Consider the following 72,089-nt stretch of genomic DNA (forward strand, 5'->3'; position numbering starts at 1 on the left):
ATTCAAACGAAACAAAATCAAATAAACCTAAATTAACTAAGAAATTAATCGAAATTTCTTAAGGAATAAAAAATTTGGTCATTACTTAACAATAGCATCAAGTGAACCTCAGTTAATTCACAAATGAACCGAAATTAGTTCAGATTTAAACAAGCAGTAAAAAAACTTAATCATCAAGAAAAACACACAATATTAGTGTTGTTAGTGATAACGATAATGAAAGAGAAAGAAGAAGAAGAAAAATAAACCCTGCGTACCCGAATTTAGAAGAAGAACGGCGACACTAAACATATGTGCTTGAATGTAGAGCTTTATTCATATAATACCATATTACAAAATTTTATTCATAAAAAATACCATGTAAACAATAGTATACAACTACATAAAATAATACTACTAAAGAGATAATACTTAAAGTTATCTTATATTATATAACATGACATTATAATTTCATACCTATAGCATTCATAATTATATATTTATTACATCTAAAAATATATAATTATTATAGCAATAATTAATAAATACTAAATAAAAGAAATTACATTTTCAAAGTAGACATTTTCTTTCTTAGTTGTTTGCATAATATTTATTTTATTCATAGAGTTGTAAAAACTATTATCATGTCATCTTTAAGGATAGACCTCTATAAGTGATAAATGTCCTGTAAATGGAGATATCTTGTAATTATAGAGGCCAGCTACACAAAAGATACTTTCCCATTCTTTTTTGGTTCTCTCTTTTCCGTGAAGCATAATATGCATGCTTATATTCATAAGAAATTTGAGTCGAGTAATTTCAGGCTCATCTTGTTCTTCATTGATCACAGCCTCCAAAATTATTATTTTACCTTTATTTTTGTTCTTACTTGAAGCATTAACAGCATCTTTGCAGTTTCTCAATATTTTTATGCAATTGTCGTCACTCCAATTATGTAAGACTAGCTACAAAAGAAGAAAAGAAAGGTAACATTACATATACTAATATTATTTCATTCTTTATTTATTAAATGTATATAAAAATAATAAAATTAAAATTAGTTAACATAATAAATGACTTATAATTAAAGTTGTAAAAATCAAATCAGTGATTAAAATAATAAAATTAAGAATTTAAAAATTTAAAAATTAATCGAATTTCAACCAGGATTGAATCGAATATATAATAGTAATATATTTATATATAAAATATATTATTTAAATCAATTAATCATTAAAAACTTGTAATGGTTAGATCAATTAACCAAAATTTTTAATTCTTTAATCTGTTCATTGTCAACGATTTTTTATTATTTTCAATAAATTTAATTAAACCAACTAGTTCAATCTAATTCTCAAATCCATGCTATAACTTAACTAGAAATCTTAATTTTAAGACTTAAAAATAGCTAAAAATATTTAAATTAATTAGGGCAAATACACCACTAATCCACTACTAATTAAATGCTTACCTTAAGTAGAATTGCATCAGCCTTAGGAATAGATTCAAACATATCTCCACCAACAAAGCTCAAATTGTTGGATCGCTTCAAATTTTTCACAACATGTGGAAGATCAAATACTATACATTTGAGTGCTGGAAATTTCTCACTGATAATTTGAGCTGTGGTTCCATTTCCACCACCAACATCTACAATTGTTTCCAACCCCTCAAAGGCCATGTGATGATCCTTTAGTGCCAACTTTATCATCTGAGAATCACTGGCCATAGCATCATTGAACAAGCTCAAGTTTGTAGGGTTCTTATCAAGAAACTCCCACAAAGGTTTTCCCAAGGTGATTTCGTAAAGAGGGCGATTTTCGTCATAAAACCACTTGTTTAGATGATGCATGGAACTTGAAAGAGTTGGGTCATCGAGAAACATCTCTACCACCGGAGATATAGAAGGGTTTTCAGTGCCTTTGATCAACAGCTCTGATGCTGCTGTGAGAGCAAATGCTTCCTTTTCTTCTTCTTGGTTGCTATCATCGTCACCATGAATTGTCACCTTTGTTGTACAGTTGTAAATACAATATTAACTCCATATGCATGGTATATGACATAGTTGCAATTATAACATTTTGTTAAGAAAACCAACATAGATAGTGCCTTATATATTAAAGAGAAAATCAATAAAAATATTCTCAAATGATCAAATTGCTGATAGAAGTGCCTTTCGAATTTTCTAACCATGAAAATATTTTTAAAATATTGTAAAATACGATAAAAATAATTAAAGTACAATTTTTTGATAAACAGCAAATGGCTTTTATATTTGGTAAATTGTCTGCGTATTTGATACGAAATTTTGTAAAAAAAAATTTGAATAAGTATTTGAAAAGGTATAAAAATTTGAAATTGAAATTTGATTTATAGATTTTCTTTTTACTTTTTAAAAATATGTTTTTTTCAATTTACAAAAAAATATATACTTAATTTAAAATAATGAAAATTTTAAAATAAAATTTTTTATCTTTCTAATAATACTTATAAAAGATTACTACAGAACTTGATCTCTAAAATCTTTTAAGAATATATATCTAACAGTTGAGTATTTTTTTTTTAATATTTTGGAAATATTTATATTGTTATCAAATTTGAAGAATACTTTTTTAATCAACAATTTAATAGCTTTGAGAGCATATTTGGTGGTTTATTCTGTATTAAACCAAAAAATGACTTAATTAAGACAATAGGATTTTTTTCAAAGAAATTATATAGTGAAATATAAATATTTATAAAAGGACAAATTTTGCAAAGAATATGTGAGAATTATATGTGAAGTATATGTGAGAATTGTATATTCTTACTATATCAAAGAATCCATTATGTGCCATGTAGTGCATGAAAAGATCCGTGCTATCAACTTTAGCCGATGGAATTTTCAGAAGAGAAACCAATTCTGAAAGAGTAATGGGTTTGCCATGGTTGTGGATTATGTTTGGTATGCGAAAGTCAACGATCCACTTGAGACACATGGAGTCTAGGATGCCATACATGTGCCTGTAAACAAGAGCTTGAGCTTTGAAGCTCTCACTTGCCGTGCGGCCATTGTTGTTTGAAGCCATAGCTATCTTGTTACGAACAGTTTTTGTAAGTTAAAAACTTAAAATTTAATAAACAACGAACTCACCAAAAACAGAGAAAGCTAAGAGAGCTAGCTTTTCCTTTCTTTCGCTTTTCACAATACTACTAAAACAACACACCTAGCACTCTTTATATAGGCATGGATTCCTAATATAAAAAAAGGGAAACTATTAAACTTCACCTTATTGCTATAATATTTATGTACTCAGACAACAGTAGTAAAAAACCGTGGCTTTATATAATAAATTCGTTTCTATTACTTCAAATAATGGTGGCCAGCCATTGTCTATTCCAATATAGAATAGCGCGCCTTCGTAGCTAAGGTCACGGAAATTTAAAACCGCTGTCTTAATTAATATAATAGTTATTACAACATTGTCTTAGGTAGTGTTTGGTGGGGAGACTGAGACAGAAAGATTGAGGCTGAGAGATAGAGAGTAAGAGACAAAATTTGAAATAAATTTTAGTATCATTTTTGGTGTAAAGTGGGAGACATAAATTGAAACAAAAATGAAATTCTAATTTAATTTGTACAAAGGGTAAAATTAGAATTAATTAATTGAAATAAAGGTATTTTAGATATAAAATGTTATTAAAATTTTATCTCCATCTCTAAAATATTTAGTTTTTTATATCTCCACTTTTTGGAAGTACTGAAATATTGAAATTTTGGAGATAGAGATAAAAATTTTAATACCAATTTTTTAACCAACAAACATGATATTGAGTCTCGATCTCTCAATCTCTCAATCTCTGTTTTAGTACCTCAAAACAAACGCTACCTTAGGAACAGATTTTACTGTTGTCTACTCTCGTGCAATGGGTTTAGAAGATCATAAATAAGGAAATGGATTTGTGTGCTGCCCATATATATATATATTGAATAGCTTTCTACCATAAGGACTTGTATGGCGTTAATTAATTGATTGTAAACAAATGGTATCTTTTCTTGTTTATAGATGTTAACAATCATATGTAAAAAACTTTGCACATTTTGTGTGTTGGATTTTCAGGAAATAAAAACACTTTATAAGTAGTTTTACGGTCAATTTTTATTTCAAATATATAGAAGAATGAAAGATTAAATGATAAATATTGTGAGCAAGAGATAGTATTAGTGTATTACCGTGGTCTAAACTGTAATATTTAAACATTGGCAGCTTCATTCTCGCACTGATCATCTAGAAGGTCAGAACCATTTTTTCCCCCCAAAAAATAAACACAACATGCCATTTCTATATATATTTTCTTTAAAAAAAAACAGCATGCCAGGCCATTTCTATTTTTGTAAATTTGATTCTTGATAAATTTGATGTTAAAGAATTATATATTTTGTAGATTAATATAAAGGTGGATGGTAAGATGAAGTGGAGACCAAGAAACGTTTTCTGATATATTGGTAAGATTAATATAATTGAATTTGTTTGGTTAACAAAGGGGCTAGAGGCCCAAATTATTAGTCCTACGAAAATTGTAAGCCCTGAGAATCTGGTTTATCTTTATCCATGAAGGAGGAAGTCTAGGGGTGCATATGGTCTGGTTCGATTTAAAGATTTGGTCTGGATCCGAACGTTTTAAGAACTAATTTGGTGTGATTTTAGTAGATTTAAGATTGGATAAATGTCTAAAAAAATAGACTCAGTCATTATTTAATGTCGAATTCGGATCAAGGCGAACCTGACACATATGCACTCTAAAAGGACTAAAAATATATATTTTAAATTAATTCTAATATTATATTAATTATAAGTTTATTATTTTATTTTTAATCACACTTGTTGAATTAAAAAATAGATCAAAAAATTATGAAATTAAAATTTATGGACAAATTCAAATTCAAATATAAATATCAACTTCTCGGTAACAAGTATGTTTTTTTCTTCTTAATAAATAAATTCATCATAATTTTTTGATATAAAGTTTATCAAGACTCGTACTTTATCGGTTTAGATCCGATTTTAATGTGACCCAAAAGTAGTAAGATTTCACCGGGTAAAGGTCTCAAAAATAGACCCAGTCATTTTTTAAGATCGAATCCAAATTAAGACAAACCCAATTTTACCCGCCCTATCTATACCTTTAGGAGAAACATTCCAATATTAGAATATAAATGTGGGTGATACAAAAATTCTAGTCGATTATATTACATGTATACTAAAATAAGTTACTAAGGTTGACCACTAGTATAAAATATATATTAAAATATAAATATATTTTGAAAATAAATTAAATTACATATGTATTTATACACAAATAAATTAATTACTAATTTTAATATACGAATAACATTTTTGAATTTTAGTTTATGGACAACAGTGCTGAAAGTGAGTCAAGTTAGCTCATGAGCTAGTTCGAGCTCGACTCGTTAATAGCTCGATAAGCTAAGCTCGTGAGCTAGTGAGCCAAGCTTAAGCTTGGAATTGAGCTCATAAATTAAATGAGCCGAATTTAAACTTGAATAAACTCAGCTCATCAACTCGTGAGCTGACTCGAATATATATAGATATATTAATATACATATCCTATATGCATTTAATCTATATTTTTAATATTATATACATACATATGAAATAGTAATATATATATATATATATATATATTAATGATTTTAATTATTTAAAATTTTATATTTATTTTTTACATATTATTTTAATGTAGGACATAAATAAAAAAATTATAATTTATTGATAGATAACAATATATAAAATTGATCTTTTTAAATATTTTTTAAAATATATAAGTTATAATTTATTGATATAGAATTATAAATTATTTATTTATGTTTCTATTATTTGAGCCAGCTCATGAGCTCGAGTCAGCTCGTGAGCTTTCGATGAGTCAAGCTTGAGCTTAAGAAATAGACTCGATTGTTAATAAGTCGAGTCGTGAGCCAAACTTAATTTTTGTAAATCGAACTTGAGCTTAGTCTAACTCGACTCAACTCGGCTCACTTCCAGCCCTAAATTGGACAGGACGTTCCAAATCCTATGATAAAGAACGGATCGTGAATCCACTTTCTCGTTCAAACTCAATGACGGCACTAGGATTGCACTCCATCCACTGATCCTGTGATCCACACTTCCAAACTATTTATATAGGTAAGTAATATTGAATGTTTTTTTGTTTGGTCAGGAGGTAATATTGATTTTCAAACGGAAGAATTGATATGGGCATTTTCAGTTAGGGTTGATCCAAATCACAATTTGGACCCAAAACATATTTGTTGATTTGGATAGATCGTGTATTGTTTTTGGTTTAGGATAGATCGTTTTTGTCCATTGTTATTGTTTGGATTGAATTTGGATCATATTTTGATATACTTTGATCGTTTAACCACGGAATAAACTTGTAAGACCAAAAAAAAAAAAAACCATAGAAAATACTTGAGACAATAATGTATGAGCATCATTTGATAGTTTTTTAGTGAATTATATTAATAAAAATAGTAATTCCTCATTAATTCTCTTAATATTTCATCAAGATACTTTGAATATTTTATTTTATATATTTTATAGAAGATTAGTGAAGATTTGTCCAATAACAAAAAAAAATTCAAAGAAAAACTCAAGTCACAAACCAAAGTCAAGTTAGAGAGCAAACAGAAAAAACAAAGAATTAGAAAAGAAAAAACAGAAAAAAAAAAAGACACAAATAAGAACGTGCAATGTGAAGGAGCCATATTATTAGTTGGGCTTAACTCTAGGAACAACTTCAAGTCACTTTGCTTCAAGGACGCGCAACATGGAGAAGCCACATTACATGTCCAAGCTCATTTTCATCCACGCATGCATCCACATCTAACATGCACCATCTATGTTACACATTGGGCCAAAAATCAAGAGCCTCCCAGCACTCAGCCATTGTAGACGTGTCACGTTACACGTACAAACAATTCAAGCCTCCCGAGCAACTTAAACGTGGGGAGTCCATGTGCAATGTGAAGGCCTCCCTCTCCATGTGGGTTCGAGCAAGTTAAACGTGGGGAGCCACATCACACATTGAACCAAAGGCCTGTGGCTCCCCTCCATCTAAGATCGCACACGTTTAATTTAGACCAGTCATATTAAACATTGGGTCAAAGGCCAGCAAGTTTTTCTCCAAGTATTGTCGAACATGTTTAACATAGACCAGCCACGTTAAACGTTGGGCTAAAGGCCAACAAGTTCCCTCCTCCTTGAGCTCGCACATGGGGAAGCCACATTACCCATTGGGTCTCCCCTCTTCTCTCTCTTCACACACGTTTAACATGGATGGTCCAAGTTAAACGTTTCTTCATGCCATGTTACACATTCAAGCTTGCTTATCCCACGTCCAAGCCTCTTCACCCAAATTAAACGCGGACTATTGCCCGTTGTACATGGACTCATCCAAGTTTTTTGGGGTGAAAAATCATGAATAAATGAAGATTTGCTGAAAGATTGGGTCTCAATTGGAAGGAATGTTCTTTGTTTTATAAAAGTTAATTAAGAAAAAGATATTAGTTGATTTTATTTTAATTAAGTTTGATTACTAGGTTTTAAATTAATTAGTTTTTAGAGGTATTAAGGGATTTTTAGAAATCCTGAAACCTAGCCGGTTATCCTGGTACACTTTTGAAATTTTGATTTGGTCTTTTTTTATCATGAGCAACTAAACTCTCCTAAAAAAGTCATAAATTATGTTGATTCTTATGAATTAATGAATTAATGCTATTGCTTTTTTATTCTTGATTTATGTATTGATGTTTCTTAAGAATTAAGTTTTACTCTTTATTACAAAAATTTGAATATATTAAAAAATAATTTAAATCTAAATTGAATTCTAAAATCACCCTGGAAAGGTTGTGTGTTAGAATTAAGTTTAAAACTTATTCTCGTGATTCTCTAAGGTTTGAAATTAGTTTAATAAGAAAAAGTAAATCATCTAGCATTAGGGCTTGTGAATTGTGTGATTTTGAATTTGTGCATGTGTTTAATCTCTTGTCTTAAATAATTGACTAAAATATTAGTGATTACTTAGGTTAAAGAAAAATTGAATTTCTAAAAAATTTGATGTTTGATTAATTGTGACCATAAGAAACATTCTTACATGATCAAAATAGAAAGTGAAAAACATTATTTTTAAAAGTTTCAATAACTCCGTAAAGTGAAAACTTAACATTTTACTTCACATTACTTTCTACATTTACTCATTGTTGCTTTCAATTGCTTTGCTGTTTAGTGTTGAAGTTATCTCGACTAGAATAATCACACATCTAAAACGTCTGATGCTGGGACGTCACCTCTTACTCTCAGAGTCTAGAGAAAAATAAGCACACAGCTTATTTTAATATATAACTCAGTCAATTCAATTCATAAACAGAAAGGGTACATAGCATATTTATACTAGTAGGAAAGAGAGAACTTTCATGACTCGGGCAATATAAGACTAACTCATAACACAATATAATAATATATGCTAAACTAGACTATTTTAATTTAACGACACAAACATAAAGATATATGCTCCTGCATCAACGTCTTTTTTTTTAAGATATATTCTAGTAATTAAAATTTAATACATATAATCGATTAAACTGTGTTATTTTTATCGAATTAAAATTAGGCCAGACAAATCAATTTAACCGAAAAAATGGTGACCCTTATTGTAAAAAATGACTAAAATACTCGTATTATATATATTAATTTTGAAAATCATAAATTCTAGCCATTTACTTTTCTGCCGTCTTAAAGTTAGGATTTAGAGCTTTTAATTATTTTTTATAATAAGAATATTGTAATCATTTTTTATAAAAAAATAATATTAATTTAGATCAATTCAAGATTTGATTTATTATTTTTCTGTCAAATTTATTTATCTAACCTAATTTTAACAAAAATAAATAAATAATACAATTTTATCGATTATATGTATTAAATTTAATTATTAAAAAATATTTTTAAAAAAAATATTTTAGACGCTTTCACGTGAGGGACTCTTTTTATAAAAGCCGCATCAGGCAACAATTTTTTTTTTTAAGTCATAAAAAGTAAAAAATTGGCTAGTATAAACTAGCACATTTGTTATTCAATTTATAACTAAGATGAAAAGCACAGCTAAAAAAAGAGAAACAACAGCAGTATCGTAGCATGGATCAGTTTCTTTATTCAAGTAATGAACTGTAGAATCACGTGGATTACAAAGGACAAAATAAAGCTTATTAATTTGATTCAACATAAGCCAGCATGAAAAAATTCATTAAACAGATGCATCACATGCTTATTAAGAACAAGCCCCACTTGAATCCCACCACTCCCATCTTTACTCTCTGCCATGCCAATGGTGATTCCTCTGTCCACCGAAGTTATCTCTACCTTTTCAGGCTTCCCCCACCCAAAATCGATTCCATAAACACCAAACCTCGCTGATCCCGCTACTCCTATTGGTTTCTTCCCTTCTTTCACCATCAACGCCGCTCTAAAGAACATCGTCTCTATTCCATCAAGCGCTCCTTCCATAGTACCAACCGATCTTATCTTACTGTAAATCTTTTTCGCAACAATCACCAACGCGTTTTCTTTTCTGAAGTCCTCTGCTTTTATTGCATCAACGATATGTCCGGCAACGCAGTTCCCAAAGTAGTTCTCGTGAACTGGAGGGTCCAATTTAGCCCTGCAATCCACAGTGAATCCAAACATGAATTTATTTTCATTATTGTCACCCCTTTTTTTGGATTCTTCATCAGTTGCTTTTACGATGCAAACAGAAACATAGGCACACGTGAGAAGAAAAGTCGACAACTTTGGTTGTTGCTTCGTAGAAGAAGAGATAACTATGACATCTTCATCATCCACCGTGGTGTCCCAATTGGACAACACCCTGTTCCTTATCTTCTCCAAATCTCCACGTGTTAACTCAAACGTGGATCTAACCCTGTCATCCACCAATGGAGGAAACGCACTTGACATGATCTTAAGGGTTCTTCCGTTGCTGCTATCATTGTTGTTGGGGTCCAACTGGAACGATATTTGTTTCCAATTGTTTATGAACATCATGTCACGCCCATTTGGATCTTTAATGGCTTCCTTGTCAAAGATGGGAACCAATTCAGGAGCCAAACGTGGTGATTCTTCATTGGATAATTGACCTTCACGACATAGATAAGCCCAAGCCTTAACGAACATGATTGAAGATTTTCCATCGAGAACAGCATGGTGGGAACTGATTCCAATACTGAAGCCACTCTTTGGGAAGAGTGTGATCTGAAGAGAGATAACAGACGCAAGAGAATCCGATGATTCCAAGTGGGGCACCAAAGAGCGAGAATCCAAAGCTTCAACGGGGGAATTCACCAAGAAATGGTTCAAGTCTTCACTAGACTCTGCTACAGTGAGTGAAACACCATCGCCAACCTTGTATTGGATTAACGGTTTGTTGGAATCAGAAGGCCAAACTATGGTACCTGCAAGAGGAAGGAAGTGTTGGAGGGTAAGAGAGAGAGAGTTTTTGAGAGTTGGAAGCACTTGGTGAAGGAGGGAATCGAGGGTTGAGTGTGGGGTGGGAAGGGAATAGAAGAAGATGCGTTCAACAGGGTGGAATCTTAGCCAAATGAGGTCGAAGAAAGTGAGTGGGAGAGATAATTGGGGAGAAGAATTAGGAGGAGGAACGAGACATTTTTCATGGATTTTGATGGCACTAGTGTTGTTGTTTGCAGAAGAAGCCATGCGTAAAAAAAATGAAGGAATGAGTGGAAAGAAAGATAGATACGAAGATATAGAACGGAAGACAAATAAATAATAACAGAGGGAAAAAAAAAGTGAATTTCAGGCGACCCCCTCTTGAATTGAATAAAGGATAAGTTATCTCTATGATATGTTTAAAATAAGAGTGAATTTTATTGTTGTTAATGAAGTTGATATAAAAAATTGTGTAATTTTATAAGTACAAAATTTAAGTAATTTTATTATAATTAATTGATTTAATTGTTAAAATTTAAATTAAATAAAAAATAAATATTAATTATCTTGATGATGTAATTTATTTTAGTAAACAACTAGTAAATTTATTGTAAAAAATAATTTATTTTTTATTTAAAAAATTAGATAAAATTTACCCAAAAAAGCTTATGGAGCTTATGAACTATTAGTCTATTACGTATTAAGGTTCTATTATCTTGTCAACAATATTTATATTTATGATTTTTTATGTTAAATATACACTAAAATTAATTATTTATATAAAATATATATTAAATTATAAAATATTTATTAAAAATAAATTAAATAATATATGTTTATATATAAATATATAATAATTTAATTTTAATGTATAAATAATATTTATTTAAAAATTGTTCAGAGTTGGGGGAAAGCAAAGAGTCTTAAACGTTTGTGCATATTCTTTTTGGTGATGTAATCTAAATAAAGTCAAAAGAAGAAAAGAAAAAGCAACTAAGCTTCAATTTTTGTGCATATTTATTAATCTCTATTGAAAAGTAAAAGTTTTTAATTTTGATCACAATTCAATGTATGAAAAATTGAAAACCGTATTTTTTTTTATCTAAATAATAAAAAAGAATACAAAACAAAACACTCATCTTAAATCAAATATAATGATTTGTCAGAGAATTTTATAAGATTCAAACTAAATAATATTATTTAAATTATTCTTCCTTTTATATTTAGAGTCCGTTTGGAAAGTAATAGAAGCTATTTTTTTTGGATTATAAAAAGTTACAATCTGAGTGTTTGGCACCATTTTAAAAATAACTTTTAACTTCTCAAAAAATTAATTTGCAACTTTTTGAAGAAGTAGAAATATATAATTTCTCTACTCTTCGATAAGTCATTCTATTACTTATTTAAAAAAATTTAATTTTAAAACAAAAAATCTACTTTATTTCTTCACTCTGTGAAAAATATTGACCATTCACCACCGTTTTTCACGCAAAATTTGCTAAAAGCACTTGCCTTCCACCATCATTTTCACCCAATGTTCTAAACTTCACCATTTTCATGTAATGATTCATTTGATGGAAGTATTGATCCTCCACCACCATTTTCAGACAATATTACATTTGAATAACCTATTGCATATATTTCTTCTAAGTATTTTTTTATCATTTTATCACTCTATTTTTATTATTAAATTTGTATTTAACTATGGTATGAAATTTTAGTTTTAATTTTATTTTTTTCATATGTGATTTTATAGCAAGCTCTTGACCTCAATAAAGGAGAAGCGAGTTCTAATAGGAGTAAAAAAAAAAAAAAACAACAAAATATACATGGACACATATTTTATATTTATTTTTTATTTTTACCTACCATATCATACACAATATTAGTGATTAGGTTATGTAAAATCAACATTCAATATTGGAAAGTATTTGTTATCATCGTTATTTTAATATTCATTCTCTTTTGTAAAAAAAAATTATTTTTTGAGTTATTTATCCAAACGCTACAACTTTAAAATAAATACTTTTATACCTAAAAATTCAAACACAAAATAAACTTATTTATAAGCTGCTATTAATAAAAGTCCTCATGTTTTAAACTCTTTTTCCAAAAGAACGTTTTTAAGTTATTTACCCAAACTGAGCCTTAGTCATTTCATCTGTAACTTTATTTACTTTTTTACATATTTAATTAAATTACATATTTTAATAATAGCTCCTAATTCTTATTAATCGAATCAACAACTTTAGATTTATACTCACTAAGAGAATTATGTAAAAAATAAAAAATATCTAGACAATCCGTTTTATATACTATATCTCTCAATTCACAATCTCAAGTTAAAATAAGACCCTTACAAATCATAAAAAATTCACATTGGATAATGGATCAGGGAGGATAACTACTAAAACAACTCGCAATCCAACTTCTATTAGAATAATTTCTAATAAGATAACCAAATTCAGCAAAAGTTAAATCAGTAAACAAACTAGCATTACAATTAACTTTAAAGCTATTATCTACAAGAGGTTTTCAAGACAAACGGTTTTTGAAGGTACTAAAAGAAGTACACCTATTCATATATAACCCTAGATTTATGATCGTGCTTTTCATAAGAGCAACCACCTTGTGATATGTCCAATAATTTTCAAAATTGAAAATATAATTGCACCTATACCTCCACAACTACCACACTTCGGCCCCTAAAAGAGCCTCCTTACTAGATATGACCTTTCGAAACTAAGCTTCCATAGAAAAGCCTTCAACTAAATCAATAACCTGAGGATCTAGCATCTTCCAAATAATTTTGGAATATACACAATCTCTAAAGCAATGTTCTAATGTCTTCAGAGTCACAATGCATCTCTGGCACATAACCAAACTAGCTAGATATCGCCTAAAGCAGAAGACTTCTGTTGGGAGAGTGTTATGAACCTCAAACCACACAGTTAATTTGATCTTTTCTAAAAGATTCAAGTGTTAGAGTCAATTCTAGTTGCTATTTTCATTCCAATTCAATTTATTATTTAACAACTAATGATAACCCTCTCTTTCACTAAACCCTTTTGTCCTTGTAAGCTACTAACTCTACCCCAATTTCATGTAAGTCAAAGTCGGATGGTGTAAGCGGTGAATGAAATGCTTGACCTCAAGAGGAATTATTGATGTAAGTCTCTCCACCTCTCAAAATCCATCATGCTATAAATTCGCCATTACAAAATCATACTTAGATATGTGAACATAAGGAATAAGATCACAAAATTTTCCGAAGGAGTCCACTCATCATATTACACAGATTATTGCACATCCCCAACATTTCATCTAAACTCATCCTTAAGAGCATCAAATTTTGTGAATGAACTTTCAAATGGCTGAAGCGTTCTGACTGTTGTTGTTACTAGAAAAATTTAAATTTTGAAAATATTTATGTATCATAACCTGAACCCACAATTTGTCTATATTATTAAAGCAATTTCAAACCAATTTGTCAATAAGCGCCATGTTACTTGAGTAGGTATCCCTAACACCCAAATCACCCACTTTGTTAGGAGTTATAACAATAGAAAAATATAAGTAACCAATAACAATATCTCACTTAACCAGCGACAACCCTTTCCCATTAGTTTGACCTCGGCATAAAAACTGTCTTATCAAAAAATTAATCTTTTCACAAGCATCTTTGAAAGAAGGGCAAGCTGCATGTTGTAAACTGGAATTGAAGTCATTCCCGATTTAACTAAACAAAATCTCCCTACCTTAATTAACAAATACTTCTTCCAACTAGTAAGTTTTTTCTGAATCTTTTCAATAACATTCAGAGACGTTCTCTTAGAAGACCTTTCATGTCTAATATTCACCTTTAAATATCTTTCCTGTTGTAAAACAACTAAATAAATAAGGAAGATGTATTTGCTTCGGTGGCAATTTGTCCAACTGGGATATCAATTTGAATTTGGACATTTTTCGCTGGTATATACGACTTGGTTATCCTCTTTGTATCGAAAAATGCATCAGGCAATTCATTTGCTATTCTTTACAAATGTATAATCTTTTGAACTTCTAGTTCACATTGCCCTGATCGAGGATCTAAATGCATCAACGATGATGCATTCCAATTAAGTTCCTTTTCAGAAAGCTTATTCTCTCCCCCCTAATGTTGGAAACTTTGATTCATCAAAATGACAATCCGCAAACCGGGCTTTAAATACATCTCCAATTGTATCTCAAGATACCTCACTATAAAGGGATAATCATATCCATCATATATCCCCAATTTTCTTTGGGGTCCCATTTTGGTGCGATTAGGTGGTGTAATGGGAACATATATCGTACACCCGAATATTCTTAAATGGGAAACATTTGGCTGCTAGCCAAATGCTAATTGAATAGGAGAGAACTGATGGTAATTCGTTGGCCTCAAACGAATAAGTCCTGCATCATGTAAAATAGCATGCCCCAAACCAAGGTTGGGAGATTTGTTCTCATAAGTAAGGGTCTAGCAATTAATTGGAGGCGTTTAATAAGCAATTCTGCTAACCCATTTTGTGTGTGAACATAAGCTACTGGATGTTCAACACTTATTCCATTAGCCATACAATAAGCATCAAAAGCTTAGGAAGTAAATTCACTGGCATTATCAAGACGAATTGCTTTAATTGGATTTTCTGAAAATTGTGCTTTTAATCGAATAATTTGAGCCAGTAATCTCGCAAACGCCAGGTTGCGAGAAGATAATAAGCACACATGTGACCATCTCGAAGATGCGTCTATTAGGACCATAAAATATCTACAAGATCCACATGGTGGATGAATAGGTCCACATATATCACCTTGAATCCTTTCTAGGGATTCAGGGGACTCAAATCCAATCTTTACTGGTTATTGCCTTAAAATTAACTTTCCCTGAGAACATGTAGCACAACAAAATTCACTAGTTTTAAGAATCTTTTGGTTCTTTAGTGAATGTCTATGGGAGTTTTCAATAATTCTCCTCATCATGGTTGTTCCCGGATGACCCAATCGGTCGTGCCAAGTTATGAATTTATTTGGGCTAGTAAACTTCTGGTTTACAGTGGCATGTGATTCAATTGTACTAGTCTTGGTATAATACAACCCAGATGAAAGTGAGGGTAATTTTTTTAATATAACTTTCTTATTTGAATCATGAGTTGTGATACATAAGTACTCATGATTTCCCTCATTCATAGTCTCAATATGATATCCATTTCGGCGAATATCTTTAAAGCTCAACAAGTTTCTTCGAGACTTGGTAGACAATAGTGCATTATTTATTATGAATTTTGTTCCTCCAGGAAACAAAATTATAGCTCTTCCAGAGCCTTCTATCACATTGCCTGAGCCAATAAAAGTATTAACACATTCTTCTTTTGGCACCAGATGGATAAAATATATATCACTTTTGAGAATAATGTGCGAACTTGCACTATCCGCAAGGCATACATCTTCATTATATATCCTTGCCATTCTCTTTAAAGACAAATAATAAAATGAGTAGTATGTACAATTAAATTGAATACTTGATTAGAATTATTTTTCTAAGAAATACTGCATATAATGTTATATACTAAAATTTTATTTTAAAACATGACGCATTTAATGATTTCAAAATTCATAAACATTAATATTTCATCATATTTGAAACTCAAATACATAGAAAATAAAACTTAACAATAAGTTCTTTACATTATCTATTTACATGGATACTTAACAATCTCACACATTAAACTATTCCATCATTGATCAAATGACCAATATTTCCTTCAGGATCCTCAAAGAAATCAGATACATCATAATGAGTGGTGAAATTTTCAGCATCATTTGAAACGAAATTCGACTCTTTTCTCTTGTCGTCATTTTTCAAAGATGCCTGATAAAGATCAACTAGGTGCCTTGGGGTACGGCAAGTACGTGACAAATGACCCTTTCCACCACAACGGAAACATTTATCCTCTGTTGATTTATTCTGCCCGATATTTCTTTCTTTATCCCACTTCTGGTGAGATCCTCTCTTTTCAATATAATTCGTTTTCCTTCCATAATTTTTCTTGTTATTAAAACCTTGCCATTTACCTCTTCTAGGGTAATGATTTGCCGCATTTACTTCAAGAAATGGGGCGGCGCCAGCTGGACGCGCTTCATGATTTTTTAAAAGTAATTCATTGTTGCGTTCAGTAACAAGAAGGTAAGAAATTAACTCAAATATTTTTTAAACCCTTTTTCTCGATACTGCTGCTGCAGGAGCACATTCGAGGCATGGAAGGTTGAGAAAGTTTTCTCCAACATATCATGATCAGTTATCTTTTTCCCACATAATTTCATTCGTGAGATGATTCGAAACATTGCAGAATTATATTCATTTATGGATTTAAAATCCTGTAGATGCAAGTGCATCCATTCATATCGGGCTTGAAGAAGTATCACCGTTTTCTTCAAGGTCTTTCCAAAGATCTGCAGGATCTTTTAATGTGAGATATTCATTTTTCAATCCTTCGTCAAGATGACAACGAAGAGAAATCATGGCTTTGGCTTTATCCTTCTGAGATACACTATTTTTAGCCTTAATGGTATCTCCAAGATCAATTGAATCAAGATGAATTTCAGCATCTAGTATCCATGATAAATAATTGTTTCCAGATATATCAAGAACATTGAATTCAATATGAGAGAGCTTCGACATAATGAAAATTTGTTACCTGATTCTTCCTAAAAATTTGATCAGAGTCTCGTACTGATAACGTGTTGTAAAACAAAATAAATAAAGAAGATGTAATTATAAAATAATGTAATATAATTAGATAGCTTTAATAATAATATTCACAATGATTACTATCTCAATATAATAAGAATGATTAATATATCTACTAATATTATATGTTGTAGTATATAAATAAAAAAGATAAAAGAACTTTGTACGTAGAAAAAGAGAGAAGATTTTGTATTTGTATTATATGTGTAAAATGTATCTGACGATGCTTGCTATTTATACATATAAAGTGATTCCACTCTCAACTTTCATTTATTGTTTTTTGTCTTGTAAAAAAATTCATTCAATTTTAAAAATGATATCCACCTAAGCCATACGTAGTCATCCATCTTTATCACAACATTTCCACATCATGTCTTGACGAAATCGAATAGTATAAACTCTCAAAAACATCTCTTTTGTTTTTTTAAAAATATTCTTTGAAGTCTAAGTCTTAAATTTACTAATATTTACCTTCTGATGTTTTAAAAAATAATTCCATAATCCGCATAAAAATAATATTTTAATGTAATGAAGTAATTTTAAGATTATTTTTTTTACTATACTTTTGTTTGGTTTGGAATTATTTAAATTAAATCATCGGCTGTCAGATTTTTTATTGGACTTTCTATTCGGTGGAATGAGTATTGAGTACTTGAGTAGGTATGAAGATGTCTCTCTTCTTATTTAAAGTATTTTAGAGTTTAATAAAGAGTTAATTTTGTTTAACCAATGACAAATTTTTAAATAAAATTTTAATCTATGATAGATTAGTTATTGACCTATTGAATTGGGAGATACTAAGAGTAACAAAAAAATTAAATTTTTTAACCAATATCAATTAATTTTTAAAATTATTTTTTACTTTAACTTCTAAAATCTAAATTTTAAATATTAAATTCTAAACCATCTAAAATATAAAAATTACAAGAATAATATTGTAATAAAAAATAAAAATTAATTAATATTAAATAATTAAAATTAATCATTAATGTTTTTATAGTTATTCAGAATTTTATTTGTGCAAGAATTGTTCAGAATGGCAATCTTAAACGGCAAATCCATCCCTTAGTCTCTGCATGCCTTAGACTCAATTCGTAATGGGAACCTCTAACTTGCAAAACCAAAGCTTGACATGCTTTCTTATGAATCGCTACAAATATAGTTTACCTCTCTTGTAAATATATTTTAAAAAACAATTATATGTGACTAATAAAATTTAGAGAAACATAAAAGGGTTGGAAAATTTTATTTATTTATTATCAGTAGTTAATGAATAATGTTTAAAACTATAAATTAAAAATATATTATTAAATTATTAGACTAAAAAAATTATATTAATAATTAAAAATACTGATAAAAACAATAAATTTAACTGATTTTTTATTTTTTATTTTTAGTTAATTTTTATCTAATAAAAATATTTTTATATTAAATTCTAAATTTTAAATTTTAATAATATAAAAATAAAATATTAACCAAAATATTATTATATTAATTAATATTAATAAAAATTATTAGTCTTCTAACGTTACTTAATTTTAAATATTCACCATCCAATGAATTATACTTACCGTCATCATAATAGTTAATTAGACTAATCAGTAATCTCCATGTTATTATCACCTTTTCTTTAGTCAAAGTTAAAAAGAAAAAAAAAATATCTTGTTTGACTAGTGCATGCGTATGTCTTGTCCGGCAAACTTTCCACCATGACTACTAAATCAGCCATATCTAAAGTTAAAATTTAAAAAAAATAAAAATAAAATTTAATATTTAAAACATATAAAAAAAAGTTTTTGACATTTGTATATTGAGATTAATAGATTTGTTCACATTGTTAGATTCAAATCATGGCCGGAAAAAACTTTCTATATTCTCTATTTAAAAATATGAAAATTTATTTATAATTAAATTTGATAAAAAAAAAAAAGACTTAATTATTTTTACAATAAAAATTTGGAAACTCGCTATATTAACAGACACCCGTGATATACATAGCGAAATGCCGAAATCCTAAATCCTAAATTAAAATGATTGGATCATCGTGATAGAAGTTAGAGGACTAACTTAGATTTATTAAATAGTCTTTTTCAAACCTTATTTATTTATTTAAGACAAGAAGTGTTTTTTATATTTTTCTAATTATTATTACATGAATATGACAACCAAAAAGCAAAATTCCATTCTCCGGCAAAGTGGAAAACATATCTAGAAAACTATAGAAGCCGTGTCAACTATGGATTTGGCAACAAATTTAGGCCCTTGTTTTCTTTGAATAAATCGTCATCTGTGATGTAAACAAGGCAACGCCAAGACAACAACAAAAACGCATTTCGCTACCATGCATACTTCTCTACTCTTAAGTTTTAAAAATTAAAATTATAATATCAAAGCTCAATTCCACTTAACTTTCTCAAACACATACATGAAAAGTATCAACTACCGGTATACGAAAAATTAACAATTAAAATAATTATTTATATAAATAATATATATTTATGTTGATATATACTACGACTAATTTTTTATGTATATATTAACTCTAATTTGTATGTAGTTTATTTTGACTGATGAGAAGTTAATTCATTTATCTAATTTTTTTAGGATTATATTATTTGTATATTAAAATCAGTCATTAAAATTAGTTATTAATATAAAATATATATTAAAATATAAATATATATTAAAAATAAATTAAATTACACATATATTTATATAAAAATATATTAATAATTAATTTTAGTAGTTGATTTTAGAGTACAAATAATATTTTTATTTTTTTTATGTATATATATTAACTCTAATTTGCATGTAGTTTAATATACTTATGTATAAATTTATATATAATTTAATTTATTTTTAATATATATTTATATTTTAATAAATATTTTATACAAATAGAATTAATCTTAATAATGAATGATTTTAATACCAAGAAGTACAGGAGAATAATGAAGTATATGTACAATATGTATAATGGAAGTTTAGAGATATTCGATTCAGTAGGATATCAAATGTTTACTATCAAATGAAAAATTAATAATATTTTACTCTAAATATTTATTTTTTAACTCATATTAAACCAAATAAATAGATCATTATACACATCGTACAAATACTCCATTAATTCTCTAGCAAAATTTTTTTAATATATAGCTACTTAATAATTGTGACGTGACAATAGTCCATATAATAATGAACTTTCTCATCACATTCTAATCACATTATTCTACAAAAAGAGATCCATTACAACCGCCATTGCAGGCCGCCCAACCATACCATACGTTTTCCTCTGTTTCTCAAATTTCCACCACCACCATCATCATCATCCATGGCTTCTTCTAACAACAACATCTCCATCAAAATCATTGACAAATGCAGAGTTTCTCCACCACCAGCGCCATCAACCGATGTTACTGTTTCTCTACCTCTCACTTTCTTTGACTTGTTCTGGGTTCGCTTCCACCCCGTTGAGCGTGTCTTCTTCTACAAACTTCACTCTCCTCCATCTTTCTTCATCGAACATGTGCTTCCCAAGCTCAAAACCTCGCTCTCTCTTACCCTCCAACACTTCCTCCCTCTTGCTGGAAACCTACTTTGGCCTTCTCATTCAGATAAACCAATCCTTCAATACAATCCTGGTGATGGTGTTTCACTTCTCATAGCAGAATCCGATGAAGATTTCAACCATCTTTTGGGCTATAACTCACCACGTGAAGCTTCTGAAATTCGATGCTTCGTACCAGAACTGGAAACACTGGAATCTCGTGCTGCTCTTATGTCTCTTCAGATCACTCTCTTCCCGGACAGTGGATTCAGCATCGGAATCAGCACCCACCATGCTGCTCTCGATGGGAAATCTTCCACCATGTTCATCAAAGCATGGGCTTCCATATGTCAAAGCCTTGAAGAAGAACAGGAAGAATCACCCACTTTGGTTCGTGAATTCGAGCCTTTCTTTGATAGAGAAGTTATCAAAGATCCAAAGGATGTTGGACTCTTGTTATTGAACCATTGGTCGGATGTCATGTCCAAAATGTTCCCTGATGAGAACAACATCAAGAAAAGCTTGAAGATTCTACCGTTCGAACCCAAGGTGAAGGACTCGGTTCGTGCAACGTTCAAGCTCACGCGTTCAGATTTGGAGAAGTTGAAGAAAAAGGTGTTGTCCAATTGGAACAGCAACGTTAATAATGGTGATGATGAAGAATCTACAAACACACCACCTAGTACTCTTTCTACTTTTGTTCTAACATGCAGCTATGTCTTGGTTTGTATCGCCAAGGCGATTAATGGAGTTTTTAAGGAGAGACAAAAATTCGGGTTCGCTTTCACTGGTGATTGTAGGAACAGGTTAGAGCCTCCAATACCTGAAAATTATTGCGGTAACTGTGTGTGGGGTAATTTTGTGGATGCAAAACCAGAGGACTATGTTAAAGAAAATGGAGTGGTTCTTGTCGCTAAGGGAATTCACAAGACGACAAAAATGTTGGGTATTGAAGGTTTTCGTGGTGTAGAAGCATCAGCTTTTGATAAGTACATGAATATGGCTAAAGAAGGAGTTGAAATTCTTGGTATTGCTGGTTCTAATAGATTTGGTGTTTATGGTATTGATTTTGGTTGGGGAAAACCTGAAAAAGTTGAGATAGCTTCGATTGATAGAGGTCTAACGATGGGTTTGGCTGAGAATAGTGATGGCAATGAAGGTGGGGTTGAGGTTGGTCTTGTTCTTAATAAGCAGGTGATGGATCTGTTTAGGACTTTGTTTCGTGAAGGACTTGAAGATGATTAATTGTTTGATTAGTGATATTATCGGACTTAATTAATCAACTAAATTAGGTCCTGATGATAATGAGTTTGAGCCAGCAGTATTTTATTGTTGTTCTTTTTTTAAATGAATAAGAAATGAGTAAAAGATTTGTCTTGGAATTTCCAATATTTTTTATTCAGTTCATGCTTTCATGCCTGAGACGACAACGTATCAACCTATCATATACAATGTATCATGTACGTGTGACTTTCTAAGATTTGTTTGACTTGTTTGTAACCATTATCATAAGCAGCACATTGCACAGTACGGATTGAATGACATGATCCGTGTCGAGATTTTGTATATAGATTTTACCCCAATAAATTAAAATTATTTAATTTGATTTATATGAATACTATATAACATTATTTTATGGAGGCTATTCCGATAAAGATATTTAAAATGTCTATTTTTTTAAAGGTTTTTTTATTAATTAAAATTTAATACATATAATCGATTAAATTATATTAATTTTTGTCAAAATTAGATGAGACAAATTAATTTGGTCGAAAAATCGATAAACCAAACCTTAAATCGATCTAGATTAATAATTTTTTTTTTATAAAAAATAACTACAATAATTTTATTATAGAAAATGACTAAAATATTCTTATTATATATATTTTTTAATTTTAAAAATCTTAAATTCTAACTCTATAATAATACAGAGAAAAGAAAAGGGTTAAAATTTAGAATTCTCAATATTATATATATATATATATATATATATATATATATATATATATATATTAAGAATATTTTAGTCATTTTTTATAATAGGAATATTATAATTATTTTTTATAAAAAAATATTAATTTAAATTAATTCAAGGTGTAATTTATCAATTTTTTTGCCAAATCAATTTATCTTATTTAATTTTAATAAAAATAAAAACATAATTTAATGAATTATATATATTAAATTTTAATTATTTAAAAATATCTTTAAAAAAAGACATTTTAAGTGTTTTTATCTAAGTGACTCTCCTATTTTATATGTTATATATTCAAAAATATATATATTATTAAAAATATTATTTATACGTTAAAATTAATCTATATGTATTTATGTACAACATATGTATAATTTTATTTATTTTTATTATATCCTATATTACAATGTGTATTTTAGTATCTAATTTTAGTATACATTTATCATAGTTAATATTTTATAACAATAATTTATGAATTTGATTTTGATGCACTGTTAGTGTAAAATAATTTTATACGTGTATTTAATTACGTAATGGCATATCAGTAAAAATAACCACCTTTCAAATTAATCACGTAAATGATCATAAAAAACGAATGTAAATATACAATTATATACAATATTTTATAATATTAGTACATCAAAATTAATTCATAGTTAATTAATATCTATTTTTAATAAATAATAATCATTTGAAAATTGACTAATTCTATCCATGACCCAAAGAATTTCCGTTAAGAGGATAAAAATATACTAAAATAAATTTTGTTAAATATTAATATATTTATATTTTGAAAATACTAAAATCATATATATAAGTATCCAAAATAAATTAGACCTATGTATAAAAACAAAAAGTATATTAATTTAAAATATTAAAAAATTAATTGAAATACTTTTTTTATTTTAAAATAATTAAATATTATATTTATTTATTTTTAAAATTTAATTTTGATATATTATTAATTTAAAAAATATTAATTAATAGATAAATAACATTCTTTTTTTATCTTAATTAATTTTTGAAAAAAAAATTAATAATTTTACTTTTGTTTAGAAAATTCAGTTTTAACTTAATAATTAATTACTTGGTTAGTTTTAAAAATATATTATTAATATTTATTTAATGTTAAATTTGTTTAATTATTTATTTATTTTTAATTTTGATATTTATAATAAGATAAATATTGTTTTATGTTAAATTTAATACAACAACAACAAAGCCTTGTTTCACTAGGTGGAGTCGGTTACATGAATCAAATGACGTCATTGAGCTTTATCATGTATTATGTCAATAGAGAGATTGATTACATGTAGATTTTGTTTGACCACCTCATAGATGGTCTTCTTAAGTCTTTCTCTGCCTTTCACCATTTGTCCATCTTTCATCTCATCCATCCTCCTGACTGGGTACTCTGTTAGTCTTCTTCTCACATGTCCAAACCACTTAAGACGCGATTCTCATCTTTTTTCACAATAGGTGTTACTCCAACTCTCTATCTTATATCTTCATTACTTATTCTATGTAATCACGTATGACCACTCATCCATCTCAACAGTCAACATCTTTATATATGCCACACTTAGTTTATATTCGTGCTCTCATTAGGCTGCCCAACACTCTGTACCATAAAGTATAGTCGGTCTGATAGCAGTGCAATAGAATTTACCTTTAAGTTTTAAAGGCACTTTTTTGTCACATATAAATCAGGTGCACTCCGTCATTTTGACCAACCTGCTTGGATCCTATGACTTATATCCTGTTAAATCTGTCCATTATCCTTAATGATGCATCCAAGATAACTAAAACTTTAATTTTTCATATGCTGTTTTCTCCAATCTTCACTTTTATATTATGGTTTTTCCTTCGCAGGCCGAACTTACATTCCATATATTTCGTCTTGCTACAGCTTATTTGCAGACTATACACTTTTAGAATTTCTCTCCATAAATCCAACTTCTTATTTAGGTCTTTTCTTGACTCTTCCAAAAAGGACGATATCATCGGCAAAAAGCATGCACCATAACACAGGCTCTTGGATATGCTCTGTGAGTACGTCCAAAATTAATGAGAAAACGTACGAACTTAAGGATGATCCTTGGTGTAATCCTATACTAATAAAAAACTTCACTATCACACCATCTTGAGTCTTCACACTAGTTGTAGTCCCATTATACATGTCTTTAATTGCACGAATATATGTGATACTCACTTTCTTCTTTTCTAAAACCTTCCATAAGACCTCCCTTGATACTCTATCGTACGTTTTTTCCAAATCAATAAACACCATATGAAGATCCCTTTTACTACTACAATACCTCTCCATCATCTTTCTTAACAGGTATATCAGTTCAGTAGTGGATCTGTCTGGCATAAAACCAAATTGGTTCTCTGTTATTTGTATCTTTTGTCTCAACCTCCCTTCTATTACCCTTTTCCATAATTTCATGGTATGACTTATGAGCTTGATCCCTCTATAGTTTTTGTAACTTTATATATCCCCCTCATTCTTGTAGATAGGTACCAAAGTGCTCTTTTTTCATTTATCTGACATCTTCTTTGATCTTAAATTCTCATTAAAAAACTTGGTTAATCAGCTGATATTTTTCTCTCCAAAGCCCTTTCAAACTTCAATCGAGATATTATCGGGTCTTACTGCCCTGCCATTTTTCATCCACTTTAGAGTCTTTTTTATACCTCGAATCCTTCGATAGTAGTCAAAGTTTTGATATTCTTCCCTCATGCATAACCGACTAAGCCTCGAAAGAGTCTTCTATCCTTCATTAAATAACTTGTAGAAGTATCTCTTTCACGTTTTATTAATCTTCTCCTCTTGAGCCAACACCTCTGCGTCTTTATCCTTTATGCACTCAACCTGGTCCAAGTCTCTCGTTCTTCTTTCACGGCTCTTTGCGATTATATATATACATTTTTCTCCTTCTTTCATGCCTAAAGACTAGTAGAGACCCTCATATGCTCTTATTCTTATTTTACTTACAATCACTTTTGTCTCTTTCTTAGCCACCTTATATTTTTTCTAAGTATCTGTATTGCAGCACAAATACTACTCTTTAAAGCACTCCCTTTTTGCGTTTATCTTTTCTTGTACACTCGCATTCCACTACCAGGACTCATTGTCTCTTAGTCCTATCCCTCTAGATTCACCAAAACTTTATTTTATTGTTCTTCTAATAACTTATGTCATCTCCCTCCACATCTCCTCCGCACTTCCATTCCCATCCCACTTTGCTTCTTCTCCTATCCGTCTTAGGAAGTTTCTTTATTTCTCACATTTTATCCGCCACCACCTCGTTATTGGGTTCTTTGTATGATGTAGTTTTCTCAACTTTTGTTCAACGTGAAAATCTATGACGAGCATCCTATGTTGTGTTGTTAAAATTTCTCCAGAAATAATTTTATAATTAATGCAAAAAAAATTTTTGACTCTCCTCAACAAGAAGAAGTCGATTTGAGAGCTTGTCATGCCACTCTTATAGGTTATAAGATATTTGTCTCTCTTTTTAAAACATGTATTAGGGATGAAAAAGTCAAAGGTTGAGAAAAAGTCCAAAATAGTTTTATCCTTGGTATTGACCACCCCGAAACCATGGCTTCCGTGGATACTTTCATACCTAATCACTTCTGTAAATCTCCTTCTAAAAAACCTTATATGTCTTGGACCAAACTCTCTAGATCCTCTCAAAACCTTATCTTGTGTTGCTCGTTCGAACCCATTTACAGTGCATAGGCGCTAATCACATGAAAAGTACCTCATTCCACCACAAGTTTGATAGAAATGATCTGATCTTCCACACTCTTGACATCCACTATGTCCTTCTTCCACTGCTTATTCATGACAATACCTACTTCATTCTTATTATTCACATTTTTTGTATACCAAAGTTTGAATCCGGAAGTATCTAACTCCCTAGCTTTCGCACAAATCTATTTTGTTTCTTGTAGGCACATAATGTTAATCTTACTCCTTGTTATGGTATCCACTACCTCCATGAATTTTCATATAAATATTTTTATTAAAAAATAATTTTTTTAAATAATATTTTTATTTTTGTAATAAAAAATTATCAAACATTTTAACAGGCTTTAAGTCAGGCCAAACTGAATAACAAGTTAAATTTAGTACTTTAAAAAATGTCTATATCAGATTGCAGGTCAAGCTCAAGCCAATTAACTACATGACATGTCAGGTCTATTAAGAACACAACTTGGCCTGACCTGACCTGACTTGTTTCTACCCCTACTAGAAAGACCATTCATGAGGTGGTCAAACGAGATCTATATGTAAACGGTCTTTCTATAGACATAATACATGATAGAGCTCAATAACATGTTTAATCCATATAGTCGATTACAGTTAATAGGACAAATACTTTGTTATTGTTGTTTTAAACCATTAAAAAAGAGAAAAACTCTACATCCATGTAAAAAGTACATGGATGGTATCCAAGTAACTTTTACTCCACGCCCCACACCCCCAATTGTTTTACACGCGCCTCTTATAACCTATATAATGAATCCTTATTTTGCGTTATCAACGTTTCTCAACGTAAACTTTTTCATACAATGTAAACCTCTTTCGCGTTCTTCTTCTTCTTCTTCTTCAACCTAATTAAATTCGTTGTTCTCCTCTTTTACATTTTTCTTCTATGTATTATGGATCTGGATTGATTCAACGCAATTATCTTCGTCGTTCATCTTCTTCTTTATTTTCTTCTTCTATCTGTACTTTTGAATTGAAACAATAAATGAATCAACTTCAAATCAGTTGAATGAGTGTGATTTTGATGATTATTCTCAAACGCATCAATTTGATGAGGTTTGGATTATTGAATTCTGAATTAAATTTAATGGAATGAAATTTCTAATTTTATTTGAAGTGAATTGAATGGATTGAGGTGATCTACATCTGAATTGAATTCAATTGAATTGATAATATATAACTGTGAGTAATTGTGAGTGTCAGTAATTGTGAGTAACTCTGAGTAAATGTGAGTAATTTTTTTATTCGATAAGTACTAAAGAGGTAGTTCATCACTTTCATGTTTTCGGTTCGGTCCGCAGAAAGGAGTCTAACAAAAATTAGACCAATATGTTATGTTTTCTTCCCTAACTATATAATTGTTTCACTATAATTAAGATTTCGGTTCACCATGAGTACTGTGTTCGGTTCATCATAAGTATTGTGTTTGGTGTATTATGCACTATTCAAAACTCTTCTTCTTCACCTTCTACTGCTTCTTCACCAGAGAGAGAAGGATGAAAAGACAAAAAAAAAATACAGTAGCATCAACAACAAAAGAATGACGATAAGGTTTCAGGGTTTAGGATTTTAGGGTTTAGGGTTTATGGGTTCAGGGTTCAGTGTACAGGGGTTCAGTGTGTTTCAAACTTTTGATTCACTCTATGTATTAATTTCGATTCACCATGTTCATGGTTGAGGATTTAGGATTTAGGGGTCTAGGGTTTAGGGTTCAGGGTTCAGGGTTTTAGGAGTTTAGGGTTTATGGTAGGGTTTAGGGTTTAGCATTTAGGGTTCAGAGTTCAGTGTTCAGAGTTCGACTTCAGGGTTTAGGGTTTAGCATTCAGGGTTCAGAGTTCAGGGTTTAGGGTTTAGGATTTAGGTTTTAGGGTTTTAGGGATTTAGGGTTTATGGGTTCAGGGTTCAATGTTCAAGGTTCTGGTTTTAGTGTTTAGGGTTTAGGGTTTAGGGTTTAGGGTTCAGTGTTTAGGGGTTCATAATTTTTTGATAAACAGGAGAGCGATTTGGATTACTCTTCTGAAACGAATCAAACTGAGAAAGTTTTGATTATTCAATTTTGAATCGAATTGAATGGAATACAATTGCTAATTTGAATTGAATTAAATGAACGGAGGTATACTGAATTGAATTGAATTGATAATATGTAAATTATAGGCAGAGTTATTTAAATTTGATTTTATATAATAGATTATGTTTCATTCACTCATTACTATACAATTGTATTATTTTCGGTTCACGATGAGAACTGTGTTCGGTTCACCATGAGTACTGTATTCGGTTCATTCTGCAGAAAGCTGTTTAAATTTGATTTTATATAATAGATTATGTTTCGTTCACTCAGTAGTATACAATTGTATTCTTTTCGGTTCACCATAACTAAGATTTTGGTTCACTATGAGTACTGTGTTCAATTCATTCTGCACTATTTAAAGCTCTTCTTCCTCACTTTCTACTGCTTCTTCACCAGAGAGAGAAGGAGAAAAAGACAAAAAAATACAGTGCAACAATAATAACAAAAGAATGACGATAAAGAGAAAACACGTGAAGAAGAAGGAACGCGAAAAAGGAGGAGAAAGAGGAACGCGAAGAAGAAGGCGAAGAAGAAGAAGGCGAAGAAGAAGGCGCTCCGTGCGTAAATGAGCGTGATAAGAAGAAGAAGAAGAAGAAGAAGCATCGGACGATTTCGTATGTATTGAAACGTGTATTTCACGTTTCATTTAATAGTAATGAGCTTTTTTTTTATGTTGGACCAACTTGGTTACATGGTTACATGGATGTGTAGTATCCCCGATTAAAAAAATCTCAGTGATATTCGAAACAGTAAATAACGCACTTATTTATTTTATTTAATAATTATTTAATATATAATAAAAAAAATTTAAGAAAAAAATACATAGAATTCACTTTTAAAATTATGTCAAATGATTTCTAGTTATGTGTACACCGGTGAGCCATATAATATTTTAATATTTTATACTTTACCTCGTGCTGAGAACTCCACAATTTTTGAACAGTGAACACTGAACACCATACTCTTTTCTACAAAAAGAGATCCATTAGAACCGCCATTGCAGGCCGCCCAACACATACCACACATTTTTCTCTGTTTCTCAAATTTCAACCACCATCATCATCATCATCCATGGCTTCTTCTGACAACAACATCTCCATCAAAATCCTTGACAAATGCACAGTTTCTCCACCGCCAGCACCATCAACCGATGTTACTGTTTCTCTGCCTCTCACTTTCTTTGACATGTTATGGGTTCGATTCCACCCCGTTGAGCGTGTCTTCTTCTACAAGCTTCACTCTCCTCCATCTTTCTTCTTCGAACATGTGTTTCCCAAGCTCAAAACCTCGCTCTCTCTTACCCTCCAACACTTCCTCCCTCTTGCTGGAAACCTACTTTGGCCTTCTGATTCAGATAAACCAATCTTTCAATACAATCCTGGGGATGGTGTTTTACTTCTCATAGCAGAATCCGATGCAGATTTCAACCATCTTTTGGGATATAACTCACCGCGTGAAGCTTCTGAAACTCGACGCTTTGTACCAGAACTGGAAACACAGGAATCTCGTGCTGCTCTTATGTCTCTTCAGATCACTCTCTTCCCGAACAGTGGATTCAGCATCGGAATCAGCACCCACCATGCTGCTCTCGATGGGAAATCTTCCACCATGTTCATCAAAGCATGGGCTTCCATATGTCAAAGCCTTGAAGAAGAACAGAAAGAATCACCCACTTTGGTTCGTGAATTCGAGCCTTTCTTTGATAGAGAAGTTATCAAAGATCCAAAGGATGTTGGACTCTTGTTATTGAACCATTGGTCGGATGTCATGTCCAAAATGTTCCCTGATGAGAACAACATCAAGAAAAGCTTGAAGATTCTACCGTTCGAACCCAAGGTGAAGGACTCGGTTCGTGCAACGTTCAAGCTCACGCGTTCAGATTTGGAGAAGGTGAAGAAAAAGGTGTTGTCCAATTGGAACAGCAACGTTAATAATGGTGATGATGAAGAATCTACAAACACACCACCTAGTACTCTTTCTACTTTTGTTCTAACATGCAGCTATGTCTTGGTTTGTATCGCTAAGGCGATTAATGGCATTTTTAAGGAGAGAAAGAAATTCGGGTTCGCTTTCACTGGTGATTGTAGGAACAGGTTAGAGCCTCCAATACCTGAAAACTATTGCGGTAACTGTCTGTGGGCCTATGTTGTGGACGCAAAACCAGAGGACTTTGTTAAAGAAAACGGAGTGGTTCTTGTCGCTAAGGGAATTTACAAGACGACAAAAATGTTGGGTATTGAAGGTTTTCGTGGTGTAGATTCATCAGCTTTTGATAAATACATGAATATGGCTAAAGAAGGAGTTGAAATGATTGGTACTGCTGGTTCTAATAGGTTTGGTGTTTATGGTATTGATTTTGGTTGGGGAAAACCTGAAAAAGTTGAGATAGCTTCGATTGATAGAGGTCTAACGATGGGTTTGGCTGAGAATAGTGATGGCAATGAAGGTGGGGTTGAGGTTGGTCTTGTTCTTAATAAGCAGGTGATGGATCTGTTTAGGACTTTGTTTCGTGAAGGACTTGAAGATGATTAATTGTTTGATTAGTGATTATTATCAGACTTAATTAGTCAATCAATTAGATTAGGTCCTGCTGATAATGAGTTTGTGGCAGCAGTATTTTGTTGTTGTTCTTTTTTTAAAAGAATAAGAAATGAGTATAAATATCTCTTGGGGATTTCCAATATCTTTTATTCAGTTAATGCTTTCATGCCTGAGACAACGTATCAGCCTATCTAAATGGTTTTTGGAATCCCCCATCCATTGGTACTTTTAAGATTAATTGTGATGCTAGTTATTTTAGTTCGGGTGATAGTGTTGGTTTTGCTTGTGTTATTAGAGATTGTAATGGGAGTTGGCAAAGGGGGTGTTTGGGAATGATTGAGAGTAATAGTATTCTTCACGGAGAATTGTTTGCTATTTGGAGAGGATATCTCTTAGCTTGGGATGTGGGTCAACGAGATGTTATTTGTGAGACGGATTGTGTGGAAGCATTTAATCTTGTTACTCAAGATGGTTTTGAGTTTATTGATCCATTGGTGCTCAAAATAAGAGATATCATGCATTGGAATTGGCGTGTTGACTTTCGTTTGATTATGAGAGATGCAAACACGGTGGCAGATACTATGGCAAAGATGGCGATGAAGTTACAACTTTCGCATGTAGAGCTTCTTTTACCTTGGGAAGAGTTTAAGAGTAGTCTTAAACGAGACTGCCCCTCTATTTAAGCAGTTCCTTGTTTTATTTGTTTTGTTTTTCTTTGTTTAATTTATTTCAATCACCAAAAATATACAATGTATCATGTATAATATCCTAAAGCTCATCATGATGTGATGCAGATTTTACACCACAAATTATCGATAAATGTATTGAATTATATTAAGTAATATTACAATAAATGAGTTATTATTTTTACGAGAATTAATTAATTAAACAAGTAATGATCGACTAATTATTATAGTTAGATAAATAAAATTGAGAATTTTAAATATCAACCAGCATAAAAGTCAGTAAATTAAAAAAACTATCATAAGCTATATATCCGGCTTATCTTATCTTATCTCATCTAAAGTCGGATAAGCCAGATAAGATAAGATCATAAGCTATATAAAGGAGAGACAGAGGCCCTTAGGTACAAACTCATTCTTCATAATTTATACCTTTTAGACTGCAGAGTATCTTTGCAGATTCCACCACCCCGCCTACTTCAAGAAGACGATCCGACAACCGTTGCAAGTCCTTGATCCTACAACCACTAACAACAATGGTTCTCGAGATCAGCATTGAACCCAGCATGATCACCGAAGTCGAGACTTACGACCTCACTTCCTGTCATTATCTTTACACCGTTTATGCCGACGACCAACGCATCCTCTGCATCAACACCACCTCTTCCCAAACGCTCTCCAAGTGGCTCACCAACCTCATCAAGTCCACTCCCAAAAATACCCCGGTCATCGTGGGCGTAACCGCCGAGCACCAATTTACCAAGTACACCAAGCGGCGTTAAGGACCACGGCTACGACTTCATCTCCCTCTGCATTGGCTCTCACTGCCTCCTTTACTCTCTTCTCCAACAAGCCGACTCTTACAAAGCGAAGCAAAACCCTAGGCCCCTTTGCGACTTCTTCGCCAACCCTAGGGTTATCGTAGTGGGAATAGAGATCGAAAAGGTGAAGGCAAAGCTGGAGAAACACCATGGGATCGAGCTGAAGAAGGCGTTGGACCTTAGGGCGATGGCGGTGGAAGGGATGAAGGAGGCAGGGGAGAAGGTGGATCTGTGGCGGTACAATCTTGACAAGTTGGCGAAAACAGTGTTGGGGAAGCACTTTGACGTGGTGAGGCCGGAAGAGAAACTGGACTGGTACGATGAAGAAAGCTCGTGCTGTTATTACAATGTGTATACGGATGAGAAGACAATGTTCATCACCATTGATACTTATCTTTGCTACCTCATTGGTTTCGAGCTGCATGGTATGATCCATGGACATGAAGCGGGTAAGAGCCGAGATTCTAGTAAGTCCAAGAAGAAGGTTAACAAGAAGAAGAACTCATGAGGTGCCTTTGATTTCTAAGATTAGTAATGAGGTAATGCATGTATAGTTTGATTAGACTTTAGAGTAGTATATGACCGTGATTCTATCCTTGTTAATGATAGTAACTTTTACCCTTTCAATTCTTATCTGGATTTGGATATAGATTTTTGTCATGGAGGCCACTCAAATAAAGACGCCTAAAACGTCTTTTTTTAAAGATGTTTTCATATTGTGTTTTAATTTGTTTCTGTATAATTTATTTGGTATTCTTCATCACATATTATTAAATTACTCAAAAGATTTTTTTTCCAAAAATAATAAAAATATTTAATTTGGATTAAAACAAAAAATGTAATAGATTAACATCAATATATATATATATATATATATATATATATATATATATATATATATAACAAGCTCAAACCTCTTAAAATTTAGTCACAAAAAAACCTCTTAAATTTTTTATAAATAAAAAAATAATTAATTTATATTCGTATAATATATAAAATAATTACTATATTATTATTATATTATAAATTAAGATTTACTAATTTAAATTTTTTTTATTTTTAATATAAGCATTAGAAATAAATAAAATTTTTATAACTAAATGTAGTGTAACAAAATATATATAATATTAATTAGTTCTTAAAAAATTCTATAAAAATAGTTTCTTTCATTTTAGTAAAATAACTATTTATTAAAGTAGACAAATTAATTATTTTCTTCTCATATAAAATTTTTTAAACATAAAAGTAATTAATTAGGACATTGGTTAAGATAATTAAAGTCACTATTTCATTAAATTTTTAATTTAAAGAAAAATCCTAGTTAATTTTCGTATAAAAATTTCGAATTTGAAAACATTGATAAAAATTATGTTGAATTTTGATTTATTTGATTCTCATTTAAATTAATCACTACATAAGTTAAAGTTCTATTTTGAAGTTATATTCGAACTTTAATCTGATTTTTAAAGTTTCAATTTACTTAGTTTGATTTTTTAACTTAGGTATCCGTGACTCATATTAGGGTTTTAAGTGTTTAGTTAAAAAAATAAGGTAAAAAAATTTCAATGGTCGCATCAAATAGTTGCTAGAATGTATAATGTAGCAGTTGTTAGTCCATCTCAACATGTCGTTAATGATTTTGTGAGACAGTGACAAAAATAAGATTAGGAACCAATGTGAGTCATAACTATTAAGTTGGGAGAATAAATTGAGTAAATCGAAATTTTTGAAATTAGATTGAAACATAGTTGTTAGAACCGAACCAGTGATCGAACCGGTCAAGTTACTGGTTCACTGATTTATTGGTTCAACCGATAAATCACTGGTTAGACCGATAAAACCGGTCTCACGTAAATATAAAATATAAAATAGTTAAAAACTTAAAATTAAAATTTGAAATACATATCTTCACTAACATTTTATGAAGAATCAAGTCTCAACTTCTAAAAATAACTAATATAAAAAAACCATAAAATTTTAATACTACAATAGTATCTTATTTTGACACAATAAAAAATAACTAATTCACAAAACCTATCATCTAACTATAATATCAGTAGATTTTAATATTAACATCAAAACAAATAACCTTAATCACAATACTAGCAATAAAATAGATCAAGTAAATTAATAAATTTTTAGTGAAATTTATATTTATATTAATAATGGTATATAATTAAAATATAATTAATTTTAAAAATAGAAAAAACAAAAATTAAATTAAATTAGATATTTATGTATACTATATAATTAGTATTTGTCAAATATAATACTTATAAGTGCAATGGCTAAGTGGCAATTAGAGGTTGCTTAACCTCCAAAGTTTTTGGTTCGAGACTTTGTGAAGACATTTTAAAAATTTTTTCAAGTAGACCAGTTCGGTTAGACCGGTTTGCACCAGTTCTTATCGGTTCACACCGGTTTTATTCCTTAAACGGTCTAAGGAGTAAATCGAACCAGACCAGGGTCCGGTTCTAGTTCGGTTCACTAGTTTTTCGGTCGAACCAGTTGATCCAGTTTGATTTTTATAACTATGGATTGAAATATAAACATAATTTCAGAGACCAACAAGTATTATCTCTTTGTTGACAATTAAGTTGTTTTAATGGTAATTAAGATCTAATAATGGTTTATAATAAAAGAAGCATTCTTTTGCAATACTGAACCTATAGTAGTAGTTAGGGGTGTTCATAGATTAGATCATATCCATATAAATCCACAGTATTTATCTGATCTGTAATTTGAGGATGTGATCTGATCTGTAATTGGATTGGATCGAATCGGATTCACACTCTAATCAGATAGAAGTAAATATGTTTAAAAAAAGTAAGCAAAAAAAATTATTGACTTTTTTTATAAAAATAAAATTTTTAATATTTTTTATTTTATGGATATATTTGATATCTGATCCAAACATAAAAGGTGCGAATATCGAATTTGATCTAATGAGTTTAGTGCGGATTGGATCGAAATTTCAGCCATATCCCATCTGTAAACACCCCTAGCAATAATAACTAAAAAATTATAATGATTATATTTTTAACTAAGAGGAAGTGCCAAAAAAAAGTACTAAATACAAGAACATTTAATCAAATATTAAAAGACAATTTTACTTTAAAACAATTGGACTTTTTTTGCTCATATATATATATATATATATATATATATATATATATATATATATATGAATATAATGTAATACTAATAATAATATGATAATTATTTTATATATCACACAAATATAAACGTTTTTTTCTATGATCTTAAGAAAGGTCTTGTAAGTCCCTAACCTTGTTATCGATTTTTGTAGTGTTAGCCCTCATATTATCAATTTGATTTATATATAATTCGGATGATAAATTATTTGGTGACGTGCTTCCTTTTTTACTGTGATATACTTGTTTATTATTATTATTATTATTATTATTATTATTATTATTATTATTATTATTAAAAAATAACAGGCCAAATTATTGCCATAACATAATAGAAGTATGGAAGTTTATCATTCTTCTCTAATGGAGGAAACAAAATTCTTTTCAATAGTTTATTTAACGTTTAGTAGAATAAAAAAAAATTTTATTAGAATAAATTTTAGTACGAGTTTAATATTTTTATTCATCGTAAAATATTTATAGAATTACTTGTAGATAAATTTTGAAAAAAATAAAAAAAACCATGATTTTTAATTTTATTTTTTAATAATATTAATTTTTTACTGTATATAATTATTCAATTAATTTTTAATCATATATAAATAAATTACTCTTAATAAGACTTTTTTTGTGTTATTTAATTATCTTTTTTAAAAATTAATTAATTATTAAAATAATTAAACTTTTCACAACAAAAATAATAAAAAAATTATGAACGAAAACCATCCTGATAATTTTTTGTATTTTTATTCATATTTTAATATAAATATAAATATAATTTAATTATATTATTTATGAAATGTGACTATAGATGTAGATAAAATTTAGTTATATTAATTATATATAGTTTCATTGTATTGTATTGCTTATAAAGTTAGATTATAATTATGACAATAGAATTATTTTTGTATTTTTATATGTGTGACTAATTGGTGGTGTTAAAACATTACTCTTAATTATAAATAAGGTTTATAATTTAAAAAATCAAAGACTCAATTAAAAAGATACGAAAAAATAATGTTAAAATTAAATCTTCTAACTCTTTAAAATAAAAATATTTGAAATTCAATTAAAAATTATTTAAAATTTAAACTCAATAAAAATTTATATTTAATGTGTTTTGTATTAAATATATTTAATAACCTATTATATCATATTGGTTGAAATTAGTTTTTATAATGTTAATTTTTTAATAACACTTTATTAAAAAAAACTATCTTTTCAAAAAATTTTAAAAACTAATTAATATTATATATATTTTGTTACATTACATCTTGTTATAAAAAATTATTTATTTCTAATGCTTATATTAAAAATAAAAATAAAATTTAAATTAGTAAATTTTAATCTATAATATAATAATAATATGGTAATTATTTTATATATTATACAAATAAAAATTAATTATTTTTTTATTTATAAAAATTTTAAGAGCTTGTTATATATATATATATATATATATATATATATATATATATATATATTTTTTGATGAATGCGATATATTTTTTTATGTATATAATCTTTTAAAAAAATTTAATAGTTAATCTATTATCTTTTTTGTTGTAGTCCAAATTAAATATTTTTTATTGTTTTTGGAAAGAAAATCTTTTGAAAAATTTAATAATATGTGATGAGGAACACCGAATAAATTATACAAAAACCAATTAAAACACAACATAGAAATATCTTTAAAAAAAGACGTTTTAAGTGTCTTTATTTGAATGGCTTCCATTTTTAAAAGAATAAGAAATGAGTAAAAGATATCTCTTGGGGATTTCCAATAAAAAAAATATGAGGAGTCAATAAAAAAAATTTATAGAGTATTAGAGATATAATCATTAGTGTTATTTTTTTTATCAGCTGAAATTTAGAAGATAAATGGTATCATAACATGATATTAAAATACTAAATTTAAAAAATTAAGAATTCAATACTTAAATTTTAGATAATATATATAAATAGTCCATTATCTCCCTAACGGCTTCTTTTCCAATATCTTTTATTCAGTTCATGCTTTCGTGAGACAACGTATCAGCCTATCATATACAATGTATCATGCATGCGTGACTTTCTAAGTTTTGTTTCTCTTGTTTATAACCATTATCATAAGCAGCACATTGCACAGTAATGATGGAATGACATGATTTGTGTGGAGATTATATATATAGAATTTTTTCCAATAAATTAAAATTATGGTGTTTGCGTAGATGATAAATTTATACGTATCAGTATAATAAAAATATAGATAAATTAAAACATAACACGTAAATTATATTTTTTATATCAATAATTAATTTTTTTTAAATAGATATTATACCAGTACTTTTACTAAATTACTTTTATAATTTAATAAAAATAAAAAATAATTTTTATTTAACATTATATAAAGACTTAAATATTCTTTTTCTTATGTTAGACAAAATTATTTATTTAAATTAATCAAAGTTAAAATTTAACTAACTTTAATTTTATAATTTTAAATTTTAAACAATTAAAAAAACAAAATACATTTAATTATTTATATACACTAACAATAATTGCTTTAATTTTATTAATGCTTTTTATAAATCTTAATCTCTCATAGTCATTTATAAAAAAAATCTAAAATACTAAAAAAAATTAAAGAAATTGTTCATCTTTTTTGGGTTTTTCTCATCAACCCTTCACCCTCTCGAAGAATGTCTCTCGGTCTCAATTCTGAGACTCAAACTCTCTCTTCTCTCTCACAGTCTCACTGCCACTAGCCCACTAGAGTCTCTCTCGACTTTCGTCTCCTTCACACTCGCCGGCGTCTCGTCTCGTCGTCGGCGTCTCCCCGCCTTCCATGGGCTTCTCATCGCCAGCGACAAAAGCAACTCGTCGGGCCGTCGGAGCTCGTCGTCTTCTGGTTTCGGGTCCCCACCGTCACTGAATCGCCGTGGATCGTGGACCATCGTGGGGTCGTCGCTCGTCGTAAAAAGTATTTGCAACTTAAAAATTATATAAGGACTAGTTTGACTAATTTTTAAAATTTGAGAGATGAAAATGACTTACATCTGGATTTTCAAGAACTATTTTGACTAATAGAAAATTTTTTTATATGTCAAGTGTCACGTGTCACTTACCTGCCACGTGGCGTGTCACGTTATCATGCCACGTGACACTTAACGTGATACGTCATCATCCAATTGACGGAAGGACTAATTTGACTAACAGTTTATTTTTCAGAGACTAATTTGATTAAAAAAATTATTCGGGGACAAAAATAAAGATCGCATGATCTTTCAGGGACGAATTTGAACATTAACCCATAGTTTATTTAATATATAATTTTAATAAATAGTCATCGTTTAAAAGATGTCAAATGATTTCTAGTTACGTGGACAACTGGACACCGGTGAGCCATATAATATTTTAATATTTTATACTTTGCCTCGTGCTAAGAACTCTCTACAATTCCGAACAGTGAACACGATATTCTTCTTCTTAAAATAACCAATTTTTTTTATATTTTAGTTTTTTTACATAATTAATGTATTTAAACAATTCTAAGAGTTAATGAATTAAAAAAAAAAATGAAAAGTGACAATTATATGAAAAATAGTGAGTATTTAAAAATATATATACTTTTCTTATCTCACAAATATTTTAAATTATGACTATATATATTAGAAAAATTAAATGGTGTGAATTATTTAAAACATCTGCTGATCCACACCTGTGGATACAATAGGTGGGAATTCCGTAGTTTTTTTTTTTTGGACATGGCCATGAGCCAAAAGACAAACTTGGCCTAGACCCAGAATTCGAACTTGCCTAAATTCAGAAAACCAACCCAAACCCGCTCATCTCACCAACCCCCAGGCCCGACCTAACCAATCTCGCCCTCTTCTTCTTCCTTCCAATGAATGCGTCGTCGCTCTGCCAACGTCACTGAACCTCCATGTGAAGATTAAGATGCTGCTGCGGACCATCCAGAGTTATATCTCCAGCTTCGATTCGCCCGCCAATCACTGTGTGCATGCCATCTTCAACCGGCGCGAATTCTCTCCCTCGCCGAAGCTCCCCTGCTGCCCTTGACAACGTCCTAAGTTTGCTAAATTCACCACCACGTTGTGACCATTGCTGCATTTCTGCCGAGAGAGCATCTGCCCATTATGAAATGAGGCTTCGTCCCCTTTGTTTTGGCTATTTGTGATATTGAATGTGTCTCTGCTGGTGAGTTTCGTCTGCCGAGTTGAAATCGGGTGCTGAAGTCGCCGATTCCCCTGAGTTGCATGGCTGTTCCAGGTTTCCGTTTCCACCCACCCAGTTAATCCTTCGTCTCTTTGATTTCCTTGAAGGTCGGTTGAAATTGAAACCTGATTGTCTTGAGTTCGATTGCGTTGATTGTTCTGAAGAATTGCGAATCCTGCTTTTGTTATGATAATATTCCTGATCTGTACAGGCGGAGTAACTGTCCATTGCCTCTGTAGCTGATATACTGCTGCCATCGCTGCCAGTTGGTGAGCTAAGGTGTTGCCTTTTCGTGGAGTCCAAGTAGCTCCCACATCCGGCGCCTCTTCCAGCAGTTGCAGAATGTCCCTGATGATTGCATCTGCTTCAGCTAAGGGCGTTCTTGCCTTGATCGCTTGAACCAAAGGTAAACAATCTGATTCAATTATGCAATTCCTTATCTGTAAATTTTTTGTGAGAATAAGAGCTTCTCTGTATGCTTGTGCTTCAGCTGCTAAAGCTGATGTTGATTTGAATTTTGATGAAGCTCCGGTTATGATTTTACCTTGCCAGTCCCTGAACACTGCTGCTGTTGTTGCGATTCCTGTCTCTCTTTGAAAAGCCGCGTCTATGTTTACTTTTATCTTGTTGCGGGGTGGAGGCCTACAGGTAATTCTCCGATTCTCTCCATTCCTATCTGCCATAGCTCTATTGTCTTTGTTGAGGTCTTTTGTTGCATTATGATATTCTGTTGCAATCTGTTCTGAGTGAATTATTGTATTTTGTGGATTGAGTTTTTTTTTGCTGGAATATGTGCTGGTTCCTAGCTTTCCAAATGCACCAACAAACAACACACCTTAATTTGCACAAAACTTTGTCTTGTTCACTTCCTGCCAGTTTCTTAATTTTGTCAATTGTGTTTATCAACCATTTTTCAAAAGATTTGACATCATGAGCCGTAGGCAGATCCAAACCATACCGCTCTCGTCCACGGGCATAATAGCAACACATGTTCTATTGTTTCATCTTGTTCATGACATATGCTGCACTTGGGAGTGAGAGCACTTTTGCGCTGATATAAATTCGCGTTCACTGGCAGAATTCCATGCGTTGCTTTCCATAGAAACATTTTAACCTTCTCCGGTACCAGTAATCTCCAAATCCTCTCCTATATCTCCTTCAAATTCTGACTTGTTGAAGTTTTGCCTAGCATTGTGACTTCCATTGTATCCTTCTCTTCCTTCGCTGCCTGATATCCTGATTTGATTGAATATTGTCCGAATTCCATAGTTTAACTTGACATTTAGTGGTGGGTTATAAGAACACTTTTAACAGGTCAAAAATTGAAGCCCTCTTTCTAATAGATAAAGAGACTAACTATTGAAAAAAAATTGAAGTTCTTTTTCTAACAGATGCAGAGACTAACTATTGAAAAGAAAAAAAAATAAAATTTTTACACATTATTTAAGAAGAGAGAGGCACAAGTGAGTGCCTCTGAACAGGAACTCTTTCGCTCCAATAATAATTTCTCATGTCACAAGTATTATAAAAATAAATATTTATATAAAATTATAATTAATTAAATAATTAAATTATAATTAATTAATTAATAATCAATTATATTAAATAGTTATATTTATACTTAATTAATAATTATATTAATTGTAAACTCCGAAAAATTAGTAAATAATTAGTCAATAAATTAAATTTTATTAAAAAAATTGAAAATATATATCTAATATTAAAATAGGAGAGAGCTCTTCAAAACGAAAATTTTGACACTAATTTCAAATAATTTGACCCAAGATTAGACCGAACGAGCCGAATCGGTCGAACCGGGTCCATAGGCCCAACTAACCCATTCCATTTAATAAGTTTCAGCCCACTCTTCTTCCCTCTGCATGCAAGCACGCTGAAACATTTTAAGGGGAAGAACGATTCCAAAGTTCCAAAAACCCTTGGCTTTGATTAAATCCATATAACTTTTGATTCGGAGTTTCGATTGTCGCACCGTTTGCGGCCACGTGTCTACAGTGATGAGCTCTACAAAGTCCGGTACCTTTCAAGGTAAAGAAATCATAATCTCATCTCCTATTCTCTCTTCTCCAATTCTAAAATATTAGAGTTTTGGTGTGGTAAGATTCTAGTTAAATTGATGTTATAGGATCAAATTGACTTGAGGAATTGGTGGGCTTTGGTTTGATTGAGGCACATACAAGGTAAGGTTCATCAACCCTAGCCAATTTCGGTTCTAGTATGTTAAATTGTGAATTTTGAGTATGTATGGTAATATATGTGAAATTAGATGTATAAGTGTATATGTTGGAGCTTAAATTGTGAGCATTGGGACTTGTGGAGGTTGGGTACTTGCCTTTGATGATTTTGGGAGATTGAGGGGCTGTGTTGGTTAGTGTTTTGCCTTGAACAACACGCGAAAATCGGCCAAGGTATGGTTTAGGTTTTGCGTATTTAATATATAATGTTCTGTGAAAACTTAGGTTAGATGACCATAGGATAAGAATGAATGTCTAAGGGTGTAAATTGCTTAGTGTCTTGTTGATAACTATGAATCAAGTTGAGTATGGATTTGTTATTTAATATTGAGAATGAAAATTTGAATGTTAAATGATGATTTAATGATGGTTGATAAATTGAGATTAATGAATGTGTATAGATGATGAATTGTTGAAGGTCTTCTTGATATGGCTGTGAAGTTATGCGTGAGAATTATTTAGAATTGAAGTATGATAGATGATAGAAGGGTGTAGAGTTGTGTTGTGGTGATATTGCATGTGTTGTAACTAATTTTGAGCATAGAAGGATTGATATTGAATGATGATTTGATGATGATTTATGTATGTATGTATGTTGAATAGGAGAAATGAGAATCTTGTTGAATTGAGAAATGGTAAGATGTGAGGTTGTTGTGGTATTGATAAGGACATATTGTGTTGATGGTTATAGGTATGGTAAGTGAATTGAGGTTGAGTTTTAAAGAAAATGGAGGTTTGGTAAATTTTGGTAAAAAAATTTATTTTTGATGAATTTTGATAGTCCATAACTTGCTCCTCAAATTTTGAATGAAAGTGAGATTTGTTTCAAATTAAAGAGGGTTTTATAAGCTTGAGAACGATATAAGGTTTGCGAAAAACCGAAATCTGTAGAGGAAGTTATGGACGCCGAAAATCTGGTGCTAAAAACTGAAATTTTTAAAGATGCAGCAGAGTCAGAATTTTCTGGTGTGTGCCCACACACACTGTTGTGCGCACGCACCCATCAATAGCAGAAACTTAACATGTGCTTACGCACGCCTTTGTGCGCACGCACACCTGGTGTTTTTCAGAAAGTGTGTGTACGCATGTCATTGTGCGCACGCATGCACCAGGATATGCTTTTTGCTAGTGGCGATTGCACAGGTGAGGCGCACGCACACCAAGTAATTCCTGGTTTTATAATCCAAACATGGTTTTAAACCTCTAAACCTCTGGTTTTTGCCCTATTAACCGTAGATTTTACTAGTAAGCTTAGTAATTGGTTGAAGTTAGGAATTTGAGATAACTTTGGGATGAAGAAAAAGGGTAAACAAGATGAATTGTGAGGGAAATGGTGTGAAAGCTAAATGAATATATGTCGCTATGGTTATGAAGAATAAATGTAAGAAAATGATGATGATAAATAGTGAGATTTTAAGATGACTGTGTGTGACCGGAATGGTCGATATGTATATGTGGCCAAAATGGTCGAGATGGCAGGGTCTGTGTGTGATTCCGCTTGCGTATTAACTTGATAATGTGTTCGGATGGCAAGATGAGGACGGAAGTTCCCTCTCTTGTCGTGATGTGGATGTGGGGAAGGTGGAAAGGTACTCTTCTTTGTATTGTTTCCCCCACATTCTTCTCTGGTTGAAAGGTGAAAAGGCACACTCCTTCAATATGAAAAGGCACTCTCCTTCGTGAAACCTCCAGGAGAAGGTGGAAAGGCACTCTCCTTCGTTTATGATCCTCCTAGAGATACGCAACCTAGAGACCAATGTCTGGATTAGCTACCAGATGTGTCAGGTTCTGGCAAAGTAACCGACACGTGAGCTCACGGCCAGTAGGATAGACATTCATCATATACATTTTGTTTGCTTGTTTGCTATGCCTTATTTGGGATTGCCTAACTGAACATATTATGATACTTGTGATAATTGCTACTTGCACTACTTGTCTCCTACCTGTGCTTGCAATTGCCTGTTTGTCTGTATTTGTAAAACCACTGGAGATGGAGGAATAGAGGAAAGGTGGTCAGGTTGGGTGTTAAGTTAAAGTTTAAGTTGAGTTTATAATTCTCTAGACACCTACCCCTTTTATGGTTTCTGTTCAGTAGTTTTAAGTTTTATAATCTGAGTGTCAGCGTTCTAAGATTGCCTCTGACATTTCCAATGCAAGACCTTATATACTATGTGTGTGGCACCTTTACCATGATGAGAACCTCTGGTTCTCATCCATTCTGTGTTGTTATTTTCAGATGCAAGTCGAGCGGCACCTCGATAGGCGTCTGGAGTTTCTGCGGCGAAGTGGTTTACTTTGGGGTCTCCTTTTGTTACTTTGATGTATATATATGTATAGTTTTTCCTCTTGGATGTAAGAATACTTTGTTTATGTACCTCTTAGAGGTTTTATTAGAGAACTAGAGTTTTGAACATGTTCTTTTGGGCTATTATTATGTATATATATGTATGCATCTGTTCTCCGGCCAGCCTTAACTTTGCAGGCTGAGTTAGGAGCTTGTTATTTTGTATTATTGACTCTCTACTCGTGTCATCTGTATATAATTATTATTGAGCTTTAGTTTTCTTCTCACGCAAGTAACCACATTCGCTTTTGATTTTGTGATTTTGTTTTACCTATTTTTCAAAGGTCCTAACATACAATATCTTTTCATTGTTATTATTATATATATTTTATTTTTAGAGGTCGTAATACCTTGCCACCTCAGCTTTATTACTTAAGCATAAGACTTTGTGTGGTAGGGTGTTATATTAATTATTAAACAATAATTAATTAAATAATTTAATCATCTATTAAAAAAATTAAATAACTTAATCATGTTTAGTTTATTAATAATTATAATCATTAATTATATTAAATAGTTATATATTTATTTAATTAATAATTTATATTATTATATTAAATTATAATTAATTAAATTTTTTTACATAAAAAAATAAATTTAATTTTTATATTTTATAAAATAATTTAACTATATTTTTTTATATTAAGTAATTTTATAAATTAGTGTAATCTCAAATTATATATTGTATATTATTTTTATATATAATTTTTTTAAATATTAATATTTTTAACGGTGAATTATTTTTAAATTTTATTATAAAAATAATAATTATATTAATTTTAATTATTTTAATTAATTAATTAAGTGAGACTACAATAGAAATTAAAGTTAGTTTCTCATAATAAAAAAAAATTTAAGTTCTTATTTATTATTTATAATAAAAAACAAATATAAAATTATTTTTTAAAATAGATGAGTCATAAATAAGGATTAAGGTAAATTTTTTACTAAAAATGGTCTAATATTATATGTTTCAATTCCACCAACAAGCCGTCCGACACCAGTAGGAATTCTAAATCTTTTGTCGTATATAAGATAGAATGAAAGAATCTTAATTATATTATTTAATTATTTTATTAATTTTTATAATTTTATTAAATTTTTAGTTAAGATTTATTTTTTAATTAATTTTTTATATTTTTTAATTTTATAATTAAGTATTTTTTATATAAAAATATTAAAATTAATAGGATATTTTTTTAAAATATACACCATAAAAAATTATTTAATTATAAATACTTATAATTTACAAAAAATATTTAATTAATTCTAATATTTTTTACATTTAAAAAAATTAATTATAAAATTAAAAATAATATAAAAATTTAACTAAAAAATATAAAAACTTAATTATAAATTTGACAAATTATAAAAATAAAAAAATAATTAAACCTATTAAAAAATATTAATATTATAAAATATTAATATTTAAATATTACATCACACATCACACATTTAAAAATTTTATCTATTTCTTAATTATTGCCAAAATTTAAATTCGAATACAACATATTAAAAAGTAACATATTTGATTACTCAACCAAACCAAAGTCCTAGTTGCGATGTTCCTTTAAATATGACATTGAAGATTGATTTCCAAAAGCATTACTCTTTTATGAAATTTTTGGTTTGTTAGTGGCTATCATGTTGTGAATAAAAAAAAAAAACACACTGTACTCGAACTGAAGCTGACAAATTGTTTTTTCTCACCATCATTGGAGTTGCAAGGGTGATTATTCTCATATATTACAACTGACACAATATGTAAAATATAATTATTGTTATTAAAAATTGATAATTTAAATTTTAGAATTTGAATGTGTATGATTAACTTTAAAATATTTTATAATTTAAATTTTTTATAAGATATAAATTAATAAAATTCAAATGACAATAGTTTGAGATGTGTTATTGGATTAAAAAATAAATTCAAATTGTACCATGCAATGCAAATCCAATCGTTTGATTAAAATTGAATTTATTTGAAAAATAAAAATTAGGTCGATAAAACAAAATAATAAAAAATTAGATTATTTTTGTTAGAAACAAGAGACTAAACTCGAGAAAGGATTTGTGTATTATTGAATGTATTCAAGTTATCTGTTCAAGTTGTTTGAAATGATACAATATAGAAGGATATTTATAGGTACTAAGAGAATCGTAATAATAAAGAGGTAATATTCTATAATAAATATTCAGATATACTAATTGATCATAATTGGTCCTAATTATATTCTAACATTCCCCCTCAAACTCAAGTGACAACTTGAGTTTGAAACTTATTTAAAACAACGAAAAAAGAGAAAAAATTGCATAAATTGATAAAACATGTGCAAACGAAACTGCCGAAAGGAAGCACAGATGGAACTGCCGCTGTCTGAAGGAAATGGGAAGTGCAGACGGAACTGCCGCTTGTCGGCACAGACGAAACTGCCGCTTGTCTGAAGAAAGTGCAGACAGAAATGCCACTATCTAAGGAAAACGCAGACAGAACTGCCACAAGGAAACACGAAACGCAAACGAAACTGCCACGAGAGAAAGCAGATGGAATTGCCACGAGAAAACGCTGACGGGACTGCCACGAGAGAACGCAGATATAACTGCAACGAGAGAAGGCAGACAGAACTGCCACGAGAGAACGCAGACAGAACTGCCACGAGAGAACGCAGACAGAACTGCCACGAGAGAATACAAGAGAACGCAGACGGAACTGTCACGAGAGAACGCAGACGTAACTGGCGAAAGAGAACAAAAACTATATGATTTCTTCATGAGAATAGGTAAACAGCAGATGACAATGGTGTTTGATCGTTCGACTCGAAAAAAACATAAAACAGAGAAAATAGGCTAGTCGGTGAGGTGAAAAAACAGCAAAGGAGTGACAAAAGGGAAAGAAGAATGTCATAGAGAAAAAAATACAAAAACTACGGTGATTTCACCGCAAGGAAAAATAACATATTCTCTTCAAAGAGGATACCATGGCTCTGATACCATGTTAGAAACAAGAGACTAAACTCGAGAAAGGATTTGTATATTATTGAATGTATTCAAGTTATCTGTTCAAGTTGTTTAGAATGATACAATATAGAAGGATATTTATAGGTACTAAGAGAATCGTAATGATAAAGAGGTATTCTATAATAAATATTCAGATATACTAATTGATCCTAATTGGTCCTAATTATATTCTAACAATTTTTATTCTTTAAATCCATCTAAACTATACTACAAATATGATTTTTAATGATATAGTGTTCTGACATTATAAACGAGATATCTGCAAATATAATTTTTTACCCGTCTTGTTTGTAAATAATATATAAACAAAAAAATTATCTTGTTGACAAAATAAATTAATATATTAATAATACTATATTTATTTTTTGAAAAAATCTTTTAATTTTAATTCTTATAAAAAATTCCAATTTTTGTTTAATATTTTTATAAAAATACTTAAATTGACACAAACTATATTTTTGCCATAAAATTGCTTGAGGATACATTGGACCACTCATATTTTTGCCACATTGCCACTAAATTCTTTGAGGATACTTTGGTACTTTTACATAATTACAAGAAATAAATTTCTATTCAGAAAAGAGATTTTTTTTTTTTTTGTATCAAAATCAATCCTGAATGTCTTATTCAAAGGAAAGTTGCCTTAGACACAAAATCCCAAATGAAAGGCTGGCATAAAAACCAATCCAATGGCCCACCTCCATTAGTGCCCACATTTTGTGTTAGTCCATTAGAAAAACAAAAATAAAACAAGTCCCTCATTAAGAATTAATTGACTCTGATTATTTTGGTATTCTTCAACTAATAAATTTGTGCAATTTAAAATAACTTTTGTTATTAAATTTATATTCTGTGTTACTCAACTAAAATTTATGTGTTTTTTTTTTTACTAAAATATATGCACCTTATAAGTATCTACATATCACATATGGTTGCTTGATCTGAAAGCAACAAGCATAACAGCAAGAAGCCATGAAAACTGTACAATTGTTCAAGGTATCTCCCTCTTCATTGGGATCACAAAATTCTTTACCTTCTTCAACTTCTCTTCCTCTAACCTTCTTTGACATACTCTGGCTAAGGTTGCCACCAGTTCAGCGAGTTTTCTTCTATGAATTCCCTCACCAACCCTCACTCTTCTATGATACCATTCTTCCCAAACTCAAACACTCTCTTTCTCTTGCACTTGCTTACTATTTCCCTCTTGCTGGAATCCTCAATTGGCCTCATGATTCCAACAAACCCATCATCACCTACAACGTTGGTGACACTCTCTCACTTATTGTAGCTGAATCTGATGCTGATTTCAACCATCTTTCAGGATCTGACCTTTGTGAAGCCTCAGAGGTTCACCATCTTGTTCCTGAATTGTCCATTTCCGATGATCAAGCCACTGTCTTGGCCTTACAAGTTACCCTTTTTCCAAACCATGGATTCTCCATTGGAATCACATCACACCATGCTGTTCTTGATGGAAAAACCTCAACATCCTTCATCAAATCTTGGGCTTATCTCTGCAACAAGTTAGGAGATTCATCATCATCACCTTGTGATTTGCCTCCTGAATTGAGTCCTTTCTTGGACAGAAAAATTGTGGAAGATCCCAAAGGACTTGAAGCAAAATATCTGAGTGATTGGTTAAAGCAAGGTGGACCCAACAACAGAAGCCTCAAGGTTTGGAATCTTCAAGGTCCACAAGATTCAATAAGGGGTTTGTTCTATTTATCTAGATCAAACATTGAAAGCCTCAGAAAATTAGTGGTGTCAAAGAAGAAAGAGACTATGAATGATCTTCACCTGTCAAGTTTTGTGATATCTCTTGCATATGCTATTGTTTGCAAAGCTAAAGCTGAGAAAGTTAACACCAATAGAGTCTATGTGGGTTTGAACGTTGATTGCAGATCAAGATTGGATCCTCCTCTTCCTCCAACTTACTTTGGAAACTGTATTGGTGGAAGATTAGCGGTTGCTGAAACAAAAGGATTGTTGGGCGAAGATGGAATAGTTGTTGCCGTTGAATCACTGAGTAATGCATTGGAGACTTTGAAGGATGGTGTGCTGAGTGGTGCAGAGAATTGGTCATCACTTTTGCATGATGGTTTGCATAGTGATGATAAGCTTATGAGTGCTGCTGGGACACCAAGGTTTGAGGTTTATGGCAATGATTTTGGGTGGGGAAAGCCAAAGAAGGTGGAGATGGTGTCTATTGATAGAACTGGTGCATTTTGTTTCTCAGATAGCAGCAATGGTGATGGTGTTGAGATTGGTTTGGTGTCCAACAAAGAATCCATGGATACCTTTGCTTCTCTCTTTCTCCAAGGACTTGCATAATTTTAAATGTTTTACTATTGTCTTCAATTCTTTCTTCTATTTATCTTCTTCATGCAATAAAATTTGTAATATGTTATTTATTTGCACCTATTATCTAAAATGTTGAGTAAAAAAAAAGTAAGTTTTAATTCACTATATACCCATAATATTTCATACAACTATGTTATATGTTAAAATTAGCTATTGATATAAAATATATAAAAATATAAATACGTATGTATTGAAAATAAATTAAATAATATATATATTTATACATATTAGTAGTTAATTTTAATAATTAATTTTAATATATAAATAATATTTTTATTTTTCATAATAAATTATAGAAGCGCTAAGGTGATGTTGTTAGGTTCAGTTTAGTAAGATTTTAACTTGTTGTTAGTAGTTTATTAAAATTAGTTTTTAAAAGATAACACTTTAGAAATTGTGCATTTATATATAGTAAATTAAATAATATTTTTAATAAATATAAATAATAATATTTGTATTTAATAAAATATTTTTTAAAATTTAATTAAAATAATCATAATAGATATATATGAAAAAGTTTTAGTCATATATAATTAATAATTAATTAAGATTAAATTGCATTGAAATATTTATTAAGATATAATAATTATATTAGAAATTTAAATTTTAATAAAAATATATTAATTTTAAAAAGTACAGTTTTAAATGCTTTGAAAAGTATTTATAACTTGAATACTTCTCAAAACTACAAATCCGGCTCTCTTGCATACATGCAGCCCCCTCACAATATCTGGCTATTAGTTGAGTTCCCTCCAATTATTGATACCAAGTGAGTGACGTACGACTCTCTCAGTTTTTTAATTTTGATACGGTGAGGTTGATAGGGTATAGCAGTGATATAGAGGTTTAGAGTATTTTATCGAGATGTGATGGTTGTGTAGAAGATGTGATGGTTGTGTAGAAGAAATTGGACGGACTGATTTATAGGACGAAAATTAGACGGATTGATTTCAGGACGCGAAAGGTGTATAAATCGATTGGTCCGATTTGAGTACTCTGTCCACGCGTTACGCATACACTTGGGCTCCTTGGTGGCTTGGTTGGCTCGTGACTCTATTTCTAAAAGCAACGATTGTTTCCTCTCTTCTAGCAGTATCTCTTTCACTTTTCGTTTCTCTTTTTCCATGCTTCTAACCCCACCACTTTTCTCATTTTTTACTATTGTTTGACCACAACAAACCTTCAAAAAAATTTAAAGAAAATGCCAAGAAGAAGAAAAGTTAAAGAAATAAATAACCGAAGTTTCATATTGTTAATTATCTTGGGCATTCAAATTATGTAAATTTTTAATTTTTAATAATCTGATTTAATAATAATAATAGTAATAATATTAGATTTTATTAGCAATATATATTATAATAGCACGCTAAGTAGAAATTAATCATGTATGTGTATATGATTTTATTGTTAGGTGATTAAAAATAGAAATTAAAATAGGAATTAATCATATATGTATGTATGTCTGATATGGTTAGTTTTACCTTTGAGTTGGATTTTTTTTATGGTTATTGGTTAAAATAAAATAAAAAAATGAATGAATGTGATGAATGTAAAGAATGAATGAAAGAAGAAGGAAAATGAGATCTGTACATATTAAATTAGAGTAGATATTAATATATTGTTTTTGTTGTTATTATTATGAGTATTAGTAATTGAGTTTAATAAATTATTATGATTAATAATAAAAATTTAATAAGTTATTTTATTTATGATGATTAATAATTAAATTTTAATTCAGTAAAATTTAGACAATAAATTAGTAATAACTAAACTTAGATTAGAAAATTAGTATGATGTGTTATGAATAATAATAAAATAATAATAATAATAATAATAATAATAATAATAATAATAATAATAATAAAATTAGAATGCTATTTTATGAATAATAATAATAATAATAATAATAATAATAATAATAATAATAATAATAATAATAATAATAATAATAGAGGTTGAAAGAAAAAAAATATTTGTACTACGAATAAATAATTTATCAGTCGTGAAATTATTCTGGTTAGTTAATTAAGGTTAATTATTTTTTGTTATAAGGTAATGAATATGATTGAAGGATTTTTGTATAATTTATTGTGTATGTTTGAAATGCAATTATGCTGGGAATTAGTTATAATGGACATGTAAGGATAATTGTGTTCTTGATAATATAGTTATATTATACTGGTACTTATAACGGAAATGTGATATTGTAGGGTTCACGGATGTTGATATGTGATCATTTAAAGCCGCTGGATCCATACAACGAAATTGTTGAGTCACACTTACGCGAGACTGGATTTTATTATGTTTCCCAGATTGGAGTTATCCAATGTCAGTCAGCAATGGTTAATGCTCTGATTGAATGTGCGTGACCTTGGAGGATGTGGCGATAATTCTCGGTCTGCCGACAAATGGTATTCCAGTTACAGGACCGACCATGAGTAGTTTTGAGGCATTGGAAGCCGAGTACTTGCACTAATTTGGAGTTGCACCAAGGAAGACGGACTGTAGAGGGAGCTTTATAAAATTAACGTGGTTTAAGGGTTTGAAAGATTGTATAGTGTTGAATGATGATGTTCACATTCAGATGTATGTAAAGTGTCACATAATGTTGTTATTTGGGATAATTCTGCTTGAAGATAAGTCAGGTGCAGCGGTGCATTGAAAATTTTTACCTTTGCTCCGTAACTTCAGTGAGATCATACAGTTTAGTTGGGGTTCGGCATGCCTGGAACACTTGTATAGATCATTGTGTAGGACAACTCGTGTCGACTGCAAGGAGATGGAAGTAAGGTGCCTTGAACTTCCTCAAAAAGTTGGACTCAATATGCCAAATACAAAACATATGGAACACTCTAGGAGGAGACCAAGCCCCATTACTTCTCTCAATAGCTGACCTAATAGAATCGTGTCGATCAGAGATAAGTCCCACACAATCACGTGTCACCACATGTTGATGCAAGTTACTCAGGAAAAAGTACCATGCATCAAAAGTCTCTCCCTCCACTATGGCAAATGCAATAGGCACGATGTTATTATTACCATCTTGTGAGACTGCAACTAATAAACAACCATTGTATTTTTCATACAAATGAGTCCCGTCCACTTGCACCACTGGCTTGTAGTGTCTGAAGGCCCTTATACAAGGGTAATAACTCCAAAAGACTCTATGCAGTACACGTATATCAGGAACCAAATCATCCACTTGGTAAGCAGGCATTGTTTCAAAGTGAACCACTGCTGATGGCTCCTTGTGACACATGGCCTCAAACCATATGGGTAAAGCTTCATACGATGCTTCCCAACATTTGAAAATTGATTCCACCGCCTGTTGCTTTGCTAACCAAGCCTTGCGATAACTGATGGTGTAGTTAAACTTTGACTGGACTTCAGCAATGACTGATTTCACCTTTATAGACGGGTCAACCTCTACCAACGGTTTAATTGCTTCTGCAACTGCCTTGGAATCCAGCTTCGAATGGTCTTGAGAAATAGTAGACCTGGTACAAGTGTGACTTCCATTGTACCTCATTATCTCCCAACAGTACTTCTTCTGCATTTTGGTAACCCTGATCAACCAGTCACAACCATTGCCATATTCTGTACATTTGGCATAGAATGTCGTCGGTTCCGACTCATATACCCAATAGTCTACACCTCTTCGGATGGTATAATCTTTCATTGCCTTGATTACTGCCTCCCTTAAACTGAATTACATCCCCTACCGTGAACTCACCATCCGCCACAACAGGAATCGCTGCATACATCAAAAGAAATAAATTATTTATTTTGTACTCAGTAATAAATCATTTATTACAACTCAATTAATAAACACACTTTATCATGTAAGATCATAATAGTCTTTTTTTTTCTATTCTATCTACGTAAAGAACAACTAAATATAATTCATAACAAAGAACTATTAATTAATAAAAAAATCACATGCTATGGTCACAAATGACTATCCACATATCACATATATTACTCATCTGACTTATTCATCAGCTACTTCAGAGTTTCACATAGCTATCTAGCTTTACGCACCTGCATTCATATATTGCGGAAACTCTGGTGCGTGCATAGCCTCCAAATCCAACGACCGCATGAAAGAAGGCTCCTGAAACGGATGCGGGTTTGCTAGTGTATTTGCAACTTCCGCCACATCTGCGTTCATAGCGCCGCCAGTTTCATCTTCATCTTCACCTGGATCAACAATCTCATAGTTACTTTCAAATTCATCCTTGCTTTCACTATTATAATCTTCCAATTCAATGTTACGGTCCGCTTCAGATTGCTCAAACTCAATATACAACTCGATGCACGACATTCGGTAGCGATTTTTCATATACATTGAAAACATTTCATGCACACTCGCTTCATCTGTCACGTACTTGGTCTGAAATTGAACGAACCCACCAAACACAGATAAAGGATACCTGTACAAAATACACGATACTCTCCTAGATCTTCGAGAATCTATCTTCTCACAAATCACCCCTTTCAATTCTTCAAATGACAATGTGAACGGAATAACAACATCTAATGAATTTTCACACACAAATTGAACTCCCTCATATGTTTGCAATAAAATCTGTCCGTAACAATAAATTTTCAATACAACTCTATCATCCATAACAGTATACGTACCTGACTATTCTCAATGTCACTGAAATTTATTCTACAACAATGAAAGAAAAGGAAGAATGAGAGAAGAGGAAGAACAGCTGAGACCGGCGATGAAGAAATGGGGCTTCTGTGATATTTTTCTATTTTATGTATGCATTTACAGGCAAATCGGACGGACCGACTGCGTGCTATCAAATCGAATTTTGTGCGCATCACAAATCGCTGGGTCCGACCGATGCACTCCCGGGTTAAAAAAAAATTTTGGTCACCAGAAATCATTGGATCCGATTACTGCACTCTTCGTTTTAGAAAATTGGACAACAAAAAATTGGTGGGTCCGATTTCATGCAAACATACTTTCTCTCTCACACAAATCGACGGATTCGATTTGTGTTCCTTCTTCTATCTGCTTGAAATCGGTGGGTCCGATTTTTTTCCCCACAGATTCCTAAAAACAACGCCGTCATAATAGTATAATTCACCCGCAATAATCATAACCCAACATAATTCACACCACTAAATCATATAAAAAAAAATCAGTCCGACTCTCTCTTATTGCAAAATTTTTTAGTTGATCTATTATTCTATATTCTTTTTGGTACGGCTTCATCAACAATTCAACATAGAAACTTTCGAACTAAATAATATTTCTACAAAAACTAATATGTCATCTACCTCTTAAAGAAAGATACAAGATCCAATTCACTTTTACTCGCCCAATATCTTGAATCCTGAGGTTTGTGTGCACGCGGGACCAATATTATTAATAATGGGGTCTACAACTCACCTGTATATATAAGTGTATAGTAATATTCTTCGGACAGGCTTAAAAAGAGCAAAACAATATATATATTCGAACCCAAAACTTTAGAAACAAGGTATAGATTTTGGCATTTTAGGTATCCTTTTTTATAAAAATTAAATTTATGGGTTTTATAATATCTGCTATTCTCTATATTTTATAGAAATAGGACGAAGTTTGATATATATTTTTCATTTTATTTTTAAATATTCTTCATCGTGCACTTGGAGAATACAATGTTATTTTGCAGTTATTATTTGGAGTTATTAATTTGACAAATTAGCAGTAGTCATATTTGATGGTTTCTTATCTGCTGTTAGTTTTCTCATTTCCAAGAGTTATAAATAATATTATATGAATATTAAAAATTAATTAGTAATTAATTATTATATATTCATATATATATATATATTTTATTCAGATATATATATTATATAAATAGTATTTAATTTAATGTCTGATTTTTAATATAACATTTTTAAAAATTATTTCAATGATTTCTGGTTACGTGGTCAGCAGTCATCACCAGTTAGCCATATAACATTTTATATTATTTTATACTTTGCCTCGTGTGGAGCTCCAGAATTCTAAACAATAAACACCATATTCCTTTCTTTTAAAAATAACTAAATAAGGAATGTTTTTACATATTTTTATTTATTAAATACTTGATGTATTTAAATAATTATAAAAATTAATAAATTAAACAATTATGTAAAAAAATAATGAGTATTTAAAATTTGAAGTATACACTTTTCTTGTCTGTCATCACAAATATTCAGTTCGAAATTTCAAATAAGTTATAACCACATATAATATATGGAACTTAATCCACTAGATTAGGACAGTGCGTCAATAATCCTTATATCTCACATGCATGGATCCTGCTGAGAAAATACGGGGCACACATTGACTTTTAGTTTACTCCAATTATTAATGCCAATTGTTGAGTGACCCTACCCTCTATTATTTTTGTTTTATTATTATTAACTTTTGTGCGTGTTTTTTTTTTTCTTTTGTCTTTTTTTGTGCGTGCTATATCAAGATATAAAAATTTCCGAAGTAATATTAGTAGAAAAACTAATATCAACCTGATTTCAAAGAGATCACGAGGGTTCAAAACTTCTTGAATTTAGATCGAAACAAAAGTCCCTAATCTTTGCCTATTGTCTACAAATCATCATCATCATTAGATAATAGCATAAGTGCCTTGGTGGATAGGACCAATATTAAAAGCAAGAACAAGAAAATAAAAATAGAAGATCAATGGACAGTAAAAGAAAAGAGTAAAACTTAAATAAAAGAAAAACAGAAAGTCATCATCAGAAGTTCAGAACCATTATTATAATAAGGTGAATACTATCGTATCTAAAAAATAATGTTTATTTATTAAAAAAATTAAAAATTAATATTTAATTTTAAAATATAAAAATAAATAATTTTTAAAAATAAAAATTTACTAAAATAATAAATTAGATAAAGAATACTGCTAAAGAATTAATGGTCTAAATATATAATGTATATAATAGACTATTGAGTTACAAAATAAACATCACCTATACTATCTAGAATAATTATACTAGGAATAATAAATATCTTAGGTCATGAAATCACTCATTCCAAAAATTTAAATTGATTTTAGAGTTCACCAAGGATCGAACTCTTGAACTTTTGAATCTAGAATTTTAATACCATGTCATAATACTACCCATCCTAAAAGCTTCAGCTATTAAAAAAAATAATACTAATAATTATATTTCTAATATTCCCTAAATCTTCATTATCCATATTATATAAATATTTTATTAATTTTTTATACTTTCTCTTAAATAAAATATATACATTAATTCATAAACACTATAAAATTGTCCTTATAATAAAGCCACATAAATTTTGGTACAGTAGCATTTGATAAGTTAAAGTTGCCATTAAATGTCTACTCATCACTATTCTACTTTGCTCAATCATGTACCGGCTTTTTTAGTTTGCCATTATCTGTTAAATTTATTACCTTACCATTTGTTTTAATTATTTATAGAGATGTCACTTTGTCGTCATAGTTACATCTAATTTTTTCTTTCAATGTTGACTCAGAGACACAATCGGCTGGCGTCTACAAAAAAGAAGGCACTAAAGCTCACTAAGTGAGAGCTTCTATTACGTTATCACTAATTTCAGCATCTTCTTATAAGTACTTGGTTCTATGTCGTGATATTAAACTACTTTTTATATGATAATAAGTGTACAAATTAATTGAAAAGGATGACGATTCGATAATAAATTAAAATAGTGGCAGATTGGTAAAAACATCATAATGTACCTATTTGGGTAATCAATTTCTTCATTGAAGTATGCTTTTGATTCTTTGGACGACCTAAAAATCTAAAATAGATGTTTAGATGTTCATTCGTTCAAAAGTTTCCATCAGACTTTTATTACTTTGGCATTTATCAGTTGCTATTCATAATAAATAAAATTAGACAATCAATATCGTTTGTATCTTGATGACTTAGGTTTTTAAACGATATTAATATAAATAACTGAATAAAATAATATAATTTTGCTTAAAATAATATTTATCTTTTTAAATATTGATCTGGCCGTTACAAATTCGACGTAATAATTTGGCATTATGAGTCATAACTCGTCAAATTTATGTTATAACTCGGTGTTACACATTACAATCAAGCTCAAGGGACAACATTTTATAGTCAAAACCTCCGATCAGATATCATCACCCATTACACTCTTATTACTGCTCTTCAATTCAAACAATAAAGTAAGAATGTAACCGACCTTTATAGTCTCACCTATAAAAGATATGATCTTCTATCCTAAAGACACATTGAATTATCAATACTAACTTAAGTTTCGGAATGACTTTGCAGGTACACTCCCCCTGCCCCCTCCCCCCTTTTTTTCATACTCCGCACGATTGGACATCACCCTAGGAAGCACCGATACGACACGCCATACGGATACGACACGACACGAATACGCTGACACATTCTTTTTATAAAAAAATTGGATATGGCATGTTTAGGATACATCGTGAATTAAAATTTAAATAATATATTAAATTATTAAAATTTAAATAACATATTAAATTAATAAAATATCATATTATAAATATAAGAGTAAATATAGTTGTATAAAAAAGTCTTAAAATTATGCAATTATTAAAAAAAATAAAAAACTTTCATCTATTCTTATCATCTCACTAACAGAAAATGTATTAATTTCTTCTCTTCTAAGTCCATCATCCGCAAACACCACAACTTCAAGTCAATCATCCTCTGTATCTTCTATTCTTCTTCTTCTTCAATATATAATGCAAAAAATCAAGAATGGCTAAGCTAGTGAGTAAGTAAGCCACAAAAAATAAACAGTAAGTAGATTTAGGTTTTAATTTATTAATTATTTTATTTTTAAATTTAAATTTTGATTTATTTTGATTTTAAAATATTTTAAAATTAAAAAGAGAAAATCGGTTAATCAGGCATAAAATCACAAAATCAATTGTAGATTTGCAACCCAGCAGAAAAATTCGTCTCATGAATATCTGAATCGGGTTGGACTCGTTCGAATTCGTGACCGCTTCACCACAATTTTGCACCACAAAAAAACACGCTACCAATACGCTCATTTGACATATCCACTGCGTGTCGGCGTCAGATTCACGTCCGACACGGATACACCGACACCATGAACGAATCCGTGCTTCATATACATCACCTAGGCAGAAAGCTTGGATTGTCCCAAGGTTCATAGATCAGCATCGAAGATAACAACTCGGCGCCGATTTTCAGCCGCCGAACTCTCCTCCAAGTATCCATACAAGAAGAAATATATTTCACTTTATTGGTAAAAATAAATTACAAATCTAATATAAAAAATTATATAAATTAGAATCTGTTTAACAATTTTACGTTCCAACGCAATTTTTATATTCATTTTTTAGAAATCCTTTTTGACAAACAAATATCCAATTTCGATTAAAATAAAATCTAAAAAAACACATATATAGCAACATCCAAACGTTAATCCAAGTACGCGATATCCCAAACACGAATTCATGATCAAAAAATGACAAATCAGGAACAACCAAACTTGTGAATAGGAACAGAACATTTCAGCTACTCATTTTTGTGTTATACACACATTTATGATTTATCATTAACTCAGCTCAAAGAAGAAGACCCTTGGCAAAGATGGAAGCAAATGCTTCCATTGAAGGTTTACTGGACACAAAACCAACCTCAAGACCATCACCATCTCTGCTATCTGAGAGAGAAATTGCACCAGTTCTGTCAATAGACACCATTTCCACTTTCTTTGGTCTTCCCCATCCAAAATCACTTCCATAAACCTCAAACCTTGGTGTGCCAGCAGCACCAGTAAGCTTCATTTCTTCATCACTGTGCAGCCCATCAAGCAAAAGTGATGACCAAGTCTCAGCTTCATTCAGAACCCCATCCTTCAGTGTCTCCAAAGCAGAACTCAGTGATTCCACAGCCACAACTACTCCACCATCTTCATCCAAGAATTCTCTTGTTTCAGCAGATGCAACTCTTGCACCGATGCAGTTTCCAAAGTATGTTGGAGGAAGAGGTGGATCTAATCGGTTCCTGCAATCAACATTTATAGCCATACCAACTTTCTTGCTCTTAGTTTCTTCAGCTTTCGTCTTGCAAACCCAAGCATATGCAAGAGATACAACAAAACTTGACAAGTGAAGATTGCTATTCCCTTTCTGTCTTGAACCTACAAAGTTCTTGAGCTTCTCAATGTTTGATCTAGACAATTTGAACAAACCCCTTACTGAATCTTGTGGAACTTGAAGATTCCAAACCTTGAGGCTTCTGTTGTTGGGTCCACCTTGCTTTAACCAATCACTCAGATATTTTGCTTCAAGTCCTTTGGGATCTTCCACAATTTCTCTCTCCAAGAAAGGACTCAATTCAGGAGGCAAATCACAAGGTGATGATGATGAATCTTCTAGCTTGTTGCAGAGATAAGCCCAAGATTTGATGAAGGATGTTGAGGTTTTTCCATCAAGAACAGCATGGTGTGATGTGACTCCAATGGAGAATCCATGGTTTGGAAAAAGGGTAACTTGTAAGGCCAAGACAGTGGCTTGATCATCGGAAATGGACAATTCAGGAACAAGATGGTGAACCTCTGAGGCTTCACAAAGGTCAGATCCTGAAAGATGGTTGAAATCAGCATCAGATTCAGCTAAAATAAGTGAGAGAGTGTCACCAACGTTGTAGATGATGATGGGTTTGTTAGAATCATGAGGCCAAGTGAGGGTTCCAGCAAGAGGGAAATAGTAAGCAAGTGCAAGAGAAAGAGAGTGTTTGAGTTTAGGAAGAAGGGTATCATAGAAGAGTGAAGGTTGGTGAGGGAATTCATAGAAGAAAACTCGCTGAACTGGTGGCAACCTTAGCCATAATATGTCAAAGAAGGTTAGAGGAAGAGAAGTGGAAGATGAATGTAACAAGTTTTGTGGTCCCAATGAAGAGGGTGAAGCCTTGAAGACTTGTGGAGTTTTCATGGCGAAAGGGGGAAGAAACAGAGGTAGGTGATGTGAATACAAAAACCTCAATTTAAGGAGTAAAAGTTGCACAAACACGTTTGTGACGACATATGTTTCAGTTTTACGCCACAACCATAAAATGGTTTTCTTCTAACTGAACGTCCACGTTACCTACTTCCTCTGTAATATTGGAGTCTTCTAGCAAAGTTATCTCTAATTTTAGATACTCAATTTCTTGTTTCCTTAACCAAATTGTTGTGTGGCAAAGATCATAGGTGACAAAAATATTTCCTTATGGTATTGTTGCTTCCTCTAGTTTGTTGGACCAGATTATTGGTATTGTTGACCGACTTTTTTATAAAATAATTATGATAAATCTTATTCACTACCATTTTGTTTTCCTTCTAACTTTGTAAATGACCTTGTTTGAAGTTATAAACTATTTATAGAATTTACCTCTTTCATAATAACTACTTTTAAGTTTTATAAATGGCAAATTTCTTTATTAAAACAGAAGCTACAAAGTTAAGACACATACGAGAAATTTGTAACTGAGAGTGTTATCCTTTATTGGTCTTAGTAGATATCTTTCACAACTCTCTAAAGGCCTCGTCTTTCGTATTCCCATGGTTAATAACTTGAGATTTTTTTAGGAGTTACATCTTGCAAATGATGAATTCAAAGAGCAAATACTTGTATCCTTGTTTCATATTGGCAGTTTGACCAAACTAGACTTATCTGAAAATAGGTTTGCAGGAATGATGTTCAGAGCTTAAGTATTTAAAGGTATATATAATTTGTGAAACTAAACAACAATAACATTTCCATTACGTGAAATATAGCCCAATATCTTTCATAGTTTCATGTCAATCTGTTCACTGCACTATTTGGACTACTTAATTAACATCTATTATTAGTCTTGCTCCTGTTCTTCGAGAATCAAGTGTGTACCTTTGAAATAATTAATTTTTAAATTTATTATTTAAAAATTATCTAAATATATAAATTTAATTGAATAATCGTATAATTCTTAGTCAAAATTATACTCTAATCTTTATTAAGTCGTGCACCAACTGATGCTGTTTTTTATTACTATTTCTTGCTTACTTAAACTTAAGATTGATCAATTTGTATTATTTTGTTTTAGTAGTGTTAAAACGCGTTGATCAATTCAACTCCATTCTTCATGTCTTTAATTTTGGATTAGTCTTTGACATATAAGGGGGTAAATAAGTATTCCCCTTTTATGTATACACGCACGCTTCCATATAAAACAAACTCATATAATGTTTACCTTCACTCCTACACGCACCCAAACATTCCTCCAACAATATATGTTTGCTGTTGACTCTCTTACATAATGCAACCTCCATAAATTAGCCAGACTAGTAAAGCTTTTTTGAATTTTGATTTTTGATATTTGATTCCATCCATTAGGCTGTATTTGGTTAGTGTATTTGAGATACATAGTCACATATACAAATATACAAAGATACATAAACATAAAGATACACAAATTTTATGATGTGTTTGATAATAATGTACAAAACACACATGTATAAACTAAATGTCAATTTTACTTTGTGTGTCTTATGTATTATGTCTTATGTATTGCTAATTTAAAAAATAATTAGAGATAAAAAGGTCAAATTTTGTGTTCTATGCATTGTGTCTCATCTAAATCTGTATCTCAGTAAACAAACAATGAATATGTATCACTGCGTTTAATAATTAGTATCCATGTCTCAACAAACAAACACATACAGCATTTAAAGCACTCAAACTGAAGTTATAGCAATAAGCCAGCGGAACTATCTCTAATTATTATTTTTTATTTCATAATAAACATTAAGTAGTTTACATCTGTTTATTTTAAAAGAAATTAACAATAAATAATTCGTACTTGGTGTGGAGGGCTTCGTAGTGTGATACGATGAGAGTTATAAGCTGACTTGTTAAGTCAATAGTTCATGAGTCATGAGTATAAACAAAGTTGAGTGATTGGAAGCTAGCATTTGTCACAGACTTGACAAGTTATGTATTGTTATGTATGTCCCTTTCCACATGAATATATAATACATTATCTTTGGTTTGAATTAGTCTCTGTTGAATTCTCTGTCGTCATTATTTATTTTTTTGTGATTATAACCTACGCTTTGATCGGTCGAATTTCTATCAGTTGCTTATTAATTCATAATGTCCTGAGCTTCTTGAATCTTGACCAAACATATCATATGATACAACAACTTGTGATATTCTCTGCTTCCAGTCATGACAATGAATTCGAATTCGAGGAGCTTTTGTGTAGTTTATGTGGTGTTGATGGTGCAGGTACTTGCATGGACGAGGAGTGCAGTGGTGGTGGCAAGTGTGAAGTGCATTGAGAGTGAAAGGCAAACTCTGCTTTCTCTCAAACGTGGCTTCAATGTGACCGATGATGATGATGATTGGCTGTCTTCATGGGGAGATGGGGAGCAGCAGAAGGAGTGTTGTAACTGGGAAGGCGTCAAGTGCAGCAACAACACAGGCCATGTTCTCATGCTTGATCTTCATGGTGATTACACTCTTGGCTCCATAAGTCCATCACTGAGTGAGTTACATCATTTGAAGTATTTGGACCTTAGTGGTAATCGTTTTACTCACACCCCATCCCTCCCTCCTTTTATTGGCTCTTTAACCTTTTTGACACACCTCAATCTCTCTCGTTGTTATTTCGGTGGAAACATACCCCCTCAATTGGGAAATCTACTCTTCCTCGAGTATCTTGATCTTGGAGGGAATGATTTTTATCCTCTGCAACAAATCCCTTCTCAGTTCTCAAATCTCTCCCATTTAGTGTACCTTGATCTTAGTTTCAATAATTTGGTTGGAGGATTCCCTCTTCAACTCACAAATATGTCATCCTTGACATATTTGGATCTTAGTCTTAATAAATTCAATGGAACACTGCCTCCTCAGCTTGGAAATCTCTTATCCTTAGAACATCTTGATCTAAGTGGAAATGCATTCACTGGAACCATTCCTCATCATTTCAGAAACCTTTCTTGTTTACAATTTCTTGACCTCAGTCCCTCTGGCAATGAAAACATGTTATTGAGTTCTGACTTACAATGGCTATCTGAACTTTCAACCCTGAGGTATCTTTCGCTTCCTTGGGTGAATCTCAGTAGTGCCAGCAATTGGCAACAACAAGTGAGTAGCCTTTCTCATCTTCAATATTTAGAATTGGGTCGTTGCAATCTTGTTGATTCCGTGTCCACTTCATCACTTGCATCCCCTGCAAATTTCTCCACTTCTCTCTCATATATGGATATCTCTTACAACTCTTTAAAGGATGCATCCTTCATATTTCCATGGTTAATGAATTTCACTAGTAGCCTTGTTATTCTCAGAATGAATGATAATGGTTTATCAGGAACCATACCAGGAACATTTGGGAACTTGAGCCTCCTTGAGGAGTTAAATCTTGAAAATAATCGGCTCCAAGGCCAGATACCTGTATCCTTGTTTCATAGTTGCAATTTGGCAAAACTAGACCTATCCAGGAACAAGTTTACAGGGGAATTTCATGAATTTATTCAAGTATTTTCTCGTTGTGCTCACAAACCCTTAGAAATCTTGGATTTGGGATGGAATGAAATTACAGGGATGGTGCCTGACCTCTCTCAGCTTAAATCTTTGGAAGAGTTACGACTTGGTAACAACAGATTAAATGGAAGCATACATGAAGGTATTGGACAACTATCCAACTTAACTGAGTTAAGCCTTGGAAATAACTTATTGCATGGTCTGATATCTGAAGCTCACCTTTCAAGACTTTCCAATCTTGACTCTTTGGATTTGTCTCATAATGCATTGGTTTTCAATGTTAGCGTCGAATGGGTTCCCCCTTTTAATATAAGCGAGGCTAACTTGGCTTCTTGCAATTTGGGACCTAACTTTCCAAAGTGGCTTCAGACCCAAATGCAGATTTGGCAATTGGATATTTCACAAGCTCAAATATCTACTCCAGTTCCTAATTGGTTTTGGGAACGGTCTTTCCCGAGATGGAGTTTGAATCTTTCTCACAATCATATTAGAGGAAAAATTGAAGGCAACCATCACAGAGGAAATATTGAATTTCAAACCATTGACTTGAGCTCCAATTTATTTGAAGGTCCAATTCCAGCGTTCCTTTCAACTGCTTCAGAAGTTTTTTTGTCCGATAATAGATTTTCAACTGCAAATCCTCTTTTATGTGCAAACTCGTCCAAATCCACAAGATTTATGGATTTGTCAAACAACAATCTTAGAGGAGAACTTCCGGATTGTTGGATGGGTTTCGAATCATTGGTCGTCCTGGATTTGTCTGATAATCATTTTTATGGAAACTTGCCAAAGTCTCTGGGATCAATAAGAAATATCAAGTCAATACATTTAGGAGGGAATAATTTTTCAGGAGAGATACCATCATCCTTGAATAATTGTACACAACTGCAAGTTTTTGATGCTGCACATAATAAGTTGTCAGGAACAATACCAACCTGGATTGGGGATAATATTTCAAAGCTACTTGTACTTAGCTTACATTCCAATAACTTTCATGGAAACATTCCATTTAGCATGTGCAATCTCGATGAAATCCGTGTCTTGGACCTCTCTCTGAATATTCTGTCTGGCAGTATACCTAAATGCATAAGTAATCTGTCTGCTATGGCCACTCAAGCAAATTCTGATGACTATCATTATGAATTTGACACTAGTGTTTATTCCCGTAGTTATGCTGTACGTGGAGTTTCCGGAGTTTATAATGATAGCGCATCACTGACATGGAAAGGGAAAATGTCAAAATATGAAAGCATCCTGGGATTGTTGAGAAGTATTGATTTCTCCAGCAACAGGTTAACAGGGGAAATACCAGTTGATATGATGAGTCTTATTGGCTTGGTTTCTTTAAATCTTTCAAGAAACTTGTTTAGTGGACACATTCCTCCAGCTATTGGACAGCTGAAATCAATAGATTTTCTTGATCTATCCCGAAATCATTTGTCAGGAACAATTCCTTCACAACTTGCTCAAATAGACCGTCTCAGTGTTCTAGACTTGTCATACAATGATTTATCTGGAGAAATCCCACTTGGCACACAACTTCAAACTAGGGATGCCTCTGCTTATGCAGGAAATCCAAAACTTTGTGGTGCTCCTCTCAACAATACTTGTCCCATACATGGCCACCAGATCAGTGAACATGATGCTGATGGCGATGATGAACAATTTGTAACTGAGGGGTTCTACATTGCTATGGCTGTTGGATTTGTCACGGCATTTTGGGGAGTTTGCTTCTCATTGATCTTGAAGAAATCTTGGAGATATACTTATTTCAAGTTAATGAGTGATGTCTATGACAAGCTCTATGTATTTGTTGCAATTAAGGTGGCCAAATTAAAAAGGATCAGATCTCAAGTATGAAGGTACGTACCGTTTCTATTTCTTCTGATTTATATTTTTATTGAGATACTACTTCCATTCAATTATATAATATCGGCATATCAACAAAACTAATATCTGCTCTATTTTTTAGCACATTATGTAAATGAAACAAGATATTGTACTACTAAAATGTTAACTGTACGTTTTTTATAGTGGAAACTTTAAATTGGACATTAGTGTGATGAAAGAAAGGTTTCTATGGTTATCCATTTGGAGTGAGATAAGTGCATAATTCAGTAAGTTTGTTGAAAATAAGTATCATGTATGCTAAGGATTTCCATTTGTTATAGATTTGTTGGTGCGGTTTGATGAAATTCGGAGAGGATGCTTTATCATATCACTCTGTTTATACTTTCTGATTTTTTGAATTGGATATTTATATATGTATCATTACTGCTCTCACTTTTTAGTTTTTATACATGCAGACTTTTTATTATATATTTTGGCGTTATATATACATATACTTTCTTACACATACAACTCCAATCATGTGAAGTTGTTCTTATGTTAATAATATATGTATGTATGTATGTGTATGGGATATGATTTGCATTTTATGTTAAATATATATTTCTGCAATTCTGCTCTTTGACACTATGTATTTTGAATATTACCTAATATGTAACTTCGTTATATCTTTCAGGCAAAAGAGAGTACACAGTATCTTGTGTTGAAAGTTAAAAGAGCTTTGTTTGTGATACAGCCAGAATCTTCAGGCATGTGTATCCATTTGTTAGTGATGCTGTTACTATAATAAGTGTTATGTTTGCATCTTTTAGCCCTATTTAGGTTTTCTGCTGTAGCTGCAAAGTGGAGTGTGGAAGAGAATGCTTTTTTATATTTCACCTATATTGCATAATATTTGTTATATGGGTAATGGGTGTAATTGTGAAACTTGGCCTTGTTTTATTGCTGTAATTTATTTCCAGGGACGATATTAAGTGTTAGTTATTACTTATTATGGAAGTGCTTGTGGATTTGTGGTAGTTCAGTTCCTGCTTAACAAATCTATTAGGCTGAGTTACGATGTTTATTTTATGGTATATGCTACGTCTACACTAAAATCAATTACCAAAATCAGTCACTCATCAGTATAAAATACATGTTGAAACATAAATAATGGGCTAATCTACTTAAAACTTGTATCTGTGTCATGCACGTGATAAAATTGAAATTATAATTTTAAGTTATTTTGTTAAAAATTAATTTGAATTATAATAATTTGACTAATAAAAAAATAAGGAGTTATGCATTGTTTGCTTTTTCTTAATTTAGTGTTAATTGTATTAACTCTAAAATAGTTATTAACCGATTCCGAAACCTGCTACACATACAAGTCTTTTTTGATTTACAAGTCTTACAAGTTGGCACAAACCCAACAAAACACATGCGCATTACTCCCACATTCAAGAGTAAATATACGCACGTTATTCAACCACTTCTTGTTTCCAAAGCGCGCTACTCACCATGCATTATGAACGACTCTTCTTCTTCTTCCTCCATGAAAACGAGTTTTTTGCCAAATTTGTTCGATCTCCTTCGAACATTCTCTCTTCGCCTTTTCATTCATTGTTTTACCTGCGTTTATCACTGGTATTCTTGCTTCATTTTTTTTTTCAATTTTCATGATTTCTGAAATCAAGCTTTGAAATTGTTTTGAAGATAATGGAACTTCAGAAATACACTCAAACGATTACAAAAATACACCCAAAAGATTACAGAAATACACCCAAACGGTTACAGAAATTCACCCAAACGATTATAGAAATACACCCAAAGGATTACAGAAATACGCCTAAAGAATTACAAAAATACACCCAAAGAATTTAAGAAATACACCTAAAATTCGTTGAAGTACACCTTATGCATAATTCAGAACTCTTTCTCTTTCTCCTCCTCATCTTCTGCTGCTTCTTCCTCTTCTTCAAAAACGATTTCAGAGCTTGATGTTAAAAAACTGTAAAATCCCTAAAATACCCTTACTTCTCTTTTTTCCAAATCAGAAACCCTAGTTCCCAAATTGGGAAACCCTGACCTTGAAACCTTTTACCCAACCACCAGCCACACACACACGAAGAAGAGAGGAAGAGGAACGAAGAAGAGAGATTTCTGACGGGAGAGGGAGACCCCGCAACTCGCTGCCGCCACACTGCTCAAGGTTGTCGCATCGCCGTCACCGGGATGAGGGGAGGCCGCTGCTACTGTCCGAGAAGTCATCTTCATCACGGATCAGAACTGAGGCGAGAGAGAGGGCCGCGATGGAGGAAGGAATCGCGCCGCCCAGTCGCTGTTCGTGGGTAGTCGTTGCCGGCGTTGTCGCGAGAAGGAGAGAGCCCGCGTCGAAGGAGAAGAGCCGTCGGGTTCTGCCATCGCTGAGGGACCAGTCTCTGTTAGAACTATTACTGCTGTTGTGTTCTGTCACTGCTGCCTCGCCATGACCCCGTTGCCACCACCGAAGGCTCTAGCGTTGCCGCTGCTACTATAGCCGCCATCATCTGTCGCATGTGCAAAAGGAGAGAGGGGCCTTGAGAACAAGGAAAGGAGTCGTGTGAGGCTTGTGCTAAGAGGCAGAGGGCTATTCAACCACCACTGCTGCTGCCATGATCACCGTTGCGGTTTCAAAAAAAAGGGGGATGCCGTCGAAGTACCTCTGATATGCCGCTGTTGTCATTGGAGTTACATGATTGGAGGAAACCGTCACTGATGGAACTGCTGCTGCCATGGCCGCCGTGCCTCTACCGCCAAGAAACGCCTAGCCACCGCCCATCAAAGCCAGCTTCGCCGCCGTTGTCATAGTTGCAGATTTGGAGTTTTGAAGAGAGAGGAGTTCCCGGAGAGAGAGAAACGCCAAGGAGGAGGGACCATCTGCTGCTGCGCTGTTCCTGTCGCCATTCGGATGTACCTAAGCCAAGCCATCATCCTTGCTACCGGAGTTGTTGGTGTTGCTAGAGCTGAGCCGCTCCTATCATTATTCCGGTCCAGCCTTTTTCCTTGATTCTGCTCTAGCTTTCATGTCCTATTATGCCACCATTTAATCTATCTTGTCCTTGTTTTAATTCGATTTTAGTTTTGCCTGTTTTAGATTCTCAGAACTATCGCCAGCTCCATGTTGTCGCTACTTCGGTCCAAATTTTGCGTAGTTTCGTACTCTTTAATTCGACACTCCGAGTTGGTCTCTTCGGTCCGTTAGGACCATGCTGTGAGTATGCTTTACATTTATAACCGTTAAGCTTTTGGTTTATGCTATTACGAGTTTTTAATTATATTTATAAAACTATTATTGAAGAACTTTGATTTTATTAGAATAATTGATTTATTATAGCTGAATAATTATTTTTATGAAATTCATACTTTAGAAATTTTACATGAGACTATATATATGTTTGATAAAGCCTTATATTATTTTAGAATATTGATTTTATTCGAATATATACTTGTGAAATATTAAAGTATTTGTTGGCACTCACTTTGAAATTATGAAATATATTTTTATGATTGAGAAAATATGATTTGAAAAGATTTCTGATAAGAAAGTATTATCTGATTGATTTGATTTGATACTGTATATATTTGAAAGATCAAAGATTGGTCGTATTTGAAATTATATATTTTGAATTGGTTTGGGAGGCTCGTAGTAGAAAACCGTAGTTAACGGCGGTTATGACGTTAACCTAGATGCATCTGGCTCAGATCTCAGCTAGCAGGGGCGTTGCTAGCCTAACGTGTAGGCCACACGTTGGATCTGTTATTCCGTACAGACACACTAGAAGAAAGGGCTACCCTTAGAGGTGGAGCCGCCCAAGTGTGGACTATTTGATTTGATTTCTGTATGAGAACTCCCTTATTGATTCACTTATTCATATAAATTATTATTTTCTAACTAAAATTATTTTCATAATAATGTTTAGATGGTCTCATATGAATTATAGATGTACTGTCTAGTCACTGAGTTACAAAACTCACCCTTTTTTTAAAAAAAATATTTTTCAAGAATAAGTATTTGATTATGTGAGCCTTTCTATTCAAGAGTAATGATCTGCAATGGGTTCTATTCCTTATTTAGTTCTTAGACCGCTAGATGTCATCTGCTCCATATGTCACAGGCAGGATTCATCTATATTTATTTATTTTATTTTTGTTCAATTATGTAATTATTCATTCTAGAAAGTGTAAATTTATCAAAAATTATTTGTAACATTTTTATTTATCTTATATTCGAATATGTTAGGCTTGCTAGGGAACTCTTTTTTCTGACCGCCAGTCATGGCTCATTTTGGGCTGTGACAGAGTGGTATCAGAGCTTAGTTTTAATTTGTGTAATATAGGGCAAGTATCCTATGGTAGGATCACAATTGTATAAATAGAAGCGCGCCTATTTGTACAAATTGTGACACTATCAGAGGCCTATAGGAATGTCATTCTTCTCTTTTTGTCATTCTTGTCTTCTGGTTCTTGTCATCATGAGTCATTTATCGATTCTTGCCACATCTTTTCTCTTCTTTGTATCCTTCCTTGAGTTATTATTTGGTAACTTTTCATGAACTTGCTTTTGCAATGACTTCAGTTTCGGTTCTGGTTTGCGATTCCTGCCTTGTAGCTAGTTCTAATCTTCCTCGCTTTTGTGAATATTTGCTTTAATCTTCTTCATCTTCATGTTGTTTTCTATGGATTCTGATTTCAAGATTTCATCTATTATCTAGAAGATTCGATATGTTTTTGCTGTGAATTATTATCTTATTCCTCTTATAGAACAGTAATTGGATTTGTGGATTGTGAATTCACTTAGCTACTGATTGAGATGCTTTGTTCTGGATTTCGATAAAAAAAAGTTTGTTCTTCTTATGTTGATGATCTTTGAAGTTAATATAATTTTGAACCACTCGTGATTCTTTCTTTCGAATCAATAATTTAAAAAAAACTGTTATTCGGTTGCTCAAGTAGAAGAACTACATGACAAATATATGCATGGAGTGTTATTCTTGTTTGCTAGATTGGAATTATAATTTTCTCCGTTTAGGTGTGGCAAAAAATTTTTTTATGATCTGTTAGTTGAATTGAAGATCTTTTTTGATCTGAATGTTTGGTTGAACTTTTTCTTGTTTGATAATCTGTTCTGCTATGGCTTTGTTTGTTGAACATAGCTTTTCTTTTAAGGGCACTATTTCTTCTGGGAACCTTCAAGTTCTTCTCTTTTCAATCTTAGGGTTCCTTTGATTCTGAAATTTTTGGATTTTAATTTTTTACTCATTTTGCTTCTGCTCAGTTACTGACAACACTTCATATTTTCATGGTAAAATGACTCAAAATAGCATGCAAATTATGGGGCATGAATTTTTGTGCATAGAAACTTCTGTGTAGTAATCACTTTTTTCAAAACACATGCTTTCTTTTCTTTTCCTTTTTCGTTTTTCTACTGGTTGATGCGTTGATGCTACTTTGGATTAATACCTTTTCCTTGCTGTGAAAAACAACTCAAACTAATTTAGTTTATTGTGTACTGAATATTGCATTGAATTCTGAAGAAGGGTCTTTCTTTCCTCCTTCGTTTGTTTTTCAATCATGTTCTGAAATCTAAGATTCTTTGTTTTTTTTCAACACCTGAGTTGAGCATTGTTTTCAATACTTTTCAAAAGTTTTGAA

General features: G+C 31.4%; 7 protein-coding genes across 7 annotated transcripts; 4 read left to right on the forward strand and 3 right to left on the reverse strand.

Moving 5' to 3' along the window:
- Positions 1 to 632: 632 nt before the first annotated feature.
- On the reverse strand, positions 633 to 3,047 carry LOC130977074 (isoflavone 7-O-methyltransferase-like). Its single transcript, XM_057902076.1, has 3 exons — positions 2,790 to 3,047; positions 1,451 to 1,987; positions 633 to 944 (listed from the first exon to the last, which is right to left on the reverse strand). Exons 1-3 carry the CDS (start codon positions 3,045 to 3,047, stop codon positions 633 to 635), a joined length of 1,107 nt encoding a protein of 368 aa, XP_057758059.1.
- A 5,975-nt stretch (positions 3,048 to 9,022) lies between these two features.
- Positions 9,023 to 10,859, reverse strand: LOC130976294 (phenolic glucoside malonyltransferase 1-like). Its single transcript, XM_057901120.1, has one exon. It carries the CDS (start codon positions 10,746 to 10,748, stop codon positions 9,255 to 9,257), a length of 1,494 nt encoding a protein of 497 aa, XP_057757103.1. The 5' UTR covers positions 10,749 to 10,859; the 3' UTR covers positions 9,023 to 9,254.
- A 9,586-nt stretch (positions 10,860 to 20,445) lies between these two features.
- On the forward strand, positions 20,446 to 22,179 carry LOC130977029 (phenolic glucoside malonyltransferase 1-like). The gene has a single exon (XM_057902025.1). It carries the CDS (start codon positions 20,582 to 20,584, stop codon positions 22,040 to 22,042), a length of 1,461 nt encoding a protein of 486 aa, XP_057758008.1. The 5' UTR covers positions 20,446 to 20,581; the 3' UTR covers positions 22,043 to 22,179.
- A 7,404-nt stretch (positions 22,180 to 29,583) lies between these two features.
- Positions 29,584 to 31,307, forward strand: LOC130977030 (phenolic glucoside malonyltransferase 1-like). Its single transcript, XM_057902026.1, has one exon. It carries the CDS (start codon positions 29,696 to 29,698, stop codon positions 31,154 to 31,156), a length of 1,461 nt encoding a protein of 486 aa, XP_057758009.1. The 5' UTR covers positions 29,584 to 29,695; the 3' UTR covers positions 31,157 to 31,307.
- A 17,206-nt stretch (positions 31,308 to 48,513) lies between these two features.
- LOC130973741 (malonyl-CoA:anthocyanidin 5-O-glucoside-6''-O-malonyltransferase-like) lies at positions 48,514 to 50,066 on the forward strand. The gene has a single exon (XM_057898390.1). It carries the CDS (start codon positions 48,628 to 48,630, stop codon positions 49,984 to 49,986), a length of 1,359 nt encoding a protein of 452 aa, XP_057754373.1. The 5' UTR covers positions 48,514 to 48,627; the 3' UTR covers positions 49,987 to 50,066.
- A 9,434-nt stretch (positions 50,067 to 59,500) lies between these two features.
- On the reverse strand, positions 59,501 to 61,153 carry LOC130974313 (malonyl-CoA:anthocyanidin 5-O-glucoside-6''-O-malonyltransferase-like). Its single transcript, XM_057899130.1, has one exon. It carries the CDS (start codon positions 60,996 to 60,998, stop codon positions 59,628 to 59,630), a length of 1,371 nt encoding a protein of 456 aa, XP_057755113.1. The 5' UTR covers positions 60,999 to 61,153; the 3' UTR covers positions 59,501 to 59,627.
- Positions 61,154 to 63,191: 2,038 nt separating this feature from the next.
- Positions 63,192 to 67,563, forward strand: LOC130973209 (receptor-like protein EIX1). Its single transcript, XM_057897646.1, has 2 exons — positions 63,192 to 66,430; positions 67,093 to 67,563. The coding sequence occupies exon 1, from the start codon at positions 63,252 to 63,254 to the stop codon at positions 66,426 to 66,428; it is 3,177 nt and encodes a 1,058-aa protein (XP_057753629.1). The 5' UTR covers positions 63,192 to 63,251; the 3' UTR covers positions 66,429 to 66,430; positions 67,093 to 67,563.
- Positions 67,564 to 72,089: the final 4,526 nt, after the last annotated feature.

This window comes from Arachis stenosperma, chromosome 4 (genome assembly GCF_014773155.1).
Source record: "Arachis stenosperma cultivar V10309 chromosome 4, arast.V10309.gnm1.PFL2, whole genome shotgun sequence".
NCBI lineage: Eukaryota > Viridiplantae > Streptophyta > Magnoliopsida > Fabales > Fabaceae > Arachis > Arachis stenosperma.

Coding starts and splice junctions, on each gene's coding strand:
- LOC130977074 (XM_057902076.1), bottom strand. CDS start 3,047: ATGGCTTCAAACAACAATGGCCGCACGGCAAGTGAGAGCTTCAAAGCT. Junction 1,988..2,789: donor ATAATGGATTCTTTGATATA/GTAAGAATATAC, acceptor TGTACAACAAAG/GTGACAATTCATGGTGACGA. Junction 945..1,450: donor CTGATGCAATTCTACTTAAG/GTAAGCATTTAA, acceptor CTTCTTTTGTAG/CTAGTCTTACATAATTGGAG.
- LOC130977030 (XM_057902026.1), top strand. CDS start 29,696: ATGGCTTCTTCTGACAACAACATCTCCATCAAAATCCTTGACAAATGC.
- LOC130977029 (XM_057902025.1), top strand. CDS start 20,582: ATGGCTTCTTCTAACAACAACATCTCCATCAAAATCATTGACAAATGC.
- LOC130973209 (XM_057897646.1), top strand. CDS start 63,252: ATGACAATGAATTCGAATTCGAGGAGCTTTTGTGTAGTTTATGTGGTG.
- LOC130974313 (XM_057899130.1), bottom strand. CDS start 60,998: ATGAAAACTCCACAAGTCTTCAAGGCTTCACCCTCTTCATTGGGACCA.
- LOC130976294 (XM_057901120.1), bottom strand. CDS start 10,748: ATGGCTTCTTCTGCAAACAACAACACTAGTGCCATCAAAATCCATGAA.
- LOC130973741 (XM_057898390.1), top strand. CDS start 48,628: ATGAAAACTGTACAATTGTTCAAGGTATCTCCCTCTTCATTGGGATCA.